The 56,141-nt window shown below is 38.0% G+C and overlaps 1 long non-coding RNA gene across 1 annotated transcript; it reads left to right on the top strand.

The window, feature by feature from the left end:
* Positions 1–3,830: 3,830 nt before the first annotated feature.
* On the top strand, positions 3,831–44,712 carry LOC150083620 (uncharacterized). Its single transcript, XR_016547183.1, has 3 exons — positions 3,831–3,982; positions 29,232–29,313; positions 44,660–44,712. It is a non-coding gene; the product is annotated as an uncharacterized LOC150083620 (long non-coding RNA).
* The last annotated feature ends 11,429 nt before the right edge of the window (positions 44,713–56,141 follow it).

The raw sequence follows: 56,141 nt of genomic DNA, 5'->3' as shown, positions 1-56,141 counted from the left end.
TGGGTGTGGCGTTATCACAGGGGCTCACATCAGGTGAGTATGAGCTTGGCACACCCAGGGTCCTGAGCTAGATATCATCATTCTTCTCTTTCTTGGTGACTTCCTTCTACTTCTGACTCTCTCTCTCAGGGTAACTCAGAATTTTTTTTTTTTTTTTTTTTTTTTGGCTGGTGCAGCATAAGTCTGGCTTCCTTGCACCATATGACTAATAATAATAAACACGAACTCGGGGCCAATGGTACCTCGGAACAGATACACATGGGGAAGGATTACTTAAGTACAGTAGCGTGCACCGGTTACAGTACCGCCTTTATCTGGAGTTTGTATGTCCATTCAAGATAACGCCTCCCCAGATGAGAACACCTCGACCGCCATATCGATCCCTTTCAGTGATGTTTTCGGGGTGATACCGTGTGTTACCTCTCGCCAGATTAGCTGCTGAGACTGAATCTACTCTCATCAATAAAGAGTACTTTACCCCATTGCGTTGCTGTCCAGTCCTTGTGTTCGATTCACCACTGTAAACGGTGTCTCCGATGGGCAGGTGTTAAAGGGACACAGCGTACTGGCCGTCGGGCAAACAGTCCACCTTTGTGGAATCGTCTGGCCAAAGTAAACTGCGATATCCTGCGTCCTGTGCAGCTGGTTTGCTGGTCTGGTGTCGGCCCCTCTTGGCCTGTAGGAGTATATAGCGGTCATCATTGGGCGTTGTATTTCGTGGACGACCACCTCTGGTCCTTCGAACAGCTGTTCCTCTCGTTCTGTGGGTCGACCACGCACGTGAGACGATGCTATGGGCGATATCGAACTCTACAGTCCCACTCCTCGCCCTTCGAGCTTCCCAATTATTCGACCCCGGTAAAGTCATCCAAACTACTGGATATTTCGTTGTCTATAGCACTGTATGAAACCAATCGAACGTCTGTAACAATCGTGTTCACCATTCGGTAATTAGCACATAACTACTGCATTTATCTGTTTATGTGAACCCTCTCGTCACGATTCAAATTTTTGCATGTGCACCAGCTTTCTACTGAACGGCCACAGTTCTGCAAATCGCCACAGACTTTCGTTTGATTTTGTGGTTGTATCCTTTCGAAATAGTGTTGGTCCTTAAGTTTTGCACACCAGTGTATTATTCTGGTAGAACAGTTATACTAAAAGAACACGTTCTTGTTTTGTAAGAGCCATAATGGTTATTGATGGTGGTCTTGGCCTTTCTGCTTTTATCTAATAGGATGTCATTTACGTAAGCAGCGTATCTTGAAGTAAATGACAACTTTTACATATGTGCAGCGCCGTTTTTATCCTGGTGGAGGAAATGTGAACTATTTGGTTTTTTTTTTTCCTTCTAAAAATCGTTTCCCCATACCCTAATGACATACGCACCGATTTTTCACAGCGCTAGCTCTAACCGTTTTTGACACTAGGGTCTCCTGAATAAGGAAACTTATTATTTAACCACCGGGTATAATGCAGTAGTGCATCTAGCATTTCGGTTTGCTGGGTAAACTGGAAAAATTTGCGACTTAAAAGAGCGCTCGCAAATTTACCGCCCCGCCACAGAAAAGCGTCTGCTCTCTGCAGAACCATTAAAAGCGCTTAAGAAAATAGTTTATTAAGAATTCCTAAATTTAGACGTGTTTTCAAAATTTTCAGTTGTAAAATAGAGAGAAAGTAGAAATTTTATATTGAATGTTAAATGTAAAACATATTTTATTTTATACGGCGCCTGTGGCACATGCCTTACTTACCCATCCCTAGCACCAGGGCTGTAAAGCAGCATGTCACAATGCCAGAATTGTACAGAACTGAATCGAAGAATACGAGAGTGAATTCCGCCTACTCTGATAGCCTCCTTCGTCTGAATCCAGTGGGAGGTGCCTGTGGGATGAAGTGGAAAGAGCAACCATCCAATAAGTAACAACTGTGGGAAGATTTTGAGTGAATATGGACCAGCATCCTTTTGATGCCTCGTTGAGTGCATACCACAAGGCATCTAAGCTGTTCTGGGGACTAAAGTTGGACCAACTTGCTATTATGTAGATGTACCTAATAAAAATGTCCACCCAGTGTATTTATGCAATATTTGCTGCACATTTCCAAGCAATGTTGCTTGCCTTTCTCTTAAAAAAAAAAAAAAAAAAGTCTGCTTATGCTATGAATAAGGTTTACTACAGAAAACCAATGTTTTTCAATTTCAATTTTGTTATTACTACAATGAATCCGAAATTCGCACAATTCCAAGATCCCAAAAGAATCAGCTGTCGAGCTTGCCCAGTTTTGGATGTTATATGTACCATTCGTAAATTGAATACCTATAACATTATAATATATCACCCCTTCCCCCAAAGGAAGAGGGTGTGGTGATACTGGATGTGTTACTGGGATATGACGAGAGTGCTCACACGAATGATACTCGATAATTTCTTATAAAAATAAATAGTATTACTCGAATTCGAATGTTTCATTAGGTAATAATCTGGACGAAAGGAGGTCTAAGCTGCTGGCTGCAAAATTACCGCTATATGTGCATGGCGCTAAAGTAGTAACAAAGCTGATTGCCTGGAAGAGAAAAGGAGTTGCGAATGGAGGACGCACTGTAGATATCATTAAATGTTACAGAATTTGTAAAATATTATTGAAAATTACACAAAAGCGCAAATCCTATATTTAAACGTCACAAAATCCCAGCGTTCCTACGGCAACAAAGCCGATCTGTGACTAGAAGTTACATACACCTGCTATGCAGAGACATCTCTTCCTTTGTTTTCCCTCTCTATGGCGGTCGTCACAGTGTAGTGTAAATAAATGTAACTTGTATACGAGGGGCTGGAATGCAGTTATGGGAGACAAAAGAAAAGGAAATATTGTTGGAGATTTTGGGCTAGGAGCAAGATGAGTGGACAACGACTAACTGATTTCTGTAGTCAAGAAAGATTTGTAGTAGCCAACACTTGGTTTCAGGCGCCACTACGACGTAGGTATACATGGAAAAATCCTGGCGATTCTCGCAGATATCAGTTAGATTACATTCTGGTGAAACAAAGATTTGAGGTGTATAAGGCCTTGAATGGGTTCAGCACGCTGAATTCTGATGGGATCCTTCCACTTGTTCAGATTACGAACCTAAGGGGGCATCAATTCAAATTAAGAAAGGACAGATGTAGAATAGATGTGCGGAAATTTGCCTTTAGCCAGCGGGTGGTTAATTGCTGGAACAAACTTCCATCTGTCGTTGTGGAAGTTGATAGGTTGAATAAATTTAAGGAGGAACTGAACAGGCATTTGGAGGGAATGGTGTGATTTTTTTTTTTTTTTTTTTTTGGCTGATGCTGCATCATACATTTGCTTTCTTGCATCACATGCCACTGCTACTACTACCGCAATCAGGTAAAAAACGCCATGTCTTTACCAGGAGCAGATGTGGACAGTGACCATTCAATGGTGAAAATGATAACAGAACTAAAGCTAAAGAAAATTAATGGAAAGAAAATAAATAATAAAAATTATTTATGTGAGTATGGGCTTGACATACCCAGGGTCCTGAGCTGGATATCATCATTCTTCTCTTTCTTGGTGATTCCCTTTTACTTCTGACTCTCTCTCTCTCTCTCTCTCTCTCTCTCTCTCTCTCTATTGCCTGGTACAGCATAAGCCTCGGGCTTCCTTGTACTATAAGGCTAATAATAATAATAAGTAGTATGGAGTTCAAAGATTTAAAAAAAAAAAAAATGGCATTACGTAATTTACGAATGATTCTTTATGGAACCTGAGCGGTCACTTTAAGACGCTAGGTGGTAGTTATTATTACTACGACTGGACTGTAGTAAACAGTTCAAACGTGTAACTCGCGAATGTCTGTATTGATGTGTAAAATGAAAGTATAAAGAATTTAAGTTTACAAACAGAATGTGAGAACGTATTGTTTTCAATATTTATGCGCATTATATTGGCTTAGAGTAAAATGACGTCATATAAGGTAAGTTGGTCTTTTAAATTTATGATTCTTTTAAAATTAAATTGGTATGGAAAGGAGAAACGATTTATTTTTAAATTTCACGTAAAAGACAGAAAAATATCTTTCTTGTAATTTTAAAGTTAAGAAATTGTCTTAAAAGATAATTTTCTAGATTCCCAAATTATTTCTTTATGAAATTACCGAGAAAGCTTCGTTATAGCGTTGTTGCCCGGCGCCTCTGTAGCCAGGTGGACAGAAGCAGCAGTGCGTAGCACACGCTTCTTGATTAGACCGGGGTTCGAGCCCATGATATCCTCCACCAAATACGGAGGATGCGGCAAGGTCAGGGAATGACCACCGCATATCCCCGGAGCAATATGGCCTTAGTTGCTAATGCTCCTAAAAACCAAATAACAACAACAGCGTTGTTGCTCTCTCTAGCATAAACATGTTCGTAAGGAAGTATGTTACGAATGTATAGTGGTATAGTTTACATATTGTAAAGACAATATGTAAACGTTTATTCTTTGAGCAATGAAATATGGAGTAAGTAGGTGTAATGGGTAAAACTCCAGAACACGGTGCCCCTTTGACAATTACGTCGAGAAGAAGAGGGGGAAAGCAGTGACGTACGGTTCGTAACTCCGCCCACTCACTGCGTTTCCCCCTCTTCTTCTCGACAACTGCACGTGGCGAATGTCACGCGACATAACAGTATGGCGGAACCGAAAAATAACGAAATTATCGGCAACAGTAATTTTTTCGGAACAGCAGCCAAAATAATTGCAAATTAAACACTAATTTCGTTCTTCAGCAAACGACCAATTTTCGACAAATAACTGGCGAAGTCCCGCAAAAAGGTAACCTACCATTTTTAATTAAACACAAACGAAAGACAATTAAAAACGTAATTCCCAATATACATTTTTTTTTTTTTTTCGTCCAACGACTGGTTTTTGCTTGAATCCTTCCCAAAGTCGCATGAAAACATAACCTTTTCTGGCTAAACAGAAACGAAAGTCAATTAACACGTGCAACGAACAATAAAATTGCTCTTTGCATAAGCACAAAACGGCAACATAGAATTTTTTCTTTTTTTAAAAAAAAAAACGCAACGGACACAATACTACGTTAATAATACATACGTGAAAATAACACAGAAATACAAGACAAACTAAACTTACCTCACAGCAGCAAAAAACAAAGAAGCAGTTTACCAGCAGGATGGAACGGGATAACGACAAACTGAAAACCACGAGGCAATAACCAGAAAAGCAAGAAGTAACAGCTCAGCACCGTACGCACTAAAAACCAACATTCAAAAGAAAGAATATGCAGTGAATTTGGCATTTTGCGCTCCAGTGACGTCGTGTCACGTGACATCCACGTGAAACGAAGAGGGGACGCAGTCAGTAGGCGGGATCAAAACCTGTCAATCACTGCTTTCCCCCCTTCCGACAGCCAATTAGAAGGGGGCACCGTATATTAGAGTATGGCCGGTGTAATGTATAAAATATTGGTTTATTTATTTATAAATTCACAGTACCTCTTTAATGCTAGGAGATATTACCATACCGTTAGGCCGTGGGATTAGAACCTGATGGCTGATTTGGTATCGTGGTTAAAGATCACATTAGCATTAGTAGAGGCATTTGATGCAAGAAAGCAAGCTTATGCAGCATCAGCCAAAAAAAAAAAAAAAAAACCACTTCCACTTCACCCCTCTGTTTTTTCAAAATACCTGTCCAGCTGAGCCTTAAATTTATTTAGGCTATCAACTTCCACAACAAGGGATGGAAGTCTGTTCCACCAACCAACCACTCGCTGGCCAAAGGCAAATTTCCGCACGTCTAGCCTACATTTGTCTTTCCTCAATTTGAATTTATGCCCTCTCAGGTGATTATTCTGAGCGAGAGGAAGAATCCCATCAGCATTGAGCATGCTCAAACCATTCAATGCTTTATACACCTCTATCAGATCACCTCGCTGGTGCTTAGTCTCCAGACACTGTAATTTGCAAAACTTAAGCCTTTCTTCGTAAGAGCACCCCTTTGTTCCATTCACTAATCTTGTTGCCCTTCTCTGTACTCGTTCCAGCAGCTCTACATCCTTCTTGAAATGAGGCCTCCAGACCTGTATACAGTACTCTAGGTGTGGCCTGACCATTGCCTTATACAAGGAAATAATCACCCCCTTATCCCTGCTAGAAAAATTCCTATATATCATTGACAATACACCATGAGCTACTCTTGCAGCCCGTCTGCACTGCTCAGAGAACTTCATATCTGCCTGCACAACCACCCCCCAGGTCCCTTTCATTCTCTACCACTGTCAGTGTAGTACCACAGAGTTGATACGTTGCTCTGGGGTTGCTGTTTCCCATGTGTAGTACTTTACATTTGTCAATGTTAAACTTCATTTGCCACCTCTCAGCCCATCTGCACACCCTTTCCAGATCCTGTTGCAGCAGCATAGTGTCAGTAGTGTCCTTGACAACCCTGCCTACCTTTGTATCGTCTGCAAACTTCGACATTAAGCTTGATATACCATCATCAATATCATTTATGAATACAGAAAACAATAATGGACCCAACACTGAGCCCTGAGGGACTCCACTAATAACATTAGTCTGCGACGAGCAGTGTCCATTGATTACCACCCTCTGTCTTCTCCCCCTCGGCCACCCCTTTATCCACAGCAGCAATTTACCTCCAATGTCACACTGCTCCAATTTGTGCAGCAGTCTTCCATGTGCAACAGTATCAAAAGCCTTTCTAAGATCCAAGTATATAATATCAAAGTTATTCCCTGCATCCAGTTCCTTTGTGACTGCATCATAGTATCCAATCAAATTGGTCAGGCAAGACTTCCCCTTAAGAAAACCATGCTGTGTCCGAGCTATAACTGAAGTCTTGTCTAAATGATCCTGCAGTGCTTCTTTAACTAGTGCCTCCATTAATTTTCCTGGAACAGAAGTTAAACTCACAGGTCTATAATTACTTGTGTCAGCCTTTGATCCTCCTTTGTGAATTGGTGTAACATTTGCACATCTCCAGTCTGTGGGGTAATTGGTGTAACATTTGCACATCTCCCCTGAGTCCAAGGAAGCTCTCATAATTATGGCTAAGGGTTTGCTTACTTCCTCTGCTGCCTCCTTTAATATAACTGGATAAATCCCATCCACCCCAGTTGCCTTTCTTGTGTTTATCTTCAACAATTTCTCCTCCACTTTACTCTCAGTTATTACAAGATTCTCTAGCTTACTGCTAGAGTTGAATACACCTCTGGCTTTCCCTTCGCTAAATAACTCCTCATGTGTGAATGTCGATGCAAAATATTCATTTAGTTTGTTAGCTACCTGAGCAGGATCATCAACAGTTGACCCATCAATATCAAGTGGACCAATCTGATTCATCCCCTTCCTTCTAGAGTTTACATAAGTAAAGAACTCTTTGCTGTTTTTCTTTGCATCCCTTGCCAAAGATTTCTCGTAAACTGCCTTCACCTGTCTAACCTCCTTTGTAACTTGGTTACAGATCAACTTGTATCTCTCATAGGCTTCTGTGTCATGTGTTAATTTGTATGTATCCCATGCATGTTTCTTGTCTGCCATATGCCTCATCAGTTCATCTAACATCCATTTAGGCCTAAACCTTGAACAATATTTCTTAGTTGGTATGTAAAGCCTAGTAGCTTCCAAGATAAGTTCTTTGAATGCTTCCCATTTTGAATTTGCTGTTGGTAACATCATCAGTTGGTCACACTGTATGGAATTTAAATACTGTCTCAGTCCATCGTATCGCCTTTATGAAAGCAATAACCCTTCCCTTTACCCCTAATGGTAGTTATCTCTTTGAGTAAATCCCACTTCAGCACACTGTGATCACTGCCACCTAGTGGTTCATTTTTCTGCAGATTCTTAATGCATGAACAATCACTGCTGATAATCAAATCAAGAGTATTCCTCCTTCTAGTTGCCTCCCGAACATGCTGATGTAGAAAACAATCATCCAATAAATCCACAAAAGCCTTGCTAGTGTGTGAGTGACCAGCCCCCAAATTCCAATCAATATCTGGGAAATTAAAATCTTCCATTAAAAGACTCTCTGATTTACTGGCCCACTCTATTTCCCTGTACAGTTTCTTATTATACTCATCAGAGTCATTAGGCCTATAGCACACTCCTACTCTCAATTTTGATCTCCCAATGCTTATGTCACACCAAATTGACTCGACACTGCACTGTTCAGCGATGTCCACTGGCTTCACTTCCTTGGATTTTATGTATTTCTTAACTAATAGCATAACCCCTCCTCCCTTCTTATCCAGTCTATCCTTTCTGTAGACGTACTCCCCAAATTCCAGTTCTGGATTCCTTATATCTGTGTGACACCAAGTCTCTGATATCCCAACAATATCTGCCTTTGATGTTTTGAGCAATACCTCAAATTCATCAAATTTATTTACTACACTCCTAGCATTGGTGTACACGCAAGTATACATGCACCTATTTCTATTCTTAGCTACCCTAACACAACCCATGTGTTTACTTGTACCGCAATGACTCCCAGCAGTCTCTGAAATATCCTGAATCTTGTTTTTCAGGCTTCTGCTCATTGCAATAGAAGCAGTGCAAGAATCTCTTTCACCTCTGCCAGTGGCTACTGTTAATCTATTCGTCTTTGTATCCCCCCAAGCTAGCAGTTTTCCGACCCACCTAACACTGCCTCGATAGCATCAGCAAATATTCTTGCACCCTTTCTATTTAAGTGTATCCCATCCCTGTAGAAGCAATCTCTCCTGTTAACAAGTACAGTCCAGGCTGAAAAAAATTCTACCCCTTGAGCCTTGCACAATCTTTCCAGGGCCAAATTGATCGACAAGGCTTTCATCATATACTCCCTCCTATCGTGTCTGGGCAGAATTGCAGACACTTTCAAATTCAACCCTATTTCACGGCTTTTTTTCAACAGTGACCTGTACTTGTTAAGCAATTCTGCCGGTCTCCTACTCTTGAAATTGTTAGTTCCAACGTGTACAACAATATCACCTTTTGTGCCCTTAAAAGATGATATCTGCTCTACAACATCATCAACCTTTGCCCCTGGCAGACATACCTTGGTCCTATTCCACCTATCCTTTTTACAAGGCATGTTCCCCGTTTCCCTGACAATAGAGTCACCAACAACTACTAGTTCCTACATGGGGCCCATTTTGCAAGATCTCTCGGACCCAGTGCCGGATTTACATATAAGCTACAGCTTAGGGCCTCACATTACTAGGGCCCTCACTCCATCTTAAAAAATGGCTGAGTTAGTCGATCTAACTAACTGGCTGAGTTAGTCAGTCTCAAACGTAGATAGCATGGTTTTTCACAGAAACTAGGGTTTTTTTTGTCCAGCAAAACAGGCAAATCGACCAGAGAACACAAGCAATTTACAGACAAAATGCATATATGGGTATTTATTAGAAATAATGGGTGGCCCTAATATAATAATTTGATTTAATTTTGATAAGAAACATTGTGTATACCAAAGAGAAGGGTAAACTTAGCAATATTTGTGACAAGCGATGATAGACAAGTGTAGTTCCTCCCACGTATTGCTCTGTCAGACTGCGAATTACCAGTGGCCAAGATGCAAAAAACATCACAAAGATCCATGGACAGAATACTGGCTTCTCTGATATGCTGCTAATTACCGGTGGTTTGCATTAGAGTGAATACGGAATATAGAGAGTATATGGAAGCATGGAGTACTGTATTCTAAAGATGCAAAGAATGCCACAAAGATTCATGGGATACTGGCCGCTAATTCTCAGTGGTTTGGGTTAGAGCAGGGATTCTCAACTGGGACAGAAAAATCATGGGTATTACATGGTTTGTGACCCTCAAGTTCAACTCAACTCGACAACATCTTATTCCTTAATATTTAATTTCTCTTACTGGGTTTTCTTTTCCCCTGAAACAACTGATTTTTAACATATAGGTATATTGTATTAGAAGTGAGTGAGAAATTTTGATAAAAGGAAAATAGTGGGCGTGATTTAATTCAACCACCGTTACTTTTCTTAGGCATTAAATGCCTATGTGCTTTCAGAGATTGTCTCTGAGATCCTTGCTGATTGTGCCCTTCCAACAGCTGCAACCTTGGTGGTGGCATGATGAGCATCGTTTATTTATATATTCTTTTGTTTCAATGGTCAATATGTGAGGCATGGATGGGATAAGGAGATGTTTGTCTGTTGTTTCTATGCAGAGATGGGGGGACATCTCGGGTGCCATTTGACACTAAACATTCTATTGTTTCTACTTTCTAAGCAACAAATAGTATTGATTTATTGTTTCCTTGTGGAAGTTGTTTATTTTTTTAGCCACAGTGCTTTTGTGACTGACATGGGCTATGAGAGTTAAATAAAAATTATTTATATTTTATTATTTAATTCTTTGTAGTGATTCAACCCATCATCACTCATGTCAAGTGATGAAAAGTAAGTGTCGACAGTATCTGGATGAATATCTAGCTTATGGTTTTATTGAACGCCCATTCAACTCAAGACAGTCTAGTGTCTTATGAGTAATAGTTCTTTTTCAAATGAGACTATGAAACCACCAAGACTTATAGTTGCACACTTAAAAAGGAAATGTCCTGATAAAGTTGGTAAACATATTGAATATTTTAAACATTTAAAACAATTTTGAGTGATGTTACACTGTTACTTCCTTATTTAAGAAGAACACACAAACAAATGACGATGGAATGATTGCATCTTATAAAATTGCAGAAATCATTGCAAAAACTGGTAGTGCACATACAGATGCTGAGACTGTTATATGACCTGCATTAGAGACCATAATTTCAACAGTGATACACCAAAATCCTTCCAGTATTTTAAACGCATTGCCATTGGGCAACGATTCAATATGAAGACAAATCGATGAGGAGTCTGTTAACATTGAAGAGCAGCTAATCGACAAACTAAAAACGAGAAAATTTTTTATTCAGATTGACGAATCCACAGTTACTTGACAATAAGGCCATTCTAATGGCATACTTTCGTTATTTCGATGCTGATTGTAAATTGCAAGAAGAGATGTTGTTTGTAAAATCTATAGAAACTGACTGTACTGGGGCATCCAGTTTTGCTGCTGTAAAGACATGGTTTGATGAAAAACAAGTACCATTGGAAAATTTGGTATCTTGTTCCACTGATGGTATTACCTCCATTGTTGGAAGACAAAGGTTTTATAGCCCACCTACAGGAAGTATGTCCCGAAATGAAGTTATTACAATACACTGCATTGTGCACCGATATCAAAAATGATATCGGTGCACAATGATATTTCTGATATATATTTCTGAGGACACAGTGTCACAAGAGTTAAGTAGTATTTTGGAAATTTTACTCTAAACAAAGTAAGAACTCAAGCCCACAACGTTGGTAACCAAAATAATAATGTTCAATTTATTTGGAAATATTTGCTATAAACATATTTACAGACATTAGATACATGAAGTATTGTTTGTAATTCTACAACAAAGGTTTCCATTAATGAGAAGTCCACAAACTATCAGACTAAACCAGGACATATTTAGCTTGTATGCATTAGCGCATTAGTAGAGGCATATGATGCAAGAAAGCAAGCTTATAAGCATCAGCCAAAAAAAAAAAACCTTCCCATTTCACCTATCCATTTGCTCCAAATGTTTGTCTAGTTCTGGCTTGAATTTATTTAAGCTGTCAACTTCTTCAACAACAGATGGAAGTTTGTTCTGGCAATCAACCACCCACTGGCTAAAGGCAAATTTCTGCACATCTATTCTACAACTGTCTTTCCTCAATTTGAATTTATGTCCCCTCAGGCAATTAAACTGGGCAAGAGGAAGAATCCCATCGGCTTTGTAAATAATTAATGCTTTATGCATAAATAGATGTATAAAAACATATTTAAACTACAAACACTCAAATAAATCAATCATAAATATAATCCATATGTAAAAAGTCCTGAATCAGTTTGCCTCCAAATATGGTAGGGAAGTGTCCTTAGTTTCTTGAAAAGATCCATGAAGGAAATCCTCAATGTACAATACAATCAAAAACTATCTAGTGTTCTCCTTGTTGATGTAAATACGTTATGATAGAATCCTTCTTGCCCATCCATTGAGGCATAAGAAAATTTTGGAAGACAGCTAAATTGATATCAGTATTGTAGTATGAAAAACTGAAAGTTCCACGTATGAATAATCTTCTTTATAATTTATCCAGCCTAGCCACAAGTTTAACCTTGAAATAAGTCAGCTGAGAGTAGATAATCTATGTGCACAACTTAAATGATACATTCCAACAAATGTCATCTTTCTTCTTATATAAAATTTCCGGAAAAGATTATAACTTATTTAACAGTCAACACGTTGCATGTTAAATGTAAGGCATATTACAGAAAAACTCCAACAAATTGCACTTAGCTTTTAAATTTACTGCTTAATGCTTTGCTGCACACAGCATTCCTAATATAGTTGTTATCTTATATTCCGTCACAGTGTTTTTCAACCTGTGTGCTGCAACACATTAGTGTGCAGTGAATATGCTTCAAGTATGCTGTGGAAAATGCAAATTAAACAAAAAATGATTAAATCCAAGTTTTATAATAAAAATTAATTCAAACAAAAAATTTGTTTATTTACGTGTGTTCTGGCAGTCAATGTTACGTCACGTTTTGATTCTTAGTACTAGATGTGTTCACCTATACTACACAAGGATGAATATGGCTGAAACAAAAGTAATGATGAAGTAAGCCACAGAAAGGAATATAATCATTTGTTGGAGCAGTAATTGAAAAGGTGGATTCATATACTTATCTGGGACAAATCATTAGCTGATAAATGGCTAGAAGTCGAGAGAAGAATAATTTCAGATAGATAGCATTCGGGAAATATAATCTCATACTGAGGAGCAATAACCCAATTTGCGTGAAAAGTAAAATAATGAACCAGTATACTCTCCACCATGACTTATGGAAGTGAAATTTGGACACTCATCAAAAGAATGGAAGAGAAGCTGAAACTACACAATGAAGAATGGAACGAATTATATTTGGAATTGGACTGTTAGATAAGAAGTCCAATTTCAAATATAATTCGTTCCATTATATTTGGAATTGGACTGTTAGATAAGAAGTGCAATGCATGGATTAGACAGCAAACACAAATAAAGGACATTCTTATCAAAACTAAAGAATTGAAATGGACTCGGGCAAGACACATAGCTAAGACATGATAACAGATGGACTAAGAAAATAACCGAATCATTCCCAAGAGGAGCTAAAAGAAGACAGACAGATGAAATTCACAAGTTCATGGGTAGTAAATGGATGGCCATTGCACAAAACAAAAGGAACTGGAAATTTGCTGGAGAGGCCTTCATTCTGCATTGGATTGAAAATGGATGATGATACCAAAACGAAGTAATACTACAGAGAGTGATGTTAATTAAATGAAACAGCAAAGAGGAATAACACTGGAAACAAAATATGAGATCATAAGCAAACATGATCTCTTTCTTGATCATCATCATCAGTCAATGATGATGAATAAAAAACATTCTTTAACATTAGTATAGCATAAGTAATTTCTTTATTATTATAATTTGCTTGATTTTAAAGGCCATTTTCATTTCTTTGGATAAATAAATCATTGTTTAAGCATAAACTGTTGTTTTGTTGACTTTTATTTAACATTACGTCTATGGGAAATAAATTTCGACTTTACAAGTTTTTGCTTTACGAGCATGTGCTAGGAACAAATTAACTCGTAAAGTCGAGAACTACCAGGATACATAAAATTGGAATATAAAAATTTATACACACATAATACATAATCTAATTACTTAATCTTGTACTTTCCAAACTTTTTAATCTTGATCCAGTTATATTAAAGGAGGCCCGCAAAGAAAGTAAGCAGGCCCTTAGCCATAATTCTGAGGGCATCCTTGGACACAGAGGAGATCCCCACGGACTGGAGATGTACAAATGTATTCCCTATTCACAGAGAGATCAAAAGGTGACATGAGTAATTACAGACCTGTTAGTTTAACTTCTGTTCTGGCGAAAATAATAGTCACTGGTTAAAGAAACACAGCAGGATCATCTAGACAAGACTGCAGATATAGTTAAGACACAGCATGGGTTTGTTAAGGGGAAGTCTTGTCTGACCAATCTGATTGGATATTATGATGTGGTCACAAAGAAACTGGATGAAAAAATAATCTTAATATTTTTTCACCCCACCAAATTATACAGCCACTCCCCAAAACTTAAAAAATTGTGGAAATGTATTTTGCATCCCATAGAAATAAATGGAGGTATTGTGAAAATATCGTAATGTGAATGCAATAACACATTGTTTTTTTTTTTTTTTTTTTGTAATTTATTCCAAGGCCTTGGTGGCCTGAGACAGTATTTAAATTCTATACAGTGGAACCAACTGATTATGTTACCAACAGCAAATTCAAAATAGGAAGCATTCAAAGAATTAATCTTGGAAGCTACTAGGCTTTCCATACCAACAAGAAATATTGTTCAAGATTTAGGCCGAAATGGATGCCAGATAAACTAATTAGACATGTGACAGAGTAGAAAAATGCATGGGATATTTATAAATTAACATGCGACACAGAAGCCTATGATAGATATAAGCTGGTCTGTAACCAAGTTACAAAGGAGGTCAAGCAGGTGAAGGTAGATTATGAGAAATCTTTTGCAAAGGGTGCAAAGAAAAACAGCAAAGACTTCTTTACTTATGTAAACTCTGGAAGGAAGGGATGAATCAGATTGGTCCACTTGATATCGATGGTTCAACTGTTGATGATCCTGCTCAGGTAGCTAACAAACTAAATGAATATTTTGCATCGACATTCATACATGAGGAGTTATTCAGGGAGGAGAATTTCAGAGGTGTATTCAACTCTGGCAGTAAGCTAGATAATCTTGTAATAACTGAGAGTAAAGTGGAGGAGAAATTGTTGAAGATAAACACAAGAAAGGCACCTGGGGTGGATGGAATCTATCCAGTTATATTAAAGGAGGTGGCAAAGGAAGTAAGCAAAATCTTAGCCATAATTATGAGAGCTTCCCTCGACTCAGGTGAGGTACCCATGAACTGGAGATGTACAAATGTGACCCCAATCCACAAAGGAGGATCAAAGGGAGACACAGGTAATTACAGACCTGTTAGTTTAACTTCTGTTCCAGGGAAATTAATGGAGGCACTTGTTAAAGAAGCATTGCAGGATCATCTAGACAAGACTTCAGTTATAGCTCGGACACAGCATGGGTTTGTTAAGGGGGAAGTCTTGTCTGACTAATTTGATTGGATACCATGATGTAGTCACAAAGGAACTGGATGCAAAGAATAACTTTGATATCATATATTTGGATCTTATAAAAGCCTTTGATACTGTTGCACATGGAGACTGCTGCACAAATTGGAGCAGTGTGGCATTGGAGGCAAATTGCTGCTATGGGTAAAGGGATGGTTGAGTGGGAGAAGACAGCGAGTCGTAATCAATGGACACTGCTATTCGTGGACTAATGTTATCAGTGGAGTCCCTCAGGGTTCAGTGCTGGGTCCATTGTTGTTTTCTGTATTTATAAATAATATTCATGATAGTATATATCAAGCTTAATGTCCAAGTTTGCAGATGATACGAAGGTTGGCAGGGTTGTTAATGGCAGTACGCTGCTGCAACAGGATCTAGAAAAGTTGAGGAGATGGGCTGAGAGGTGGCAAATGAAGTTTAACATTGACAAATGTAAAGTACTACATATGGGAAGCAGTAATTCCAGAGTAACGTATCAACTCTGTGGTACCACACCGACAGTGGTAGAGAATGAAAAAGACCTGGGGGTAATTGTGCAGGCAGATATGACATTTTCTGAGCAGTGCAGACGGTCTGCAAGAGTAGCTCATGGTGTCTTGTCAATGATATACAGGAATTTTTCTAGCATTGATAAGGAGGTGATTATCCCCTTGTATAAGGCAATGGTCAGACCACATTTTGAGTACTGTATACAGGTCTGGAGGCCTCATTTTAAGAAGGATATAGAGCTGTTGGAACAAGTACAGAGAAGGGCAACAAGATTAGTGAATGGAACAAAGGGTTGCTCTTACGAAGAAAGGCCTAAGTTTTGCAAATTACAGTGTCTGGAGACTAGGCACCTGTGAGGTGATCTGATTGAGGTGTATAAAGCCTTGAATGGTTTGAGCATGCTCAATGCCGATGGGATTCTTCCTCTTGCTTAGAATAATCACCTGAGAGGGCATAAATTCAAATTGAGGAAAGGCAGTTGTAGGATAGATGTGCGGAAGTTTGCCTTTATCCAGCAGGTAGTTGGTTGGTGGAACAGACTTCCATCCTTTGTTGTGGAAGTTGATAGCCTAAATAGATTCAGGGCAGAACTTGACAAACATTTGGAGCAAGTAGATGGGTGAAATAAGGAGTTTTTTTTGGCTGATGCTATATGAGCTTGCTTTCTTGCATCATGTGTCGTTGCTAATGCTAAAGTTGAAATTTTCGCTATTTTCAACTAAAAGGTTTGAAAAGATAAATTTTCAACTATTTATCTCTCTAAAAGGTCATTTTTATAATGGAAATTGCACTACACTTTCATTGTTATCATATTTTCCGTTATAAGGGTCAATTTTGAACACCTTTGTGATATTGTTCTAAAACTAACCTAAAACAGTTGCACTTTCCAGTTTATTGAGCTTTTCTGTTAGTGTATCTAATTATAAATGGGTAGTAAACTTGACCCTATTGCATTTGTGATAATACTGATTACAGGAATTCTGTGGGTTTTTACGTTATGGTATTATGGTGAAATATTCCCCTTTGCTCAAATCTTCAATCATATAAAAAAACATAAATAAATTTTTAGAATCTTCTCTTCATCCTGTTTACTTATTACAATGGTGAAGGGACCAACGGAAAGTGCCGCTGGCAGTGCTAGGAAACGAAACAAAACAAAATCGATTTAGAAATGAAGATGATTAATTAAGAAGTACGAGGCAGGACAAAGTTCGTCATCTATTGCACAGAATTAGGTCTTACTGCTTCAATAGTGAATAGTATTTTAAGGGACAGTGCGTGTATAAAAGAACATATTAAAGGAACTATGTATTTCACACTGGGACCAGTCCGTCCCAACAGTGATCACAAAACAGCATTCAGGTTTGGAAAATCTATTAATAATATGGACAGAAAATCATATTCAGAAGCAAATGCCCCTGAATCTAACGGCCATTCAAGCAAGAAGGATTTATGAAGATAACGATAAGTACGGCAAACCCGAATCCAAGTTCGTGGCAAGCAGTGGGTGGTTTAATAGGTTCAAGCATCACACTGGTTTCCAAAACATTAAAGTATGCAAAGTGCCAATTCTGCAGCTGCAGAGAAATTTTGTGACGTGTTGGAAAAAACATCTTCTAAATCTCCAAAGCCTTCAACTTCTGCAGTGGCTTGCTTATCAGCTGGAGAGTTAATTCTGGCATGCTGATATTATGCCTGTCTTCTCTCTCTTTTTGTAATTTTTTTTGCACATGAGATAAAAAAAATTGAATAATTCTATTTACATGTTCATCAAACATTTCTTTTTTGCTTCAATGAAATTCAGCACGCATAGTTGCAAGTGTAGAATTTTCCTAAATGCTTATTTAGGGAAATTCCGACTTATGTAGCATTCTGCGGAATGCAACTCTTATGTTAATCGGGGAATGGCTGTACTTGGATTTTAGGAAAGCTTTTGATACTGTTACGCATGGAAGATTACTATACAAGTTGGAGCACTATAGCATTAAAGGCAAGTTGCTGCTATGAATAAAGGGATGGTTGAGTGGGAGAAGTCAGATAGTGGTAATCAATGGACACTGCTCTTCGTGGAATAATGTTATTAGTGGTGTCCCCTGGGGCCTATGTCAGGCCCATTGTTGTTTTCTGTATTTATCAGTGATATTGATGAAGGTATATCAGGCTTAATTTCGAAAACTGCAGTACAAAAGTTGGTAGAGTTGTTGATGACAGTATGCTACTGCAACAGGATCTGGAAAAGATAGGCTGAGAGGTGGCAACTGAAGTTTAATATTTACAAATGCAAATGCTGCATACGGATAATAGTAGCCCCAGAGGAACATACCAACTGTGTTCCTCTTGGGTTACTGTTGTGCTACTACACTCAGTGTAGTGGAGAATGTAAAAGCCCTGGGGGTAATTGTGCAGTCAGACTTGAAATTTTCTGAGCAGTACAGATAGGCTGCAAGAGTAGCTCATGGAGTCTTGTCAATGATATATAGGAATTTTGCTAGCAGGGATAAGGAGGTGATTATTCCATCGTATAAGGCCATGGTCAAGCTATCCCTTGAGTATTGCATACAGGTCTGGAGGCCTCATTTTAGGAAAGATGTAGAGCTGCTGGAATGAGTACAGAGAAGAGCAACAAGATTAGTGAGTGGAACAAACAGTTGTTACCAAGAAAGGCTTAAATTCTGAAAATTGCAGCATCGGGAGACTCAGCACTTGCGAACTGATCTGATTGAGGTGTATAATGCCTTGAATGGTTTGAGCAAGCTCAATGCTAATGGGATTTTTCCTCTTGCTCAGATTCTGCATCTGAGGGGGTATAAATTCAAATTGAGAAAAGACTGTTGCAGAATAGATGTGTGGAAATTTGCCTTTAGCAAGCGGGTTGTTGATTCCTGGAACAAACTTCCATTTAGGCCTGACGTAGCCCAGTGGTCAGGAGCGAGAGTGCATAGCACGCGTTTATTGAGTGGACCGGGGTTCAAGCCCGTGACCACTAAATACGATAAATATTTGTATTGACAATTTATTGTAAACTCTACTGACTTAGTTGTCGTGCCAGAGTATAAACAGAAAATTTATTTATTTTATTTATCTGTTGTGGAAGCTTAAATTCGAGGCTGAACTAGACACTTTTGGAGTGAATAGATGAGTGAAACAGGAAGGTTTTTTTTTTTTTTTTTTGGCTGATGCTATATAAGCTTGCTCTCTTGCATCATATGCCTCTACTAATGCTAAATAATAGTGTATTATTAAATATACCCAACAGAAATGACTTCTCATTTGTGAATATATGAGTATAGTAGTGATTGTAGTGTGCTGGCAAAATTTGTCTTTAGAAGTGTGCCACAGCAAAGTAAAAGTTGAGAAACACTGCTCTATCACAGAACAATTGTTTGTAGAGTATAAGATAACAGCTATTTATCCAAAGCACTTCTCAATATGAAGTATATTGCTATTTATTTAAAATGTATGCCATTATCATACCATGTGGCACATTAGTGTCTCATCATGTGGGCATCACTGACCCAGTAATGAGAAATCACCACGATATAATGTTTTGAAAACTCCAGTAAATTGAGAAAAAAGCCTTATGCCATGTGAGCTATAGATCATAATTGTACAGGTTTGGGTAGTATAATACTGGGGCAACTTTTAGTGATGTGCCTGCTCAGTATATGAGATTGTTGCATGTAGTAACAAACTTAGCAGGGGTAAAGAGGTGATTATCCCTTTGTATAAGGCAATGGTTAGGCTACACCTTGAGTACTGCATACTGGTCTGGAGGCCTCATTTTAGGAAGGATGTAGAGCTGCTGGAACAAGTACAATTGAAAGAGAAGGGCAACAAGATTGGTGAGGGGGAACAGTGAGGTGCTCCTACCAAGAAAGGCTTAAGTTCTGCAAATTGCAGTGTCTGGAGACTAAGCACCTGCGAGGTGATGATGATTGAGGTGTTTAAGGCATTGAATGATTCGAGCAAGCTCAGTGCTGATGAGATTCTTCCTTTTGCTCAGATTATGGACTTCAGGGGGACAAATTCAAATTGAGGAAGGACAGTTGCAGAATAGATGTGCAGAATTTGCCTTTATCCAGTAAATGGTTGATTGTTGGAACAAACTTCTCCCTGTCATTGTGGAAGTTGATAGCTTAAATAAATTCAAAGAACTAGACAAACTTTGGGAGGGAATGGATAGATGAAATGGGAAGTTTTTTTTTTTGGCTGATGCTGTGTAAGCTTGCTTTCTTGCACATATGCCATTACTATTGTTGATACGTAATTTGCTTATAGCTACATACAGAACAGGCTCTTTCCCTAACTGTATACGTATGTTCTATCACTCTTGTGCCATGAGCTTTTGGCCTAAATTTACTTTAGTTTTCAAAACTCATATACCATCAAGCAGAACCATTCTTGGAAAAAATTTTCCAAGGATGCAACTTCCTAGGGATGGTGGGTGCTGAAAATGAGAACTAAATTATATTGAAAAATATTAATTGCTACTAGATCGTACTTACCTTTAAATAAGTAATTTATTTTTCGAACATCTTGCAGCTCCTTCGCAACCCCAACATTTCTCAGCTCCTAGTCAGTCATAACCAGTTTTTAATAATTTTTTAATTTAGAAAATATGCTTATAATTCATTTGGGCAATATATGATTTTGTGCATGCAATAGAATGAAAATTATACCTGTTTCAAATATGCTAAAATGATGTTTTTTTTTTTTTTTGTTTTTTTTTTTCAGGTCCTAGTTGCCACTATCCTCAATTGCAGCCCTTCCTTTTTCACCCAGTTCTTCACTTTTTTTAAAGGTTTTCTAAAGGTCTAAGTCTTTCTAATTTATGCATTGTCCAGTTTTATCTGAATTGAAAGTCCAAGATTCCAAGTCCATTTGAACTGCAAAATATTCAGATCTATTGTAAATAAATTTATATTTGTTAGTCAAAGTTTTACATTCCTTGCAAAATTTATAATTTTTCTCCAAGCAGCCAAATAATCCAAGTCTTTGGTTTGAAAATATTCTGACAAAGGAGTATGTTTAGATAAGCAAAAGCAGTAAGAGCAATATTGAATGAATTTAACTTGCCTTTGCTACTGTAGCAGTTTTTGAATGAATAAGCTCTCTCTCTCTCTCTCTCTCTCTCTCTCTCTCTCTCTCTCTCTCTCTCTCTCTCTCTCTCTCTCTCTCTCTCTCTCTCTCTCTCTCTCTCTCTGTCAAATTATATATATATATATCTATACCAAGTTAATATATCTATACTACCTGTTAGAATGTTCTTCATTTAAATTATGAAAAATAATCCAATAATTTGAATCATCTGATATTCATCAGATAATTAAAATTAATGTAACATCTTGAGTTTGTCTGTCTTTTTCGTGTACTCCAGAGTAATAGTAGAATTTTGTTCACTTTCAACAAGGACATCCAAAAATTTCAACAGATGGAGGACTGCCAAAAATGGCAGTTTCCCATCCTCTTTCTTGTTTCATTTTGAACCTAACAGATTCTATGTTTATTATTCATATATTCATAAAATGAACATATAATAAAATTCATATAATGGACTAATGTTATTAGCGGAGTCTCACATGATTAAGTGCTGGGCCCCCTTACTATTTTTAGTATTTTTTTTAACAATACTGATGAAGGCATATCAAGCTTATTGTTTAACTTTGCTGATAATACAAAGGTTGGCAGGAAATTTAATGACAGGAACAAGGCATACTACTGCAACAAAGAGAAAAATTGGACAGATGAGCTGAAAAGTAGCAATCGAAGTTTAATATTAATAGGTTCAAGGTACTGAATTTATCGATGTTGTTGTTGTTGTTATTATTTGGTTTTTAGAAGCATTAGCAACTAAGGCCATATTGCTCCGGGAATATGCGGTAGTTATTCCCTGACCTTTCCGCATCCTCCGTATTTGGTGGTGACGGGCTCGAACCCCGGTCTAATCAAGAAGCGTCTGCTACGCACTACGGCTCCTTCCCACCTGGCTTCCGAGGCGCCGAATTTATTGATATTAAACAAGGTATTCATGTGGGCAGCAGTAGTAATCCCAGAATAACATACCAATTAGGTAGTACCACACTCAAGGTGATGGAAAATAAAAGAGATTTGGAAGTAATTGTGCACTCTGACATGAAGTTTTTCTGAGCAGTGTTGGGAGGCTACTAGGAAAACTCATGTCAATGATATGCAGGAATTTTTCTAACAGGAACAAGGAGGTGATTATCTCATTGAATACAGCAATGGTAAGGCCACATCTTGAGTATTGCATACAAGTTGGCACCTCCATAGCCAGGAGCAGCAGTGCATAGCACATGCTTCTTGATTAGACCAGAGTTCGAGCCCGTGACCATCAAATACAGAGGATGCGGAAAGGTCGGGGAATGACCACCACATATCCCTGGAGCAATATGGCCTCAGTTGCCAATGCTCCAAACAACAACAGCATACAAGTTTGGAAGCCTCATTTTAAGAAGGATGTGCAAAAAACAGCTACCAGATTAGTCAAGGACACAAACAGCTACTTGTACCACACAGTATTTCATATCTGCAAATTGCAGAACCTGCAAGGAGACCTAATTAATATGTTTAAAGCTTTAAATGGATTAAGTGAACTAAATGCTGGTGGCATCTTTTTATTTTGTTTCTCTCTCTCTCTCGGGCAGACACATAAGAGACAATAACTTAAGTTGACAAAAGATGGCTGCAACACTGGTGGGTGAAAGTTTGCTTTCAGCCAACAAGTAATTGATTGAGCAAGATGGAGCGAGAACGAGAGTAGCCTTGTGCAGGCAAAGTTTTTGCTGCTCCTGGAATAGAGAAGTTTTTTCTGTTTTATTAGCTTAAATTGGCATATTACCTTATTTTCTAGAGTAGCTTTATATTCCTAGTTACGGTACTTAGTTTAAAGTTTAACTTAGATAGAGATTTTGTAGGTATTACTTAGTATCGGTAAGGGTATCAAATCCACATGTTACAAGTTGCAGCTCCACTGAACGAGAAGTTTTTTAGTCATATTTAGCTGCTTTATTGACCAATTGTTATATTAAATTATTTTCTATAAGTAGCTTATAGACATAGTCAGGATCCTTAGTTTATTCTGAATTGAGACAGCGAGATTTAGAAGTTAATTAATACTTAAGTGTCCATAGATTTACTGTTCGTAACTTGCCGCCATTGTTATACGATACAATGTTATATCCCGAACTAGATAGCGTAAGCTTAGTATAGTATATAATATAATATTGTCAATTAATCAGAAAAATCTATTAATCTTCATTGTAAATTAAAATTGTACATTTTAACTAAATACATATACCGACTTAGATTACAAACGTAACATAATTAATTAATACATAACTTGATATGGAAGTTATATAAACAGAACTCGAAGATAATACTCGATACTGAAAAATATACATAGCGTTATAACTGTGTTGGGATACAAGTTTAGGGTTATAATTTTGTACTTAGATTGAAATTTTATTGAAATTAAATCGAAATCATGACTCAGACAAGAGCAGCAAAGCAAAAAGCTCAAGCTAATGGGAGTGCTGTGGCTCGGGAGAACTGAGGGGGGAAGTAGCCCTCTGAATCACAGCCTTTTAAAATGCACTTCTTGCTTGATGTTTGTGGAGCAATTGGATAAGGGATATGATATTGCCATGGGGGATGTCTTTGTTTGTGTGCGATGTAAGGAGTGTAAGGAAATCAGGCGACAACTCAGCGTTGTTATGGGCCTATATGAGAGCTTGAGGAACAGGGTGGATGCCCTCGAAGGATCTAAATTGAGGGCCCATCAAGCTCTCAGCTGCCCACATCAACACCAGAGCTTGCACTTGGTCATCATGCAAAACCCAAGGCAGAATGCGCTGGTCCCACAGAAACTAGTAGTTGTTGGTGATTGTATTGTCAGGGAAAAAGGGAACATGCTTTGTAAAAATGATAGGTGGAACAGGACCAGGGCATGTCTGCCAGGGGCAAAGGTTGATGACGTTGTAGAGCGGATATCATCTTTTAAGGGTACAAAAGGTGATATAGTTGTACACGTTGGCACTAATGATATTAAGAGTAGGAGACCGGCAGAATTACTTAACAAGTACAGGTCACTGTTGAAAGAAAGGCGTGAATTAGGGTTGAATTTGAAAGTGTCTGCAATTCTGCCCAGACACGATAGGAGGGAGTATATGATGAAAGCCTCGTCGATCAATTTGGCCTTGGAAGGATTGTGCAAGGCTCAAGGGGTAGAATTTTTTTCAGCCTGGTGTGTAGTTGTTAACAGGATACATAGAAAGGGTGCAAGAATATTTGCTGATGCTATCGAGGCAGTGTTAGGTGGGTCAGAAAACTGCTAGTTTGGGGAGATACAAGGACTAATAGATTAACATTAGCCACTGGCAGAGGTGAAAGTAATTCTTGCACTGCTTCTATTGGAATGAGCAGCAGCCTGGAAAACAAGATGCAAGGTATTTCAGAGACTGCTGGGAGTCATTGTAAGCACATGGGTTGTGTTAGGGTAGCTAAGAATAGGAACAGGTGCATGTATACTTGCATGTACACCAATGCTAGGAGTTTAGTAAATAAATTTGATGAATTTGAGGTATTGCTTAAAACATCAAAGGCAGATATTGTTGGGATATCAGAGACTTGGTGTCACACAGATATAAGGACTGCAGAACTGGAATTTGGGGAGTACAGTGTGTACAGGAAGGATAGACAGGATAGGAAGGGAGGTGAAAGTGATTCTTGCACTGCTTCTATTGGAATGAGCAGCAGCCTGGAAAACAAGATGCAGGATATTTCAGAGCCTGCTGAGAGTCATTGCAGTACAAGTAAACACATGGGTTGTGTTAGGGTAGCTAAGAATAGGAACAGGTGCATGTATAGTTGCGTGTACACCAGTGCTAGGAGTTTGGTAAATAAATTTGAGGTAATCCATAAAACATCAAAGGCAGATATAGTTGGGATATCAGAGACGTGGTGTCACACAGATATAAGGAATGCAGAACTGGAATTTGGGGAGTACAATGTGTACAGAAAGGATTGGAAGGGAGGGTGGAGGGGTAATCCTATTAGTTAAGAAACACATAAAATCCAAGGAAGTGAAGCCAGTCGACATCACTGGACAGTGCAGTGTCGAGTCAGTTTGGTGTGACATAAGCATTGGGAGATCAAAATTGAGAGTAGGAGTGTGCTATAGGCCTAATGACTCTGATGAGTATAGTAAGAAACTGTACAGGGAAATAGAGTGGGCCAGTAAATCAGAGAGTCTTATAACGGGGGAACCACTAGGTGGCAGTGATCAAAGTGTGCTGAAGTGGGATTTACTCAAAGAAATAACTACCATCAGGGGGTAAAGGGAAGGAAGGGATTTTGCTTTTGTAAAGGCGACTACAGTGGTGGTCTGAGACAGTATTTAAATTCTATACACTGGGACCAACTGTTGATGTTACCAACAGCAAATTCAAAATGAGAAGCATTCAAAGAACTTATCTTGGAAGCTACTAGGCTTTACATACCAACTAAGGTGCATGTATACTTGCATGTACACCAATGCTAGGAGTTTAGTAAATAAATTTGAGGTATTGCTCAAAACATCAAAGTCAGATATTGTTGGGATTTCAGAGATGTGGTGTCACACAGATATAAGAAATACTGAACTGGAATTTGGGGAGTACAATGTCTACAGAAAGGATAGACAGAATAGGAAGGGAGGAGGGGTTATGCTATTAGTTAAGAAATACATAAAATCCAAGGAAGTGAAGCCAGTCGACATTGCTGGACAGTGCAGTGTCGAGTCAGTTTGGTGTGACATAAGCATTGGAAGATCAAAATTGAGAGTAGGAGTGTGCTATAGGCCTAATGACTCTGATGAGTATAATAAGAAACTGTGCAGGGAAATAGAGTGGGCCATTAAATCAGAGAGTCTTATAATGGGGGATTTTAATTTCCCAGATATTGACTAGAATTTGGGGGCTGGTCACTAGCAAGGCTTTTGTGGATTTATTGGATGATTGTTTTCTACATCAGCATATTTGGGAGGCAACTAGAGGGAGTAATACTCTCGATCTGATTATCAGTAGTGATTCTTCATGCATTAAGAATCTGCAGATAAATGAACTACTAGGTGGCAGAGATCACAGTGTGCTGAAGTGGAATTTACTCAAAGAGGTAACTACCATTAGGGGTAAAGGGAAGGGTTATTGCTTTCATAAAGGCGACTACGATGGACTGAGACAGTATTTAAATTCCATACAGTGTGACCAACTGATGATGTTACCAACAGCAAATTCAAAATGGGAAGCATTCAAAGAACTTATCTTGGAAGCTACTAGGCTTTACATACCAACTAAGAAATATTGTTCAAAGTTTAGGCCTAAATGGATGTCAGATGAACTAATGAGGCATATGGCAGAGAAGAAAAATGCATGGGATACATACAAATTAACACGTGACACAGAAGCCTATGATAGATACAAGTTGATCTGTAACCAAATTACAAAGGAGGTTACGCAGGCGAAGGCAGATTACGAGAAATCTTTGGCGAGGGATGCAAAGAAAAACAGCAAAGAGTTCTTTACTTATGTAAATTCTAGAAGGAAGGGAATGAATCAGATTGGTGCACTTGATATCGATGGGTCAACTGTTGATGATCCTGCTCAGGTAGCTAACAAACTAAATGAATATTTTGCATCTACATTCACACATGAGGAGTTATTCAGGGAAGAGAATTCCAGAGGTGTATTCAACTCTGGCAGTAAGCTAGATAATATTGTAATAACTGAGAGTAAAGTGGAGGAGAAATTGTTGAAGATAAACATAGAAAGGCACCTGGGGTGGATGAAATCTATCCAGTTATATTAAAGAAGGAGGCATGCTGCTGTAGAAAACAATCATCCAATAAATCCACAAAAGCCTTGCTAGTGTGTGAGTGACCAACCCACAAATTCCAGTCAATCTCTGGGAAATTAAAATCCTCCATTATAAGACACTCTGATTTACTGGCCCACTCTATTTCTCTGCACAATTGCTCATTATACTCATCTGATTAATTGGTCCTATAACACACACACCTACTCTCATTTTTTCTTTCCCAGTGCTTATGTCACATCAAACAGACTCAACATTGCATTGTCCAGACAACATCAATTGGATGCACTTCCTTAGATTTTATGTGTTTTTCAACTAACAGCGTAACCCCCTCCTCCCTTTCTGTCCTGTCTATCCTTTCTATACATATTATACTCCCCAAATTCCAGTTCTGCACTGTTTATGTCTGTGTGACACCATGTCTCTGATATCCCAACAATATCTGCCTTTGATGTCTTGACTAGCACTTCAAGCTCATCGAATTTATTAACTATACTCCTAGCATTGATGTACATGCAAGTATACATGTACCTGTTTCTACTCTTAGTTACCCTAACACAGCCCATGTATTTACTTGTTCCACTTCGACTCCCAGCAGTCCTGGAAATCCCCATTGCCTTGCTTTTCAGGCTGCTGCTCAATTGCGTTTCAATAGAAATAGTGCAAGAATCACTTTTACCTCTGCCAGCGGCTACTGTTAATCTATTAGTCCGTGTATCCCCCTAAGCTAGCAGTTTTCCGACCCATCTAAATCTGCCTCAATAACATCAGCAAATATTCTTGCACCCTTTCTATTTAAGTGTATCCCATCCCTGTAGAAGAAGTCTCTCCTGTTGACAAGCATAGACCAGGATGAGAAAAATTCTACCCCTTGAGCCTTGCACAATCTCTCTCTAGGGCTGAAATGATCGAAAAGTCTCTCATCATATACTCCCTCCTATCGTGTCTGGGCAGAATTGCAGACACTTTCAAATTCAATCTTAACTCCCAGCTTTTTTTCAGCATTGACTTGTACTTGTTAAATAATTCTGCCAGTCTCCTACTCTTAATATCATTAGTGTCAACGTGTACAGCAATATCACCCTTTGTGCCCTTAAAAGATGATATCTGCTCTACAACGTCATCAACCTTTGCCCCTGGCAGAGATACCTGGTCCTGTTCCATCTATCCTTTTTGCACAATAAACTTTAAGCAAACTGGATTTGCTACATAGTGCATCATGAATATTTTTACTATTTACTGTTTGTGTACAGTTACTTTAAATAATGAAAGTTTAGTATTGCTGAAGGTTGATTATTAGGATAATAAATTTTGGTGTGCTTATTGCTTGCTGCCTACATGTTGAAAACATGATCCCTATTCATTTGAATGCCCTGAGCATAAGCAGCTGACCATCTTTCAGTGATTTTACTAAATAAACTAGCATATGATAAACGTTACTTGTATTGAACATGCATCTATCTTCATTTGGTGGTGTGAGTTATCATGGAGTCTCAAGCTCCTCTTATGGGATCTCACAGACTGCACACAAAAGCAGATTTATTTTTTATAAAAATCTATGAATTAAAATTTAGAAGTTGGACTCCAGTTTAGCACTTTTAAATTATATTTAACTGTATTAGCCTGTCTATCCTTTCTTATTGATGAATTCATTAATATTACTTTCATTTAATAAGACTATAATGTTAGAAACTTTATTTCTCAAAAAATTAGCCTATATAAAAATAAAATTGTATTTAAATGCTTGGGGATTTTCAACTGGCAAAATTCACCTGTGGGCTATATCAAGTAGACTGGTGGCCATACATGTGGTCCACAAGTTGCCCACTAGGGCCGTGTTAATGCTATGGCCAGGAGCTTCACCCGAAGAGAGGCTTCATTTTCAGTGTAAATATTTTCTAAAGTAAAGGTAAAAATTTCTAATAATAATAATAGTTTTTATGGATGACAGAAAAATGTGTCAACATATAAATGAATATAATTCTCTAAAAACTCGAAAAATAAAGTAATAATAAAAACAAATTGTTTTTATTATTACTTTATTTTTCAAGTCAAAAAACAAAAAAATTTTGACATCTTTATTTAGTTTACATTTTTATCAAGGAATTATTATTCACAATATAAACATAAAAATCTATGTAATACTGTATTTGTATTTATATGTAGGTGTATAATATATATTAAAGAGGCCTCAAATTTAAATATGGCCGGGGGCCTATTTCATACCTCATTAATCTGACTTTGTTGCCCACCACTGTTATACATGGTCCACAAATTATTAGGTTGGATATATATATGAGTAGCATAAATGCCATCCTGTTTAGCATATTTGTATTATCGATATAAAATGGTCACTGGCAAACCGAGTGTTCACATTTTTGAAACAATGTATTTTATGTATAACTGTATTTATTTGTAAGCCATTTAACTCAGTTAATATGGAGAGAATAGGCAAGTTAAAGTACTGAATTTCTTAAAATTTCAGTTTTATTATTGTTACTTATGTAGGTTTTTTTTTTTTTTTTTTTTTTTACAGTCACTCTTAGAAAGAAATGCCAAAAGTGAAGAATACAAGAATTATCTTGAAAAAGTTGGAGTTTTTGAGCAACTAACAAAAGGTGGCCATTTTTCAGTTTCTGTAGATATATATATGCACACACACACACACACACACACACACACCAATGAGCCAAAACATTATGACCACCTACCTAATATGATGTTGGTCCTCCACGTTCAGCCAAACAGCTTGTACCCAGCAAGGCATGGATGCTACAAGAATTCTAAATGTGTCTTGTGGTATCTGATACCAACATGTAACCAGCAGATCGGAGTTGCTGTTCCAACACAAACCACAGATGCTCGATGGGATTGATGTCTGGGGAATTTGGAGACCAGGGCAATACCTGGAAGTCTTCCTCATGTTCCGCGAACTAGTCTTGAACAATCCAGGCGGTGTGGCATAGTGCATTATCCTGCTAAAAGATGCACCGCCAGAGGGGAAAATCTTGCCGCAAAAGGGTGTACCTGGTCAGTAATGGTGTTTAGGTAGGTGGTAGACGTCAGAGTGCCCGGCTCATGGATGACTGCCCAGGGTATCCCAGCATAACATTGCCCAAAGCATGACACCACCGGCTTGTTTTTATCCCTTAGTGCATCTAGATGCCATTACTTCCCCAGGTAAACGACACACACGTACCTGGCTGTCCACATGGTGCAACAGGAAATGATTCATCGGACCAGATGATCTTCTTCCAATCACTCGAGGTCCAGTTCCGATGCTTGCTTGCCCATTGTAGGCACTGTCGCCGGTGGACTGTGGTTAGCATGGGCACTTGGAGCGGCCTGCAACTACACAGCCCCATTTTCAGCACGGTTTGATATAGTGTGTGTGTGTGTGTGTGTGTTGTGACACATTACTCCTGTCACCAGCATTCCGATTACCAGCGAGTTGCACCACAGTCACCCTTCTGTTGCCACGTACCCTCCGGGAGAGCCTCCGCTCACCTCGAGCATCGATGAGCCATAATCATCCAACACCTCGCTGGCAGTTCATGGGTTTCCCCCTCCTCAGACCACTTTTAGTAGGTACTTATCATGGCTGACTGTGAGCACCCCACCAGCCGTGCTGTTTCGGATATGCTCTGACCCAGTCATTTGGCCTTTGTAAAACTTGCTTAAGTCCACTGCCTTTCCCTGACCGCTCAGGAAGCTGAGGCGACCCTGACGGAGACTAGCCAGAGAACTATGGGCAGCCTGGCTACCTCCTAGTGGTGTGTGCGGGCAACGTGGGGTTCCATCAGGGGCCCTGCGGCCAAATGCCAGGACATACAACAGAACCCAACACAAAACCACACATTCAACACACAACACTTTTTCTGGCATTTACAGTGTTCTGTATTTCTTCACAGTGTACATATGGCGCAGATGTGGGAAACCACAGGTGGCGCCCGACCCTAACACTATGCACACTATGCACACTATATGCCTTTCCCTGACAACTTGCTGATCCTTTAAGGGTAGGAATACCACTGGCACCATTCTGGTGTGGGATACTGCTGCAAACTCCTTAAAGGGTAGGATCATCCGACACCATTCTGGTGCGGGATTGCTGGCACTCTGGAGAACTCCTGAGTGTGGGATAGAGTCCACTGGCCTCCGGGGATCATGCAGTGGCACCAGTCCCCTGTTACTTTAACTCCCACTCCCAGACCCCTATTTTCACCTCACAAAGTGCAGACTGTTCCTCAACTTCCTTTCCCACCATCCTTTCCCCTCTTTCTGTTCCTTCTAACCTGTACCCCTGTTCTATGTTCCCCCCCCCCTTTTTATAACTTGGCCTCTGTCAGGAAGCTGAGGCACCCCTGGCAAAGGCCAGCCAGAGTATAATGGGCAGCCTGGCTCACCTCCCAGTGGTGGTGGTGGCGGGCAACGTGGGGTCCCACTAGGAGCTCTGCGGCCAAGCAGCCAGAGACACAACAACAAAACATAACACTACTCTGACAGAAACCAGACATTACACTTTTTCTGGCTTTTACAGAGATTCTACTTCTTCACAAAGTACCATGGTGCAGATGTGGGAAACCACAGATGATGCCTTTCACAAAACACTATGCCTTTCCCATCTCACGTGCAGAAATTAAGAGATAAAGTGAGGATGATTTATTTAAAAATTAGGAAAGTCACAAGGGTAGAATGGGGAGTGAAAGGCAAGTCCTTAGACCTCCTCTATAAATGTATATTTCTACCGATTGTGACATATGCATGTGGGGCTTTGGGTCATAGAGTGACTAATAGCCATGTTAAAAGATGTCTTATTTCAGCACAGAGATTTGCCCTTCTTGCGGTGACGCGGTCCTGCAGAACCATTTCAAATGATGCTCTGCAAGTTATTGCAGGAAAGGAACTAGTGGATCTGATTATACTTAAAAGGACAATGGAATATGTGATTAAGAATAATAAGAGAATATAACTTATGGGAATAAAATCTTGTAGGGAAGAGAGTATGGAAGACATGATTTGAAATTAGAAAAGAAAAGGTTGCAGCCAAATATAAATTGCATATGGCAGGAAAGATGGAGCAGTTCTGCTAAGGCATGTTACCTTTGCCTTTCTGCCTGGGGTGAAAACTATGAAAGAGATTTCATCTAGGTCTGATCTAGGAATGTTTCAAACAATGTTAATAACTGGACATGGGTTAAAGAAAAGACTGGTAGAGCTTGGTGTAGAAGAAAATCCAATGTATATTTGTGGGATGGTAGAGGATACAGAGCATATTTTATGGCAGTGTGTAAGATATGATATACCAAGGAATATGTTAATTAGGCTGATTGGCTCTGACTCATACACCTGGAGTGACTTGTTTAAGAATAGAGAATGGAATGAAGCTTTTGCTGAGTTTGCTAGAGAATTAAGCAGGATTAGACAGTTGCAAAAAATTGTATATACAGTCCATTCCGGTTATTTGGGACACATCGGGACTAGTGCATTTTGGCCCGATTAAGCAGCTGCCCCAATTATCCGAAGTTTCACGTAAATAGTTAAAAAATACAGTGGACCCCCCTTTACAATTGGTTCACTGTACAATCAAAACTCGTTACGATGAATTCACCATAGCAAAGTACCATTCACTATAGATGTGTAGTAAGCACCGGTCATTGTGATCATGTTTGTGAATTGAATTTTAATTCTATTAAACAGCGATTCTAATTAGAGAAAATAGGAGGAATATTATCCACAGGCTATAAAAGTAAAGATATATTAAGCACAAATTTACCCTTTATTACCTTACCAATTAAAAAAATTAAATGATACATGAAAATCGAAGAATATAAGTGATAATCGGAATAATTAATACGTACTTACGCAACACTATGGACCTCCAGACTCTCTTTGCAACAGCACTGCATCCTTTCCTGACCCAAAATCAAAAACAATTTGTCGTATATGCAGACGACTTGAAATTTTTCATCCCCTCGAACGACCAAAACACATCCTTACAACGCAACAACGAAGCAAACTCCAAAATCGCCGTGTTGCAAGAATACCTTAATTGCATGGAGCTCCGACTAAATGAACACAAGACAGCACAAATGATTTTCACCAACAAGATAATAAAGAACCACATATCAATACACGTGAATGGCAGCGTGGTCAAAAAAGTCAGGACACATTATTGATCTTGGTCTGAAATGGGACAAAAACCTAAACTTCACACCCCATTTCGGATATGTAAAGAAGAAAACTTACGCAGCACTATGGACCACCAGACAGGAACTGGTAGGTATCAGGAACCCTGATCTTGTAAAACAATATATTTTAAGATGCGTCAACCCCATCCCGCTCTACGTATCTCAGATTTGGTCTTCCGCCCCAGATGCTACCATCAAGGCTTTCCTGGGTTTAGAGTATTGGATGCTGAGATGGTTCAACAGGATCATTTCGCAGCCATTTACAATCTCAAGAGCCATTTTATATGCCAACTTGGATGTCACGCCTTGGTCTCACATAATTGTCACCAAGAACATTCTCACACTTGCAAAACTGCTGACCGGGAGACTCAACTCGCCGAAAACTGACTCGGGCCCCGTATGACGCAAAGGTGGGCGAATAGGACACCATCCCCCTCCACTCAGTAGTGCGCTCACACAGCTGGCCCCGAGTGCCAAGCGAGTGACTATAGCGATTTCTAAGCAATTTTCTTAAAAGAGCGGTTGATTATAGAATAGTGTTATTTTTCTGAAGTTATTTAATTTTGCACTTCTGAAGTAAAGAAGTTAGCTCACTTGACAGAAAGGCAAGACACCTTTCTTTTTGTATATAGGAATAACTTATTAACACACTAACAACTAATCTCTTTATCGCTTGGTCACTGATGGCACCGCTCCTGCCTCCACATGGCGGGGCTGGAAGTCTGGGAGAAGAAATACACTCTCCCAGGGCTAAAAGGAGCAGTAATGGAAAACACAAAACAGTCCAGCTGCGGATCTACTGATCCAGATCTAGATAGGCATGACCTAGATCATGACTTAAACCCATCACATGCCAAGAGACAAAAAAAAGAAGGGACAGATTATTCTGCTCCTCTCTTTTTAATATTGCATTCCTCCACAGACGACCAACCACTGAGTAAGTTATCTCCATTTTTGATTCAGAAATGTCTCGAGAATGTGGCTGGCCCTCCAAAAATGGTTCGTCGATTAAGATCTGGAGATTTATTAGTGGAGATGAATGAACATAGACATGCAGAGAGACTCCTGAAAATTTCTAACTTTGGTGGAATTCCCACAAAGGTTACCCCACATGCCACCTTGAACTCCTCTAAAGGGGTAATATCAGAATGGAATCTCCTAAATGTATCGGAAGATGAACTTGTCCAGGAATTAAACAACCAAAATGTAATCCACGCCAAAAGAATTTTGATCAAAAGAGATGGAGAGCTTGTTCCTACTCGGACAGTTATACTGACTTTTAAAACACCAATTCTCCCCACAACTATAAAAGCTGGATACCTCAGATGTCATGTTCGACCATACATTCCCAATCCAGTACGGTGCTTCAAGTGCCAAAAATTTGGTCATTCCAAACTGTATGCAGAGGTGTAGTCACTTGTGCTGCTTGTGGTTCTAAAGAACACACACATACCGATTGTAACAAGGAAACTCAAAACTGTCCTAAATGCCATGGAAATCATTCTGCCTTCTCTAAGGACTGCGATCAATGGAAACGAGAGAAGAATATTCAGAAATATAAAATAGAGCATAAGGTGTCATATCAAGAGGCAAAAAAACAATTTACAACTCCTGTTAAATCATCTACGTATGTGTCAATTACTCAACGACTACGCTCAGTATCAACTCAAACTGACTGCTCAGTCCCTCCAAATATCTCTATATCTGGTTGGGCTAAATCAGTACTTTCTTCATCAAAGGAACACTCTCCCTCCAAATATGTAACTCAAGAAGTAAATACACCAGTAACAGTACCTCCAGATAAGAATCCCAAACAGCAACAGAAAGAACAAATCAAGAGCTCTGAAAGAAGTGATAAATACAAACTCAGATCTGATACCATGGACATCGATGAAAAAGCAGGCGAAGACGATTCAATTCTTGAAATTCATCCAGAAGATGACATCGACACAGGCAGACCAGTTTTCTCAAAGAAGGAAAAGGGGAAAATAGACAGGCGTAAGCAGATTACTTCACGGATGTTAGGGATGTTAGCAGACACCAGTTAAAACCAAACAATGAGTACAGTTATTCAGTGGAATTGCCGTGGCCTCCGTGCTAACGTAGATGACTTTTACGATCTATTAAGTAAATATAAGCCTGTTGCAGTATGCATTCAAGAAACCAATCTCACGAATACAGTATCTATGACAATTAAGCATTATACTATACAGCAGACCCCCGTTATAACACGGTTCGCTTTACGCTGATTCGCTATAACGCTGTTCTTATATTATAACCAGTATCTGACTATAATGCTGTTATAGATCACTATAACGCTCTTTTACAGATTGCATTTTTGGCATATTTAACGAAATCGTTTCATTTGATGGAGTCGATAGCTTGAAAATGAATATAAAAATACGGTTAAAACGTTTCCCACGCTGACCTGAGAAATATTCCTACGCTCAGTGAAATTCTCTCTCGCGCGCGCTAATTTAATTGCAGTACAGTGACTTGTTACGTAGTTCGGAGATCAACATTTTAATAAAAATGATCACGTATATTGCTTATAATATTCGCGTTATATGCATTTATCCGAAATCTAGTGATCACTCAGTACATCGTGCGAAACGGACAGTTTACTTGAACATTGTAACATAATTAATGCAACCAACGCAGTTACATTTTCAAAGAGTTAATAATGGCCGATAAGAATGAAAAAGCAACAACATCTGAGCGCAATACGAAGACTATAAATGTAAGGAAAAAGACTGAATTTGAAAATCAAATTAGACGTTTTGAAGCGAATCGATTCCGGTCAAAGACAAGCGGATGTGTGCCATAATTTAGGACTTGCAAGTTTAACTGTAAGAACAATTATAAAAAAAAAAAATAATAAAGAATTAATTTTAGCAGCAGGAAAGATAACTGTTTCACTGCAAGCAACTAGGGCTAGGCCGGCTATTAGGATTGAAATGGAAAGACTAACTAATTTTATTGAAGATAATATCCAATGCAGAATTCAGTTAAGTTAAATATTATAAATAATAAAAGAGAGAGAGAGATTAGCCTATATGATAATCTGAAGAAAACTCACCTAAAAAAAAAAAAAAAAAAAATTGGAACCATTTAAAACTAGTAAGGGCTGGTTGAATAGATTTAAAATCCAGGGAGAAGCCGCAAGTGCAGATCAAGGAGCCAAAACTTTCAAAAAAGAACTTGTTAAAATTATTGAAGAGGGATATTGTGTGTTATACTTCACAACAAGTTTATAACATAGATGAAGCAGGACTTTTGTGGAAACGAATTCCTAAAAGAAGTCTCATATTGAAAGAAGAAAAAAACATGCCAGTTTTCAAAGCAGCAAAGGATCGGTTGACTTTATTGTCGGGTGGTAATTAAACTGCGGGGGATTTAAAATTAATACCCCTTTTAGTTTAAATCGGAAGAGAGGCCAAAGTTCAACTCAAAATCGACACATTTTTCATAATTAAATTAAATTAAATCAAATCAATCAATTTAGATCAATTAAATTCATGATTTTAATTGTAATTAAGTTTAATTTTGATACGTAAGTAGTTACCATATAATTATATACGTATGTAATGCAGAATATTTTATATGTACAAATATTTGAATATTAAATATTTTGACCGACATTTGTGCATATTTTCACTACTGTTTATTATTGATTAGGAAATATCCTATGGCACCGACCGCAACTCACAAATACATATGTTAACTTATGGGAATTCGGCGCTCGCTTAGCGCGGATTCACTTAGCGCTCTGTTTTTCCGGAACGCATTATCAGCGTTAAGCGGGGGTCACCTGTATATAGAAAAGATAGAAGTTCCTCTAATTCAGCTCATGGAGGAGTAGCAGTCATAGTGAACTCTGTAGTTCCCTGTAGACATATCCCCGTGCAAACATCTTTAGAGGCAGTTGCAGTTCGTGTCACCATTGGTATAACAGTAACATTAGTTTCGTTGTATCTATTGCCAAACCATGCATACAGCCTTGATGATTTAGATGATATAGTAAAGCAGATACCTGTTCCCTTTTGTATTATGGGTGACTGGAATGGTCATCACCCCCTATGGGGTTCCCAACATCTTGACTCTAGAGGACAGATAATAGAAAAATTTTTAGATAAACATAATCTAACTATTCTAAACACTGGTGATCACACATACATACACTCTTCATCTGGTTCAAGTTCAGCTATTGATCTTTCAATATGCTCCCCAACAATATTTCCTATCATAGACTGGACTGTTACTGATAACCCTTGTGGTAGCGATCACTTTCCTATCATCTGTACTTTCAGCTCAAGTTCTCCTCCCCAGAGAGAAATTAGGACAAGCTGGAAATTTGAAAAGGCTAACTGGACTAAATACCAGGAAATAGCTCGAATAGATACTGCCGTCATAACAACCCTCACAATCGATTCTGCAGTCAGGTATACTACACGAAAAATAATGAAAGCATCAGAGGCTGCTATTCCAAAATCTTCATCCAAAATCCGGCTTCATCCAAAAATGTGGTGGAATGAAGCATGTAACAATGCTAAAAAAGAAAGGAATAAGTACTGGAATCTGTTTCGAAAATATCCAACCACAGCCCACTTCCTACAGTTTAAGAGAGCCAGAGCTAAAGCTCGTCATATAAGACAAGAGAGTAAAAAAGAAGCATGGGCACGTTTCGCTTCCACCATAAACAGATCCACAGATACTTCTAAAATATGGAAAAAAATCAAATGAATTAATGGCAAATACTCACAAACAATTTCTCCTATTCTACTTGTAAGAGGGAAGGAAATTTCTGAACCTCTGGAGATTGCCAATATCTTAGGTAATTCATTTGAAACACTTTCAGCTGTTGCCACATATGAACCAGCATTTAAATTGGTAAAATCCCAGACAGAAAAATACAAACTAAAATTTAATACTGCCGTCCCATATTCGTATAACCTACCTCTGACCATGATTGAATTGCGCAGTGCACTTTCCCGATTAAAGAATAGTGCTCCAGGCCCCGATGGAATTTTTTACACCATGATCTGTCATTTAAGTGAGGATTCATTAACTGCTCTATTACAACTGTATAACAGAATTTTTCTAGAGGAGTATTACCCTGCTAGCTGGTGCCATTCTTATGTGCTGGCTTTCCCGAAACCAGGAAAAGACCACACAGATCCCAGAAACTACTGCCCTATTTCTCTAACCAGTTGTCTGGGAAAAACATTAGAAAAAATAGTTAACGCTAGATTGACATGGTTTCTAGAAACGGAAAACATACTGTTCAAACCAGCATGGCTTCCGGAGAAGAAGATCTACACTTGATCTCATTATCAAAGCAGAAACAAATATCCGGAACGCTTTCCTCAGAAACGAGCACCTAGTCATGATATGCGTTGACATAGAGAAAGCCTTCGATACAACTTGACGATATGGGATTCTTCAGGACTTACATAAATGTGGACTTTGGGGTCATCTGCCGATATTCATTAAAAACTTTCTAGGCAATAGATCATTTCAAGTCCGATTCCATTCATCATTGTCTCGAGCATATGTACAAGAAGAGGGAGTTCCCCAAGGTTCAGTGTTGAGCACCACACTCTTTGCCATTAGGATTGATGTCATAACCAAGTGTATACCTAATACAGTTGACGCATACCTATATGCTGACGATCTTGCCATCTCATGTCACTCTCAAAATATGCAACTTATTGAAAGACAACTACAAGGTACCATTAACAAAATAGTCTCTTGGGCCAAAAACAATGGATATCAACTTTCTAAACCAAAAACAACAGCCATAAACTTCTGTCGCAAACGTTCTTTACATCCTGATCCAGACCTACAGTTAGATTCTCATCGTATTACTTTCCAGCCCAGTATTAGATTCCTTGGTGTAATTTTTGATAAAAAATTAAACTTCCTGGAGCATATAAAACATATCCGTACAAGTTGTCTAAGAAAACTAAATCTTCTGAGAGTAATTTCCTCCATGTCATGGGGTGCAGATCGCTACGTGTTGCTACAGCTATATCGATCGCTGATTAGATCCAGGTTAGACTATGGGTCTCCTGCATATGACTCGGCCAGACCGAGTGCACTTAAATGGCTCGATCCTGTACATCATAGTGCCCTACAAGTTGCACTGGGGGCTTTTCGTACTTCACCAATCTTAAGTCTATATACCGAAGCCTACGAGCCACCACTACATCTTCGACGACAAGTTCTGTTACTAAATTACGCAGCCAAAATCAGCAGTCTTCCACATCATCCCATATGGCAATATCTCTTTATGCCCAAATGGAGTAAACTTTATGAAAGTAAACCCCGGCTCAATAAACCATCTGGAATTAGGCTTCAAACTCTTATCACAAGCTGGGATCTCAATTTCACTAACGTACTTCAGGATACTAGCATGGAAACCCAGCCATGGCAAATGCCCCCGATACATATTGATAGACACTTTCAGCAATAGGGAAAGAATAACCTTCCAGATTCTAACATTAGGCAAATTCATATGACCCACTCCTCTGAGTTTAGCACTTCCATTCAAATATATACAGATGGATCCAAAATTGGTAGTAAAGTTGGTACCGCTGTAGTATTACCAAATGTCACCCTCTCCAGACAGCTTCCGTCTGAATGCAGTACTTATACCTCAGAATTATACGGTATTGTTCTAGCCCTAGAGAATATCAAAGAAGACTCGTATACCAAATCCATCATATATACTGACTCGTTAAGTGCTGTTAATGCTCTACAGTGTAAATTCTTCCCTAGTCATCCGCTGGTACAAAAAATTTGGGCACAGCTACTAGAACTTCACAGACATGGACAGAAAGTAATATTTTGTTGGATCCCTGGACACGTTGGAATACCAGAAAACGAGCGGGCAGATTTAGCTGCTAAATGTGCTACAAATGTGATACCATCTAATTTCAAGACTCCTTATATTGACCATAAATCCATTATCAAACAGATGTATAAAAAAGAGTGGACACGTATGTGGCAAGATCAAGCAAATAATAAACTTCTTGAAATCAAAAGAGAACCCAAGCAATGGCAATCCAGTCTGAGACGAAACAGAAAGGAAGAAACCATCCTGGCCAGATTACGCATTGGTCATACATTCCTCACTCATAGCTACCTACTAACAAACGATGATCCTCCACAATGCAGTAACTGCTTATGCTCATTAACAGTAAAACATATTATCCTGGAATGCCCGCTATATCTGAAAGAACGGAAAACTGCTTTCTTCTCTCATTTTCATAACTTCAGCCAGTTATCATTACAGTGTGTTCTAGGAGATCGTGAGGATATGGATGACATTTTTCTCTTTCTAAAATTGATAAATAAATATCACAATATATGAGTTATATCACTCGTAAGACAAACGAAGAAGATATTAGACAGTAATTAGTGCATTATAGCCTAAGCTGCTGATGCACCAACAAATTTAACAACAACAGCTCACACAGCTGGGAAGCCTTCAGCAATTTTTTTTCCTTTTAATACGATTAAGATCTACAATGATCTTCAAGCAGACCCAGAAAAGCTTTGCACAGAGAAGAGGTACAGGACTGAAACGTTTCAAAATGCATTACGCCACCTGTAAATGTTGAGTGAAGCCCACAGATGAAAACAAAACAAAAAATGAAGAATGAATTGGTCGGGACTGTTTATGCTCCTGTTATGTTTACGTTATACATCTTATCTTTCTGTGAACTCGCTGTAAATAGTGGTGTAGATGTGAACATTCTCTAATTCCTTGCAAAATTGCAAATTATGCTTATGCTCTCTTTCTATCTGTCCATCATGTAAAATAAGGCAATGATATGTATATTATAATTAATTAGACAATGTATAATTATGTATATAACTTATATTTGTATATATGAATGTGCACCCCCTGGTTAATAGCCGTAAGCGGGTGTCTCTTAGGAGAAAATAAAGATAATAATAAGAATACTGTAATATGGACATACTAACTAGTTGACATTTCTGTTCACTGACATTTATGGGTGGAGGTTAAAATTTAAAACAGTAAAAAGATGAGCAATCAATAGCAAAGAACATGGCACACACAAATTACAAGTAACACGATACGCACAAGTGAGAAGGGAGTAACGAGTTACAAAGCTTTAAAAATAGGAATGAAGAGAAGATCTGAAAATTAATTTTTTTATATGATTGAAGATTTCATGGAAGTGTAAACACATTTCACCATAATAACCCACAGAATTCCAGCTATCGGTATTATCAAATTCAGTAAGATCGAGTTTACTGTCCGTTTATAATGGATTTCACTAAAAGAAAAGCCCAATAAACAGGTGACTGCTAATTGTTTTTATTGTTTTATGGTTGTGACCTCCAGAATTTCGACTGAACCACGTGGTACCGTCGGAGACAATCGTAGGGTAATCTCCAGTGCGGTCTCCTGCCCCGATTAAACAGCATGCTGTCCCAATTAAGCGAAGTAAACCCTGGCTATTTTCTCGATTGGATTTTGTTTTTTAAGATTTTCCCCAAATAAACGGCTGCCCCGATTAGCCGGTGGCCCAAATAACCGGAATCCACTGTATATGTTAATAGTGTTTTTATGGAGTTGAGATTTAGCTGGAATTGGAATTTATTGATATTATAGTTTTATAGTTGTATAAAAAGGAAATGTTGAAAAAAAAAAAAAAAAAGTATAAAATACAAAAATATATTGATGAATTTTATTGTTTAGAGTTTTATATTGATTTTAGAGTTTATAGTTGTATAAAAGAAAATGTAAAAAGTTTAAAATACAAAAATATATTGATGAATTTTAAATGTTTAGAGTTTTAATTTGGCTGGAACAAGAATCACAATTTATAGAAGTTTGCCTTTAAAGTTTAATTGAGCTCTAGATAGTGGATATCCACCTCTTCAGGGCAGGGGCGGTAACATATCCTCAATGTTTGAATTATCATACGGAGGATATGATTAAGGATCAAAAGATTAAAATTGATAGAATAGAAGAATAAAGTTCAGATGAGCTTATTGCTCAGGAAGCGCAGTACAAGTAGGTGTTAGGACAGTGATGATGCCTTTCCCATCTGAAGAATAAGAGTAACACTGATTAACGGTGCTCAGTACCAGGTGTTTTTTATACCATGTCCCGATCCACCCACGCTTACACCGTAGTTCACCTGCAGTTGCTTTGATTTGCATAACAACTTGCTGGTCATAATGTTTTGGCTCATCGGTGTGTGTGTGTGTGTGTGTGTGTGTGTGTGTGTGTGTGTGTGTGTGTGTGTGTGTGTGTGTGTGTGTATATATATATATATACATATATATATAAAGAGAGAAAAAACTCCATGAAATCCTCCAAAAATATGTATAAATAAAACTTAATTAAAATATCTATTGAAATTATAAAATAGCTGATGCTATTTGGCCTTCTTAAATCATGAGGGACCTAACTTAATTGTCTCTTATTTTTTGAAAAAACAAGAGACAATTAAGTGTAATCTGAAAAAGCTGAAAAAACAAGAGATGTAATCGTTTTTAATGGTTACAATAGAGCAAAAGTTGTTGCCTTAGTATTGCACTATTTGCAAACTAAAATTACTAATGTTATTTTACAATTTAAAAGTCCTAACTTCATAAATCACTTGGCAGCTCACATAACTTCATTTTTGCTGTTTTATCAGGAAATTGTCTCTAGTGACCACTTTTCATCTGATGAAGGACCAGTAATTAAGTCCTGGAACAAGCCATCATTCATACCAGAATTCATCATTTAAAGCAGTGGCAGACTAACTTCTCATAATGATTCCATGTTTCTGCTGTCAGTATTAAAAGCGTTACATTTATTAGGCAGTTTAAACTCTTGCCAAGGAAGCCATTGTACTCTCAAAATATCTTTAAAGGATTGGGGTGCCCAACTTTATTAAAAATAAAAATAAATTTTTCAGTCAGGATAATATTAATATAATGAATAACAAAATATCATTTATTTCAAATTGCTTTATTCTTTCTGTTATTTCCAAAAGGTACATTAAATGGCATAAAGGTATACTGTGTGCCTTGTACACCATTTAATACATCAGGTAACTCTGTTGGCACATCGGTGCAATTAAAAAAAAAATTTCATAATTTATCTTATAAAGTTAAAATAATGGAAGACATTACAAAGTGAAATTTTAATCTATTTTTATGCCTTTATTTAAAAAATACTGAGTGGTATATAGAAATATGCCCTTTTCCTACTTGTGTGTATGTGTCTACTTGTGTCGGTCTGTCCGATAGAGGGTGAATGAAACCCTAAAAATGTAATACAAACATTTAAACATGCACTCTTATAAGAAATAGATTGTTTATTGTTTTTTGGAGTATGTGTGTGCATAGTTTCAAATACATCTTAAATAAAGTTAGCACATAAATTGTTTTGAAATTTCCAGTACATGCTGCCATCTCTTGTTTCCAGCCAACAGTAGACACTGTTTTAATAGACGACTGCATGAGAATAGATTTTAAAATTTGAAGAGAAGATGGCACCTCTCAGCTGTTATTGCCCGACTTTGCTTTACAAAGGTCAAAATTCCTCATAATTTAGATACAGGAATTGGCATAATTGATCAAGTGATACATAAATAGATGTAGATGACACTATTACATCAGAAAAGAAGTAATGAAAAGTTTTTAGGAATTTTTATGATATTTTGTTTAAAGACTTAAAAAAATTTAACTGAATTGATTTTTGACAATGATTTTACTCTAACCAAGTTAAAATAAGGAGAAATTAAGATTTAAAAGCATTTACATATAAATTTTTCAAGTCATTCCACAGAGTCCACTGCTAGCAGAAAACTTGCTGGTCAAGGTCTACATATATTCAGGAAACTCACTCCAGAAAGAGTTAATAACTATGTTAATTTATTTAAAAAAAAAAAACAGTAACCCATTCAATGGAAACACATGGTTCATCAATACCCAGAAAATTATAAAATTCTTTTGATAGACCACATGCCATAAAAGAAAAATCACCGGAGATGCATGTGCTGCTGTTCTAAAAAATTTAAGAGGGGGCCATAAAGTTTTGCTAAAAGGGGCCAAGGTGTTTTTTCTTGACAATGCTCCTATACACAAGTCCCATAAAGCAACTGCTGTTCCAAGAGACTGAATTCCAAGAGTTAAACCACCTGCCCTACAGTCCAGGCCTGGCCCCACACTGTTTATTTGCTCTTCAGAAACCTGAACAAAACCTGCATAGACATGGATGTTCAAGTGATGACAATTTCAAGGAAGCTTAAAGTAACTTTTCAGAGACCATAACAAATACTTATATTTTTCGGGTATTTCCTCTTTGCCCTCAATGTTCATGAGTTCATGTAAGAACTTGGGGATATATATAAAAAAAAAGATTAGGCTATGCTGTTACTGAAATAAACTGTTTAAGTGATTTGGCTTTCGCTGTTTCTTTTAAGTTTAAAATATTAAAATTTTTGTAAATATTAAAGTCTTTAAAATATATTAAAATAATTTTGGAACACTTGAGAAGGAATGGCCATTACAATGGTTTATTTCTGTCCATCGAGAATAAATAAATTCATGCTATTATTGTTATAGTAATCTGCATTCTGAAAGCTGCAGCATGAATAAGTGCTATGGAAAGATTATTTAGGTTAGTTTTGGTCCAGCTATAATAACCCAGTATTATTATTTTTATTATATATTAGAACTAATATAATATTGTATTTATGGTTACTCTCATTGTTTATTTTTTTTTATTTTTTACTAGCACTGGTAAGTCTCTTAGAAGAACCAGAAAAACCTCAAGATGCATTAAAATATCCTTTTATTTTAATTTTAATATATTTATTATTACAGTATAATAAATATATACTATACTTTCAGGATAATGGCACCTTCGGGATTCAGGGCTGGGGACACCATTATTTCAATTTTTCTGTTATCTAGAAAGTTTTATTTTTAATATATTTAATGTAGAAATAATGAGGCTAGATAAGAAATAGAGATTAAGAATGTGATTTTATTAACTGCACATAAACAAACATAATGACAATCCAATGTTATATTCTACCATTAATACACTCCTGTTTATGCCCCATTCTATTTTCTTTATTATATCAAGTTTAGTCTGTGCAGATAGCAACAGTGGTATCGTCACCGGATGGAAAAGGCCCGGGTTCGAATCCCGTCGATGATGCAAGGAACTTTTATGGGCTTTTTTCACCCTGTGGCTGAGTTAGCCAATCTCAGGCATAGATAACATGGTTCCCCCTTCCTAGAAACTGGGGGTTTTCATCCAGCAAAACAGGCAAATCATCCAGAGACACAATTCACAGACACATGGGTATATGAATTAGCTTTCCAGGTGATTCTAATGTAATAGTTTGGATTATATCAAGTTTGTCAGAAAACTTTAATGTTGTTCTTCTTTTCTTCTCTATGAGGTTTATTAACTTTAAGAGCCATAGTGAGGGGTTTTTAATTTAAAATAAATGTAAAACAGCCGTATAATCTGCGATATCAGTTCAGAATTCACTTTCAAAATGGCAAACGTAAACAAATACAGTAACCACGTGACTTGCTGTTTTATTTTTTCACCACTGCACTGTATGTAAACATCCAATCTCAATGTGCCGTTAGCTCGAATGTGGATAGTTGCTAATACTCCTAAAAACCAAATAACAACAACAACAACAGCTCAAATGTTCTGCTATTTGAGGTGCCATTATTTCAACAGTCTATTGCAGTGATTCTCAAAGTGGGTGCCGCTTACCCTTTATAGGGGCGCCATGATGTCAAATTTAGCATTGGCTTACATCGTGGCCATCGCTACAAAACATCGTTGATGCGGCTGTGTAAATTAGAAGTTGTCATGAAATAACTGCTGACCGCATCGCAGTGTTTATGTACATACACCTACATATACGGAACAGCTGAGCCGTCCGTCACATACACTGTATTTGAAACAGCACAGTGCCTCTGCAAATGCTCATACTCGTTTAGCAGATCATAGCCCTTAAATTAATAAAATTTCAATTTTGTATTTTTTTTTTCTTTTTTTAATTTTGCATTATTTTAGTTTATGGATATAAATTAGAAAATGTACCTATTGTTCTAAAAATAAAATAAGTATGAAAAAACAATTAAATATTATTTCTTTAATTTAGATTTTTTCATACAATTTATTATTATTCTTAGAGATATAGAAATTGTGTATAAAATGCAGTATGAGGCCAATTTTTAAATAAATAAAAAAAATTATTTAAAAATCCTGTACCAAAAGCTAAACGTTTTTTTTTTTCATGCATTTTTCAAAAAAAAAGTTCCCACATGCACCTTACAAAATATTCTGCCAGTGCTCATGCACACGGTCCTGGGAATTTTTCATAATGGATTTAGGGTGTCTTCACATTAAAAAGTTTGAGAACCACTGGTCTACTGTATATTAAATGTTTGGAAAGATCAAATTTTCCCAAACATTTGCATTTCAGTGTTCTAAAAAAACTACTTAATTGCAATTATGCTTTAAAAGCCATCTGTCTACTTTGCACTTTATTTTTGTCTTTTACTGTTCAAAATAAACTTTCTCTTTATTCCAGCTGTAGTGAATGAGAATAAGCCTTTATTATATAATATAATTAACCCTCCAAAATTTGAAAGTCTATTATTGTTCAGCACCATCCATTTTCTGACTGTATTTAGGAAAATGGAAAATTGCCAAACCACTCAATTATTGACAAATTTTTCTGTGGTTTGCCAGATCTTGGTAAACCTGGTATAACTCATAGGGAAACTCAGTTTCCTCCATCTGAGACTGTAGGCAGTGGAAGAGAGCAGACATGTTTTGAGTCTACTCCAGTGGATTAACTGAAGAGGATTAAGATCAAGTTTCCATTAGACAAGATTTTTGTTTAAATTTAATTTCTGTAATTTTTAAATCTTATTTCAGTAATTTTCTTAATTTTATTTCAATAATTTTGTGAAATTAATTTCTCTAATATTTTGTAAATTTAATTCTTAGTTTTTCTTAATTTTTTCCAATAACTTTAATAGCTTAATTTTAACTTTTTTTTTTTTAACTAATGGATAAAGTTTTGGTAACAGTTTAATTTTTTAGTGTAATACTTTGTTACTTTTAAGTTCTGTGATATATTATAAATTTAAATTTTGTAAGATTTCTAAGTTCAAATTTTACCTAAATAATGGCTGTCACAAGATCCACTTTCAGTACAACTTCCAGGGACATTGACTCAGACTGAAACACCTGTGGCACATATTCTAAGGTCGGTTCAGTGGACAAACCAAGCTCAACTGATGATTCTTTTCTTTACACCTGATGTAAGGGGTTTACCAATCTCAAAACTTGGTACATTACAAGAAGAACTTGAATTACTGAAGAAATGAGTGCTTGCCCTAGAAACAAATGTAACTGGGAGTTCATTAGGGACTCGAGTATTTCATGGCATGCCAAGTGATGAACTTCTGATTTGGCTATCAGAGAAGAATAATCAAGTACATACTGCTCTGATTGAAGGACATTTAGTTTTATTGGGAGACCCTGTCAAAGAAATAGGTAATATTATTTGTAATAAAGATAGGTGGACTAGAACCGGGGTTTGTTTTCTGGGAGCTACAGTTATTGATGTTACAGATTCTTAGATTTAGGTGGGGGGGTAAAGAGAGCATTATTATTATTCATGTGAGAACTAATGATATAAATGAAAACAACCTGATAATTTGTTAGATAAACAGAGGACCATGCTGAAAGAATGCCACAAGTTTGGTCAGAATGTGTATGTCTACAGTTCTGCTCAGACACAGCACAGCTTATTACCCTGTGCTTAATAGTAATACCCTGTAATAGGAAGGATTATATGCTGAAAGCTTTGAATAACTCAAGGCCTGAGGAACTCTGAAAGGCTTTGGGAGAAATTATCAGCATGGTCCACACCTTAGAAGGAAAAAACTTTGTAGAGACGGTATTCATTTGAACAAATATGGTGCAAGATTTTGTGCCATTATCATTGGGATATCTTAAAGATTCAAGGAAACTGCTAGTTAGAAGGGGAAAAGGGTACTATAGATGCACATTTATCTGATGATATGGGTCAAAGTAATACACATCTCAAGAACTCTTGTGTAAGGTGTAAGGTATATTGTTGTCATGCGGCCCCAGGGGTTTCCCCCATCTCCGCGTTGCTTTCTTTGTGGGTGTACCAGTTTCCTGGGAATGCCAGAGGTTTAAAAGTGTGTGGGTATTGTACCTGTGTAATGTCGTGTACCGTTGTTCATCTGGTCATTTAGCCGCTGGACCCCTGCTGGAGCCCAGCGTTGCCCCACCTTCGCCCCGTGGAGGCAGACCAGGAAACACCAGTAGACTAAGATTTACTCTGGCAGGTCCTGCCGCTTAATTTCCTGAGATTTCGGCAGCTAGGACCTAAAAAAAAAAAAAAACTTATGTACACATATATGCACATATACACAACAGTGATACATAATATATACGCATCCATGCAATCGTAATTACTTTGGATGTTTGCATACAGCACGTGTGCATGCATTCATATGGCAGGAGTAGGGCATTGCATAGGATAATTAGGCCGAGACTGGGCGAAGATTATTTTTTTGCTAGATTAAATTTAGTGTGTAGGGCGCTCGCGTTGTGTATAGATAGAGTGGGGGAGGGGAGGAAGAAGGTTGGGGGGAAAAGGCAGAAGTATGGGGGACACAGAAGAGATTCCCCCAGGTGGTCAGTGAGGCATGCCCATGCCTCACCAGAAGGAAAGGTGGGGTAGCAGGGGGCGAGGCGACTGGTCATCTCGTCCTCCTGCCAGGAAGGGATATTAAAGGAGAGCCAGGCTAGTGCTTGGCTCAGGCCGCCAGAACAGCTGCTATTCGTCCTTCATTCAGATTTTTTGTCTATCTTCATGGTTGCTTAGTAGTCCATCTTTAGTGTTATGCACATTTTGGCTTCTAGCCATTATGTGGCTAATGTGCATTCAGGTCCCGTCTTCTTCTGTACAGGGCTTCAGCGAACTTTGAGAAGGCAATATATTCCTGTCTCCCATCCAGGAGGTGTTGTTCTCTATCTCTGGGCAAAAAAGTGATCCGAGTGATGAGTTGGCAGCGGAGGTCATCATAAAGCTGGCATTCATGCATGAGGTGGTGCCAGCTCTCCACAGCAGCAAGTAGGGTCATCTGTAATGCCCAGGGCTGTAAGTTTAGCCTTAAAGGCACCATGTCCTGTTAGCAGGAAGGTCGCGTGGAGTCCCGGCGTGAACCATGCTGGAGCCATTGGATAGAGTTTTCCAACGTTGGGGAAGAATCGTTTGGTGACTTCTCCCTTTGGGGAATTCTCCCATCTGGTTTGCCAGGTTTGCATGAGATGATTTGCAAGTCTCTTTTTCTCAGTCAAACGATTTGTGGTAGGATCTGCGTCGAAGCCGGCGAAGGTGCAGGCTCTTCCCTTGGAGAGTTCATATAATACTCCACATTTAGCTACTTCGAGGTCTAAAGGTAGGGTTCCCGCCAGCACCTGCAGCGCGTGGGTGCTAACTGTTCTGCAGGCCCGGGTTATAGCGAGCAGCATGGCTCTATGGATAGAGTCGAGGATTCTGCGATTTACAGCCATGGTGACTTTGGGGTACCAAGCTCCGGAAGCTCCGGAACTCTTGTGTATTGCCACAACAGGTGATTTTGTTATATGTTGTGAGGATGACAACGAATGATTAAAATGAGTGGGAAAATAAAGCAAAAGAAACAAGCCTAGTTTCAAACATTAAAGTAAACTATAGAATATTTAGTCTTAACTGTGTCTACAGTGATGCCAGGAGTGTTGTCAATAAAATGGGTGAATTCAAACTCCTAGTTAAGACAACTAATGCTGATATAATAGGGCTAACAGAAATGTAGTGCCACCCGGAAATCGGGAATGACTAATTCCACTATGGTATATATGATGTTTTTAGGGGAGACAGGAGGGGTGGTGGTGTCATGTTTCTTATCAAAAGTAACCTGAGCACAAAAAGAGCTTGTGCCGAGTCTGAAGTTATGTCTGCCAGCATAAAATCTATGTGGTGTGAATTAGTTGGAAGCAAAAGTATGATGAGAGTGGGAGTAATCTACAGACCAAAAGATTGTGAAGAGTATCTACATGCAGATGGAATGGGAAAGCAGATGTGAATGTGTCTTGTGGGTGACTTCAATCTGCCCCAGTTTGAGTGGAATAAGTGAGAGGGAAACTCGCCTTGAGGGAATTTTTTTTTTAAAAATAAACTAGATGATTATTATTTATACCAGCATGTTAGAGAAAATACGAGGAGGTGAGAATATTCTTGACCTCATCATTACTCATGAATTAGATGACATCACACGGCTCAAAATACAAGAACCATTGGCAGGTAGTGATAATGAAAGTCATTATTTTAAAGATAAAGGCACAGATTTTAATTTCAGAAAAGAGGACTATGACAAGTTTAGCACTACATGGTATCTTTTAATTGGGCAGATTGCAGAGGAAGGGTGAATACCTTAGAATTATGGAATATAATCACAGAAGCGATGAATGCATACAGTGGCAGACAAAAAAATTGCATCACCTTAAAAAAATAACATTTGTAGTGACATGTATAAGATATTGTTTGATTACAGTCATTTTGTTTATTGCAAAGCAAAGGTATTGTCAGATGATGCTTCTATTGCATCGGACAGTAATTGCAAGGTATTGCATCAGCCGTTTCTATAAATACAACGTTGGAAGGGTATACACGCTCATTAGTATCCTGTTTTGCGGAAGTGCAAGCATGGTTCCATAGGTTCAGTTGACACCAAGGGAAAAAAAGTGTAGCTGTTGCTCTGTCCCAGGAAGGGCTTTCTATGCATGCTATCACTGATAAAATAGGCTGCCACCTGTCAACAGTATCCTAGGTGCTGAAATTAAAGCATGAAACCAGTGATGTGAAGGGAAGACCTGTATCAAACCATAAGAGAGTGACTACACCTTCCCAAGATCAAAATTTGAAATGGCTATGCCTTCGTAATCGCCATGAAATGATTACCGATGAAATCGATGACCATGAAATCGCCGCTAGTGTTCCTGATCTAAAACTGGACTTTGAGATGGCTTCTGGTGTTGAAACAAGTGCATGAAGTATCCAAATACTGCTTTCAGTACGTAGTCCGTATGCCTATCGGCCCCAAGGGAAGCCTTTGTTGACCCAACAAATGAGGAAGAAGCGACTTTCTTAGGCTAAAATGCATGTTTCATGGACAAAAGAGCAATGGGACACCGTAATCTTTTCTGACAAATCGAAATTCAACCTGCATGGATCAGATGAGAAGCGATGTCAGAAGACAAAAGTCGGAGGCATACTATCCTGACTTCATAACACCGAATGTAAAGTTTCCAACCGGTCAGATGGTCTGGGGATGCATAACAAGCAAAGGGGTGGGACAAATTAAGTTTATTAATGGAATGGTGAATGCAGAAACCTACACTATCTTGGAGAAGTGCCTGAAACCTGTTATTAGGGATCACCACACAGATGTCCAAAACTGCATTTTTAAACAGGACTCAGTGCCTTGCCACACAGCAAAATTGGCAGGTTTTATGCTATTTATATTTAATGATGAGTTTGTCTACTTTTCTCACAAGGCTTAAAACATACACCAATGTTTTCCCTCGTTTTCTCCCTTAAGGTGCAGTCATACCTCAGAAATGCTGGCATTACAGTGTTGGACTGACCCACAGCACAGTAGATTTGAACCCTATTGAAAATTTCTGGTACATAATGTTGTCTAAAATTGCTCAGATGCCAACAATAAGATTCAGCTGCAGGAGAGCACTGTAAGAGTGTTGTACCACGAAATTGGGCAACCGTATATCCAGAAGTTGACTATGCCAGATCATTGCAAAGCTGTAATTGCAGCTAGAGCAGGAACAACAAAATATTGAGGACTTATTTTGCTGATTTACAATACATAATACTATTATGTTAACTTGTCATTTCAGTTTGTATACACGTAAATGCAATAAAATGTATGTTTGGTTTTCATGATTTCTCATATTTCCATTAGTTAAGCATTTTATCCTTTGGTAAGATATTTATGGCAATTTAGGTATATCAGGTGGAGTCTTTTTATTGGATTTCATTCACAGATATATATATATATGCCATCTAACAAATGCATTTCGAAATTTCTGCAACCCATGATACAGCGCAAAACATTATTTGCAAAATTCACAAGTGATGCAGTTTTTTTGTCCGCCACCGTATATACCATTAAGAAAATATAGCACAATGAAGATGCCGAGATGGATGAATACATAGCTGGCCCAGTCTACTAGAGCAGTAAAAAAATAGCAGGGGAAAGGTAACAGAGCGATTAAAAATGCTGAAGCATACAACAGCTATAAGTTGGTCTATAATAGTACCACAGGTAAGGTTACGGAGGCCAAGGCCGAGCACTGGCTAGGAGAGCAAAAAATAGTGACAAGGAGTTTTTCATGTATGTGAATACAAAGAAGGAAAAGAATCAGATCAGGTTCCCATGTTACTGGGCACAGTAAAGTCTTAGATTATACAGCTGATTTTGTTGATGCATTGATTAGATACTTCACATCGGTCTTTACTGACAAAAGACTTCATGCTGAGGAAAGACTGTGCATGTGAGAGAGAGAGGCTGAGACATATGAAATTAGTTATTTTGAAATTACAGATGACTGGTTATTAGAAAATCTTTAAAGCTTAAAAGCAAGTAAGGCTTCTGGAGTTCATGGTATATACCCAGTAATTTTGAGGGAGGCATCAAGAGAATATATTGATTACACTGGAATCGTTGGATTTAGGAACGATTCCTTTGTATTGGAGAAGGTTAGTCTGGCTTCAATGGTAGAGAAAATCTTGGAGACAATGTTTAAGACTGTAGTTGAGGGACATTTAGATAGAGTTGGCATTCTGAAGGACACAACAGTTCTGTTAAGGGAAAATCATGTTTAACTAACCTGATCAGCTATTTTGACAGTTACTCATGAGCTGGATGTAATGAACAATTTCGACATAGTTTATTTGGATTTTAGCAAGGTGTCTGACTCAGTCCCTCATGAGAGGTTACTATCGAAGCTTGGAACATAATTACAGGAAAGATTCTAAGATGGATTATAGGGTGGCTGCAGGGCAGAAGGTTGTAATTAATGGATATTCTTCAGGTTGGTGTAATGCCACAAGTGGGATTGCCCAAGGATTGGTTCTTGAACCACTGTTGTTTTTTTTTTTTTTTTTTTTTTTTGATTTGGTAGTTGTTGGCGCATCGGCTTCTGTGGCCATATTGCACCTCCCAAGGTTTTTGCAGTACTTTGATCCAAGCCCGAGGCGGGAATCGAACCCGCGACCTTTGGGTTGCCGGGCAGGTACTTTACCCACTCGGCTAGCCTGGTCGGCAACCACTGTTGTTCTGATTTTCATAAATGATGCCAGGTGGGTAAAGTGCCTGCCTGGCAATCCAAAGGTCATGGGTTCGAATCCCGCCTCGGGCTTGGATCAAAGTACTGCAAAAACCTTGGGAGGTGCACAATGGCCACAGAAGCCGATGCGCCAACAACTACCAAAATAAAAAAATTAAAAAAAATCATAAATGACCTTGACAAAGGGATAGAGGGAGTGGTGTAAAATTTTGCTGATATTGTAAAGATTGGGAAAGTCAATGATCAGTGCCAAGCAGCACTCCTTCAGGATGACTTGAACAGACTTAAAAATGTGGTCTTACATTGGGGAATAGCAACCACAAAATAACTTATACACTTGGTTAGATTAAATTTAAAGCAGTAGACGCAGAAAAGGATCTGGGAGTTATGATATAGGCAGATATGAAGTCCTCTGAGCAGTGTAAACAGGCAGCCAGGAAAACCCATGCTGCCCTATTGATGATTTATCAAACAATATCCTGAAGGGATAGGGAAGTCATGATACCACTATTAAAAGGGAAGTCATAATACCACTATATAAAACATTTGACAGACCTCATCTGAAAAAAAGACTGAGCTTCTTTAAAGGGTCCAAAGCCAGACAACTTGGATAGTAAGATCGCAAAAGGGAGAGCATACAAGGAAAGACTTTTGACAGTATAGGCTACAGTGCTTGGGACCTCTGTAGAGGGATTAGTAAAATGAATGAATGTGGAATTTTCACTGTTATGTGCAATTCAGAACTAGGGACCAAAATTCAAATTACAGGGGAAGAGGTTTAGACAAGATTGTAGGAAGTTTTCTTTTAGCCAGTGAGTTAATTACTGGAACAAGTTGCCTCTGCAAGTAGTGGAGCCTGGCAGTTTGAAGAAATTCAAAGGTCAGCTGGATAGTTATCTATGTGATGAGGAAGCAGATAATTTGTATTTTCTTATCTACTGTTTCTACTTTTTTTTTTTTTTTTTGCTGGTGTCTTATTGCAGAAGCCTTTAAGAATTTTTTCAATCTTTGACACAGGATTTGAACAGATCTCTCCAAATAAGGTGACAAAAATCACAATAATGTCATGGAAGACTTAATTCTTGGAATGAACCATTCACAAGAGTATCCCATTAGAATTCATTGTGCAAGGTTGCAATTTCACCTCAAAGTAAGATGTGTTGTGCCACTATGGTGTCACAGCAGTAGTCAAAATTGTACTTTCCAGTATAATGTATAGCACCGACTGGGCTAGCCGGGTGGGTAAAGTGCCTGCTTAGCAACCCAAAGGTCACGGGTTCGAATCCCGCCTCGGGCTTGGATCAAAGTACTGCAAAAACCTTGGGAGGTGCATTATGGCCACAGAAGCCGATGCGCCAACAACAACCAAATTAAAAAAAAATAATAATGTATAGCATTTTACTACTTCAAATAATGCGATTACCTGTGCGGTTATCACAGTTTATCACTGCCACAAATGATTTTTTGTAATGTAGCAACATGAAGCCAGTTTGTTGCAAAAAAATTAATGCCAGATGAAATGCCAGTGAGCACACAAGTAACACTTAATTGTACAGGTGCACCTTGCATGAATTTTTTTGCACACTTTATTACAAGTATAATGCATTAAAATTGAGTGTGCCTGCTATTTTTTTGTGATTATACTTCTCTGATTCTAACACAATGAGTTACACATATTTAAAGTTAAAAACAGCCCTTGAATGCTAAAGTTGATCACACTGATAGTTATTTTATGTTTAAGCAGACTTGTAAACATCTTATGCAAGGGTATACCTGCATCAGAGTATGCCACTTCAAAGCAGTTGAAGATTGTGGTTCATTTGTATGCAATCGCAGGATATGTGTTGTGGAAAAGGTTTCTTTGTTAAAGAAATTCAGTAGTGGAACTTCATGGTGGAAATTGTATGAAAATGGTTCATAAATTGTGTATGGTATATTTTGAAAATAGTTGATATTTTATAATGCAATAAATTGCAGTACAAGAATGCATTTGTGTGTGTATGTGAGCAAGAGCACAACTATAGCTTAACAAATTCCAAGGTACAGAAAGGATCAGACCTTGATATCCATATATATTTTATAGTGCTGAACATGAATATGACCTTAAACTTTTGTATCACATTATCACATCTAGTTTTTGAGAAAATTAATGTTTTTATTTTGCTGGATTTGCGAGATTCAATTGTACTTGTCTTGCAGTTATTTATTTTATAAGATACATGTATTCTTATAGAAGAAAAATTTTCACTCTGTTTCAATTGTTCAACTTCGTTAGAGGTAAGGCATACAAATATCCATACTAAAAGAAAGATTTGAACAACCTCTTAATTTTGGATTTAGTAGCTTTATAACTAATTTATCATAGCTAACAAGTTGAATTATTAATCTTTACCTTACACCACTGATAGTATCATGCCAAAAATAGTTACTTCATAAGTATCCAGCATGTTTCCTGAGTTCATAACAGATATATTGTGCAGTATTTGAAAGATACAACAGAAGCTTCTGAAATAGAAGCTCTTAGAACAGAGTTCAGGAATCTTCAGAAAAGCTTAGAAGAACTTCAAAAAGATAATCATTCATTAAAGTCCAAGGTATGTTATTTAAAAAATTGTATTTCATTATCAGTTTATTAACATTCAGATTTGAATCATCACTCACACTTTAGCCTCTAATGTCCAATCTGTTGTTCTCTTACCTAAATGTAGTGAATGTAGAGACCTAATAATTTTCGTTTCAGTTCAAACTGAAATGAAAATTTAAAATCTCATCCTCCAGTGGTGAATTT

This window comes from Mastigoproctus giganteus, chromosome 7, assembly GCF_048544385.1.
Source record: "Mastigoproctus giganteus isolate SK-2022 chromosome 7, ASM4854438v1, whole genome shotgun sequence".
Taxonomy (NCBI): Eukaryota; Metazoa; Arthropoda; class Arachnida; order Uropygi; family Thelyphonidae; genus Mastigoproctus; species Mastigoproctus giganteus.
This window is presented reverse-complemented; position numbering and strand designations above follow the sequence as displayed.